At 43.5% G+C, this 65,919-nt stretch overlaps 5 protein-coding genes and 1 long non-coding RNA gene across 20 annotated transcripts in view; 2 read left to right on the top strand and 4 right to left on the bottom strand.

Moving 5' to 3' along the window:
• Window positions 1-5,891: 5,891 nt before the first annotated feature.
• Window positions 5,892-12,782, bottom strand: LOC100272211 (suppressor of cytokine signaling 2). Of its 7 annotated transcripts, none has more exons than XM_036943666.1 (4): window positions 12,607-12,782; window positions 12,251-12,313; window positions 10,813-11,081; window positions 5,892-8,048 (listed from the first exon to the last, which is right to left on the bottom strand). In XM_036943666.1, the coding sequence occupies exons 3-4, from the start codon at window positions 10,937-10,939 to the stop codon at window positions 7,570-7,572; spliced, it is 606 nt and encodes a 201-aa protein (XP_036799561.1). In that variant the 5' UTR covers window positions 10,940-11,081; window positions 12,251-12,313; window positions 12,607-12,782; the 3' UTR covers window positions 5,892-7,569.
• A 2,981-nt stretch (window positions 12,783-15,763) lies between these two features.
• LOC110490752 (condensin-2 complex subunit H2-like) lies at window positions 15,764-29,633 on the top strand. 5 transcript variants are annotated; one of them, XM_036944657.1, is made up of 23 exons: window positions 15,764-15,887; window positions 16,324-16,438; window positions 16,677-16,778; window positions 17,408-17,469; window positions 18,755-18,869; window positions 19,108-19,209; window positions 19,840-19,901; window positions 20,921-21,002; window positions 21,150-21,218; window positions 21,374-21,453; window positions 21,635-21,801; window positions 22,079-22,224; window positions 25,448-25,549; window positions 25,680-25,695; window positions 27,320-27,367; window positions 27,489-27,590; window positions 27,671-27,715; window positions 27,815-27,885; window positions 27,974-28,169; window positions 28,462-28,511; window positions 28,637-28,738; window positions 28,878-29,027; window positions 29,238-29,633. In XM_036944657.1, exons 9-23 carry the CDS (start codon window positions 21,198-21,200, stop codon window positions 29,376-29,378), a joined length of 1,437 nt encoding a protein of 478 aa, XP_036800552.1. In that variant the 5' UTR covers window positions 15,764-15,887; window positions 16,324-16,438; window positions 16,677-16,778; window positions 17,408-17,469; window positions 18,755-18,869; window positions 19,108-19,209; window positions 19,840-19,901; window positions 20,921-21,002; window positions 21,150-21,197; the 3' UTR covers window positions 29,379-29,633. The 5 variants fall into 5 exon arrangements, with proteins under 5 accessions (XP_036800552.1, XP_036800555.1, XP_036800551.1 ...); XM_036944660.1 differs by having other exon boundaries at window positions 20,921-21,068; XM_036944656.1 differs by lacking the exon at window positions 19,840-19,901.
• A 191-nt stretch (window positions 29,634-29,824) lies between these two features.
• LOC110490334 (protein SCO2 homolog, mitochondrial) lies at window positions 29,825-41,963 on the bottom strand. 3 transcript variants are annotated; one of them, XM_021563662.2, is made up of 3 exons: window positions 41,664-41,963; window positions 34,296-34,463; window positions 29,825-31,321 (listed from the first exon to the last, which is right to left on the bottom strand). In XM_021563662.2, the coding sequence occupies exon 3, from the start codon at window positions 31,303-31,305 to the stop codon at window positions 30,364-30,366; it is 942 nt and encodes a 313-aa protein (XP_021419337.2). In that variant the 5' UTR covers window positions 31,306-31,321; window positions 34,296-34,463; window positions 41,664-41,963; the 3' UTR covers window positions 29,825-30,363. The 3 variants fall into 3 exon arrangements, with proteins under 3 accessions (XP_021419337.2, XP_021419338.2, XP_021419339.2); XM_021563663.2 differs by having other exon boundaries at window positions 34,296-34,408; window positions 41,764-41,963; XM_021563664.2 differs by lacking the exon at window positions 34,296-34,463 and having other exon boundaries at window positions 41,764-41,963.
• Window positions 38,717-46,108, bottom strand: LOC118938895 (histidine-rich glycoprotein-like). Its single transcript, XM_036945549.1, has 3 exons — window positions 46,091-46,108; window positions 45,023-45,865; window positions 38,717-38,806 (listed from the first exon to the last, which is right to left on the bottom strand). Exons 1-3 carry the CDS (start codon window positions 46,106-46,108, stop codon window positions 38,717-38,719), a joined length of 951 nt encoding a protein of 316 aa, XP_036801444.1.
• Window positions 46,109-51,242: 5,134 nt separating this feature from the next.
• On the bottom strand, window positions 51,243-52,513 carry LOC118938814. The gene is made up of 2 exons (XR_005036130.1): window positions 52,387-52,513; window positions 51,243-51,712 (listed from the first exon to the last, which is right to left on the bottom strand). It is a non-coding gene; the product is annotated as an uncharacterized LOC118938814 (long non-coding RNA).
• An 89-nt stretch (window positions 52,514-52,602) lies between these two features.
• LOC110490333 (coiled-coil domain-containing protein 136) overlaps window positions 52,603-65,919 on the top strand; it is a 47,589-nt gene continuing 34,272 nt past the window's right edge. For all 3 annotated transcript variants that reach the window (XR_005036129.1, XM_036944655.1, XM_036944654.1), the window contains exon 1: window positions 52,603-52,730. Coding sequence is in view for 2 of the 3 variants with exons in the window: in XM_036944655.1 (XP_036800550.1) it covers window positions 52,679-52,730 (52 nt within the window). In the remaining variant the exon portion in view is untranslated. The remainder of the gene's footprint in view (window positions 52,731-65,919) is intronic.

Raw genomic sequence — 65,919 nt, 5'->3', positions numbered from 1 at the left:
AGAACACTGCAAATATTGACTCTTTGCATCTACTTCATGTAATTGTCAATAAAAGCCTTTGGCACTTATGAAATGCTTGTAATTATACAGTATTCCATAGAAACATCTGAAAAAAATATCTAAAGACACGGAGGCAGCAGACTTTGTGAACATTTATATTTGTGTCATTCTCAACTTTTGGCCACGACTGTACATCGTCATAACAGTTCATGAGAGGGGGGTTTCAAAAAAGGGAGATCACAATTCTGTTTGCACACTTGTTTACATGGACACGTGTCTTAATTAAACAAGCCATTACACTTCGTTATTATCATTCATGTTATTACGTATAAATATTAATCAACAAATTAAGAAATGACAGATGGGGGGGATGTCGCATTTTCATATTGACAAGACAAAAATATGCCTACCTTGTCAACTTTTCTGCATATCATTTTTATTTTTTTAAATACAGTCCTATTTCATTCAAACCAAGTCTGATGGATTCTATCCCACTTTTGCAGAACTATTAGCATAATGTCACAAACCCTGATGCTGTGGTCATTCGAAGGCCGTGGCATTGGCACGTGTTCTACAAAGAGGATGCCGTAATGAGAGAAACAATATAGCCTAAGCTACTGAAAATCTGCTTTTTACAAGATTCAAATTATGACAGGAGCGTTTGATTGTTATTTACATTTATAAATGTAACTTTTATTTAACTAGGCAAGTCAATTGTGTGTGCTCACTGCTCAATGATTGTCTATATTGTAATTGTTTTTGATAACCTGCCCAGGGACTCCGGTTGAAAATTAGCCGACTGGCTAAAACCGGCACTTTTACTGAAACGCTGATGTGATGTGCACAGTCCCTGTAAAAAGAAAATAAACTCAATTAATAAATTCTTATTTACAATGACGGACTTCACCGGCCAAATCCGGACAACACTGGGACACGTGTTTGCCACCTATGGGACACCCAATCATGGCCGATTGTGATAAAACCTGGATTCGAACCAGGGTCTCTGTAGTGACGTTTCTAGCACTGAGATTTTTGAAATCTGATATGGTGGCTGGATTAACAAGAAGTTAAGCTTTATTTTTATGTATTGCACTTGTGATTTCATGAATTAAATATTTATAGTAATTTAATTTGAATTAGGCGCTCTGCCATTTCACCGGATGTTGTCAAATCGATCCCGCTAAAGGGATTTGATCCCTAAGAAGTTTTAACAACGTGGGCATCCATAAAAGGGAATTTAAAGCAGGCCTTTAAAACTAATCTCTATGGGCTGGCTTACCCTTCTATCCAATTGTTGCTTTCATGATATGGTTATATTTTATTTGTACTTTTCTGTTCTTTATATTATCAAGTTTATTTATTTTATACAAGAATAATCTAAAAGTGTATAGTAAAAAGTGCTTTACAAAAGATGATACATTATTAATATTGTTAAAATCTTTATAGTAATATAATATTATATTTCCATGGTTACAACCAGTGCTTGACTTGGGCAGGAGTTATGGCACATCAAATGTTCTACTGCTCGAGTTCCTGCACGTCTTATAGAATATTAGCATAAAAGCATTGCAGAGTTCACCTAAACATAAACAGTACCTGTACTCAAAAATAAGTACCAGCACCATCAAGCCCAGCACTGGTTTGAGGTTGGTTGGTTCTAGCTACCTATTCTATTTCTATGGTCTTTTGTCTGTACTAATGAATGGCCATTGAAAATCTAGCCCAACGTTAGTTTGACGTCAAACACTTGGCAACAGACTCACCTGTTGGACTTTGCCCAGGTGCATTGGGTTGCTCCAAATCCTGGAGTAATTTGTCTCTCACCCAAGTAAACTCTTCCTCCTGGGAATTCAGAAATGTATCAAACGCCCGCGGACCTCGGGTGGGAAGGATATCCAGCAGTCTTTTTTGGGACTGAATCTCGTCCACCTGGCTCTTTAAAATGTTCTCCTGATACAGGAATTGAACTATGGTGTCATCAATTAAAATTTGGTTGGACAGGTCCAGCCGGTGTTTCCTGAGTATTTCTTTGTGCCTCAGGTCCATAGTTGTCATGAAATAACTAGTATATAATGTCTACAAACATATATTTCGTCAAATGAACCCACCATAGCCAATATTTATTGGCTAAAATTGGCTAGCTACGTTAGCTAGATCGCCTTCATGTGAAGTTGGTTTGCTGCTAACGTTAACTGCAGCATATATATGCAAAGATGTCTTGTTTTTTTTGTCTCAACGTGAACAAAAAACTAACCTTATTCCATGATTAATTTCATGTCAACTGTCATTCCTCTTGTTTTACAATAACTTTCGGCACGCTCATCTGCTTAGTTCCTCTTCTTTGGGATTGGGTTGGCGGATCACACCCAATTTTTACGGCGCATACAGCGCCAATTATTGTTCTGGAGTGTGAGGACAGTCACGGGCTAACTACATAAAATTAGCTTCATTAGTCCTGTTCCTTTAAGAAAGTAACATAGAACCCTAGACACCACTCATACCTCAACCCCGTCCAGCCTCTCTAACCATGCCACATAATCTCTCCCTATCTACTCCACACATCATCCTCTCACCTAAATCCTCTCTCTCCACCTCTTCCTTTACTGACCCATGCACAAGATAAAATTGCCTCCCATTACCCACTAGCATCCCGCTCCATTTGCCAAAAATCAAGCCCTTTTGCCGGGATCAAGGACTTGACTTCCCTGCAGCCCAGCGGGACCTGAATATCTACCCCCGCTCTCCTCAAAGCGCTCTTAGCCACCACATCAGCCTTCTCATTTACCCTCCACACCCACATTGGCGGGAACCCAGTAAAAGCTTACCACCACTCCCATCCTCTGCAATCCCATTAACAGCACCATCATCTCCACAAACAAGTCTCCCCTATCTGACCTGCCCTTCTTCACACCACTCAATACTGCAGCCGAATCAGAGCAGATGACCTCTCTGAGTGGTTTCATCTCCTCCACCCATCTCAAACCTGGAATCATGGCCATCAACTCGGCCGCATAGACTTGTCAGTTAACCGCTTACATACTCTAACATTGAAACCTGGAATATACACCCCAGCCCCCACCCTACCACTGCCTGGATCCTTCGAAGCATCTGTATCTATCCTTAAAAACAAATAATACCGATTATTTACATGTCTCTCCACACACCAAATAACATCCCCACCCCATTCTCTCCTGCCCTCAATCATATCCACATCTAAACTTGGTTTCAGAAAGAGCCACGGAGGAACGTTCTCCAATGCAATTGCCGGCCCGTTTACTTCCTCATCAGGGGCACAGCTATGTAATGTCCGACTAAACATGAGCCAAGCGGTCTTTCCTCTCTGATGGCTCTTCCCAAAAATATTCTGTCTGTGGCATAATTAACATGTCTCATGTTTGTCTTGCAAACAATGCATTTACTAAATGTCAATGTGTTTCTTCTACTTCTGAAAAACAAAATTGCTACTGGATCTATTTGATAGGAAATCAATTCTACTAAAAAACTCTACAATTATTTTTGCTTTTATGGCTGCCTTTAAACAGGCCGCCCAATTCGAGTATTTTGCCCAATTATGAGCAAATGATCAGAACTGGGCTGCTTGCGTAAATAAACAGCTTTAGACTGATTTCTGTGTCAACAATAAAACAAAACAGTTATCATTCTTCTTAAACTAAAAACACTGTAAGTTGTGAGGGAGCCGAAGCCTTGAGTATAAATCCCTGATGGGATCCCATGTGACATCAGTTAATGAGTTAAACCCATGTTGACAGGCAGGCCTCTATGTCATCATTGTCATGTTAATCTGACCTGCCATTTTCAGTTACATCTGAACCTCATGTCCCATCCGTGTGGCAATGTGAAGTGCCAGTGCAAAGCATTTTAACTCTCAGAACAGTGTCCAGTCTAAAACCTATATGGCTGCAGAGTCAAGCCAACATAATTACATGAGAATGCAAACAGAGACGAAGGAACATTTCTGCATCTCTTTAAAGGTGTTTATAATACTACAATAATAGAGCACAATAATAATAATCCTGCACAATTAATGTAAAACTTTCAAATGTGTCTAGCTGCACCCAGTTCTGCATTACTGAACCATGTCCAGATATGATAAGATCAGCTCTGAAACTCATGTCCCAACTGATCTGTTGAGGCTGTTACCAGGCTTCATATTTGCATGGTAGACTTGGATATGAATGACAAGAACAAGGATGCTGTACTTGCCTTTTAAATATCCCAGTAATAATAACGGATACCAGAACAGGTTGGACTGGTGATTGATAACAGAAAGCGACTGACAGGTTTACAGTGAGATAAAAAAAAAGGCCCTAGTGACCCGGTGAGAGCTTTGCAGCCAACGACAGACATCAACTCTAGTAGGTCTACTTACTCTCCATTCGGGGAGTGTCAGATAGCTTCCCTACAGCTGAGCAGGGGAAATCCTGACCCCAATCCATGGTCGATATGACAATTGACAACCTTCTTCCATGTCTTCTTCCTATTCAACCGGTCATCAACGGTCTTACCTTTGAGTCCTGGTTGATACAGTAGCTCTTCTGTTGCAGCCATTACATCAAGACTTTGTTGAAGTCTGCAGCGGTCTCGGATTATGAAGGCAGGAAGCAATGTGGAGTGAAATTGACCATTTCCGTAAAACAAAAATATATAACCTGTTCCTCTGTCATGTAACGAAGCAAGTGTTATGCCTCAGTGATGTATTATAAAAGTAGTTGACAGATGTGCTTGGCAGGTGACTTGAAGTATATAACAAAGAGACAAGGCACACACATTAACAAGATGCAATTTGTTAGCAATCAGTTATGAATGCAACATAGGAACATATTCCAAAGCTGCCTCTCCAATAGCACTTCTTGCCCCTTATCAAGGATTGTTCTCAGACCCAGTAGATTTCTCAGAAAAATGCTTTCTGCTACTGTCTGGACACAAAATCAGTCCATATTGAGTGTTCAGGTAGTGTTACCAAACAGGCAGGTTTCCCAACCTGCTAAATTTAAACCTTTCTCCTCGCTTACTGGGGTTAATGTGGTTTGGGACTGGGGAAGGTGACAACCTGCAGGTACAGCAGCAAACATCACTACACTACCGGCCTTTCCATCATGCGACCACTACAGAACAAAGTCCCTATAGAAAGTGTAAGCATGGGCGCGGGGCTTAAATTCTCATTCTGCTCCACATGCAGAATACGATCTAATACCCAGCCTGATCTCATCAAACCAGCTCTAGCTAGGACGGCCCAGAGCTAAGCAGGCTGCAGCCGCTGTTCCCCACACACAGTGTGTTCTCTCAGAGGGTAAGCCACTACTGTGAGCAAGGATGGATCCAACATGCACTACATAAAGCTGAACAAAGCTGCAGGTGGAAATTGAACATATAGCCTACTGAAGCATAAATTAAATTGGAAATTGCTTCAATTCAGTCTACTCCAATCGGCACCTTTGAACAGCATTTTGTATCTGCTGCTAAGAAGAATATTATTTCAGGACAACTCAACATTCCAGAACAATAATTTACAGAACTATATTCTGCAGGACAGACATGATTGATGAGTCTCTGTCTTGCATCAAATTCTAGCCGCTCCATTTATCTGCCTCAGCCAAGTCTAAACGGCGCATCCTGCTGTAGAAGCCGCAGGAATGCAACCAACTAACCCACAGAGACCAGCGCTGTGTGTGCCAGCGTTGTTGCGAGCCAAGCCAGGTCTCAGTAGCAGGAATCGATTGTTTTAGTGGCCGATGGGCTGGTTCTATTATGTTTAATTTCAAACAAAAATAGACTGGGGCCCCATCCCAGTGCCCCCTCAACGTTGACCCAACCTCTCGCCCCAGAGCCTACAGCAAAATTTAAACTGAAAAATAAACGTCACACAGAGAGAAGACTCACTAAGTTTTATTTTTCTGGTTTCCTCACAGAGAAAGTAAAACACTTGTATTTAAGCACCATACGAAAACAGTAAATGTCATGATCATGTGTCAAGAGTGATTTCTGGAATATTCTGCGAGAATTGTTCACACTGAACCTTCTGTAAATTGAGAATGACTCAATACACAGGAGCGCCAGGACACCCCTGCATTATTGCTTCCCAAATCACAGAATTGAGGCTGATAAAACATGCTTTATTTGTAACTTTTATAGGAAACACAGTAGAACAATCAATAAATACTTGCAAAATGTTGATTAAAATAAGATTCACGTTAATCCAATGAAAACCCCTGGGCGAACATCCAATATGTGCTTGGAAAGGTAATTCCTTCTTATAACACAGCCATAATAGCTAGACATTAGATACAGCCTGTGTCTAATCAAGGTCTAGTTCTGAGGTGTGAGCATTGACATGCTCAAGGGCATTTCCTATTGAAAGAAAATGCAGTGATTAAGTAGATGTTTCACAGAAGTGATGCGTAGTGGGAGCAACATCCAGGATTGAGAACTTCCTGAAATCAATTATTTTTAACCTCTTAGCAAGAGGAGACAGGGAGACAATGAGAGAGATACAAACAGATTTGAAGCCTGTAAATTGCTTGTGCTTTATCAAAACAAAAATCTGAACTGAGTGAACAAAAAAAAAAAAGTGTTGGGGAAGCTACACTGAAAATAGTTTACCAAGTTACCAATTACTTCGCACTGGAAGAAGCTACATTTATAGCTTACTTAACTAAAGTGATTGTGAAAAATGTGTTCACTACATCCAAACTGCTATGTGAAAAATCAACCTGGACTCAAATATTCAGCCCTATTAAACACCAAAAGGCTTCCAAGTGACAATTAAGTAGGTCTGATGCCAAAAAAAGTAGTTCTGGCCAATTTTACAAAAAAAATAAAAAATATAATAATTGTGTAGTTCCAGTAGTTTGCTACACGCAAAAAAGTAATACTGAAAATACCACCAAGATTTATTTGAAACTACCTCAAAGCTACTAAAAATTTTAGTTAAATGACTAGTTCCAACATGTAGTTCGACACCCCCGCACCTTCTTATAATTACAGTACAAAAAAATGTAAAAAGAGAATATGAACAAACATAATTCAGAATGAAAGTGGATACCGTGTCAGATGCTCATGTCTCAGACATGAGGCAGATTATGAAAACAAAGCTTTGAAACAAGAAAAAAAAAAAGAAAGTGTGCTAACTGCCACCCCTCCTGGGTCTCGTTCAGAAGGGTCTGAAACCCTGATACCTGAGCTGGTCTGCAGGCAGGGTATACCACCACTTAAACAAAAATTTGCACCAGTTTCAGAGATTATGAACATGACCTGGGTCTGAAATCAACCCTTAGCTCCAACTCCTAAGCCCTTTTGATGAACAACTGTAGCACTAAATGAACTGGAAGGGTGTAGTAATATGGGAGAAATTCCACCTAGCTTCCTGAGGATTAGATGACTGACTTGGCTCTAACCATATTGCTCAACATCAATCCTTCCAGAAGTACAGGGGCCGTCAAGCCATGTCTAGTGGTTGAGGCTAAAGGTAGACTTCAGACTGGGTGATAGCCACTACATGGCAGGTGCAGTGCTCTCTACCCCACACCACATCTGGGATTTGTAGTCCTACTATACATTGTAACTGTAGTCCGTCAGGTAGATTTTTAGCCTGTTGGGTAAAGGCAGCTCCTGCACCTGCCTGGTGGCGTTGTTGATGGCGATACGGGACAGGTGCTGTAGAGAGGGCGTGGCAGTGTACACAGGCTTGGTCAGGAGCAGCTGAACCGTCCCGTTGTGTGGGGCCAGGGACTGCGATGCCCCTGACGACGGCCTTTTACTGGTAGTCCTGGACAGCTGCACGTAGTGTTCCACCAGGTGCACCACACTGTCAAACTGCTTGAGCTTGGGCCTGATCAGCACCACAGAATCCAGTTTAAACTTGCCCTCCTTGTACTCGATGCGCAAGTTGGTGGGGCCGGCAGAGGTCATGGCAGAGATGGTGAACAGGTAGTCCCTCTGGGAGCTATCTCGCAACAGGAAGGTGCCCTCCGATGCATCCTGGAGAATCTCTTTGGCTTCGTTGGCAGTCAGGCTGCCCCAGTACCAGCCTGTTAGGAGAGAAACACATGCATTAGCACAAGAAGACGGGACAAGAAGACGGGACAAAACACTGGGCTACTCAAATCCAAATCAAAAGGTCATACACGAACATGTGCACAGTCAGAAACTATACAACTAAACCTGAATTTAAGCCTTTAACCTAAAAAAAATAAAAAAAATAAAATAAATCCCTCTATCCTGTCCACAGGAAATTTAAAACAAATTCCACTGGGTTAACATGTTAAATTCTCACAATTTATGTAGTGACTTTTGCAGTAAAATGTATGAGGGGAATCTCTGCAGTTAGTGTACACTGCAGCAGCGTACACTGCAGCAGCAACTGTCTGCCATCTCCAACCCCCCCCTCCACACAAAAACTTAAGTTTGACTGGATTTGTGAAGGTTAGAAATTCTCCAGTACTTGAATGCCGAGCGTCACGTCTGGAGGAAACCTGGCACCATCTTAAGGTGAAGCATGGTGGTGGCAGCATAATGCTGTGGGGATGTTTGAGTGGCAGGGACTGAGAGACTAGTCAGGATCGAGGCAAAGTATAGAGAGATCCTTGATGAAAACCTGTTCCAGAGCACTCAGGATCTCAGACTGGGGCGAAGGGTCATCTTCCAACAGGAGAACAACCCTAAGCACACAGCCAAGACAACACAGGAGTGGCCCAGTTAGAACATCTCTGGAGAGACTTGGAAATAGCTGTGCTGCTCCCCATCCAACCTGACAAGAGCTTGAGAGGATCTGCAGAGAATGGGAGGAACTCACAAATACAGGTGTGCCAAGCTTGTAGCCTCATACCCAAGAAGAATAGAGGCTGTAATCACTGTGCTTTAACAAGGGTCTGAATACTTATCACATATTTCAATTTATATTAAAAAAAGAAGTTACTTTGTCATTATGGGGTAGTGTGTGTCGATTGTTATTTTCATAAATTTTAGAATAAGGCTGTAATGTCACATCTTGAAAAAGTCAAAGGGGTCTGAATAGACAGTCAAAAGTTGACACATCTCAGTCAAGGGTCTTTATAGTTTCTATATTGTAGAATAATAGTGAAGACAACACTATGAAATAACACATATGGAATCATGTAGTAACCAAAAAAGTGTTAAATCAAAATATATTTCAGGTTCATGAAAGTAGACACCCTTTGCCATGGGTGGGCCTGGGAGGACATTGGACCACCCACGGCTACACCCCTGTCCAGTCATGTGAAATCCATAGATTAGGGCCTAATGAAATTTCAATTGACTGACTTCCTTAACTCAGTTAAAAATTGTATATACATTTTTGTATAGAATTTATTGGACATAAACTACAGTAAATCAGCACCAAGTTATTTATTCCCATGTATAGAGAAACATGATCGTATACAAATGTTAGCAAAGTTTGAAATTACGTTTTAGTCAAATATCTGTTTGGGCTTCTTGAGGTCAATTTGCAGTTAACTAATATGTAATTATGTTTCTGGCCCCCGACCATCCACTCAAGAAAATGTTTTATAAAATCGGCTCGCAGCTGAATCTAGTTGATGATCGGCACTTTAGTGTATGTACTGTATTTACACTTGAGATCGCTTTTCAACATTAAAAGTTTAACACGCAACTATGTCTTTATTACTGTGAATAAGGCAATAATACAAAGGGGAAGCTGTCATATGTGCTTTGCTCAGAAAAATAAATTCTACTTCATATTCATCACCAACATGTGAAAAGTACACTGGTTTTCAGTTAAAAGTGTTTCCAATGACAAACCAATTAGTAAGCAATGTCTACTAATAATTGGGGATGTCATTGAAAACACTTATCTGCCATCTTCACATATGTTGATGTTTCTGGAGATGAATATGAAATTACATTTTTTATTTCCCTTTAATGGTAATACATGCCTCTTAAAATACATTAAAGATATTTTTCTTTGAATAGTCCACATGTCTACCTAATAAATGAACACCTCCATTTTAAGATCACAGCATTGGAACAGCTTTTTGTGCATCTCTTAAAAATAATGATCCGCTCCACAGCATTCCCATAATGGGAATTCTATAAATGCATTAACAGCATTTGAAGTGAAACATACGGTTCATTAGAAAGTAAATGAACACAATGCTTGTGACTTAATTAAGAAAAAGGTACATAAACACCGAACATATGAAGGCAAATTGTATTAATTCATAGACATGTTCTGAGAATTCTCATTGGAATGCATCTAACTAAAAAAATTAAGTCGTCAACTCACAATAGCCTATAACAAAACGTAATATACATTCTGCGACTTGAAAACAAAGTCAAGTGTCTTAACAGTACCTCGTGCACGAATTACTACGAATTTCAAGACACTAAACAAGTTACTGTTCAGGATAAATAAGGGTGAAATGCATTCATTGTACGATGAAATACCAAGTGTGCCTTGTTTAGTTATTTTCAACCATGCATAATGAGTACAGACTGAGTACAGCATGACCGCATGCATATCGTGCTAGATATGGGCACGAGCATGTAGATAAGATACTTTCAAACTAGTTTGCTTTACAATCACTCGTTCTCAGGGCCATAGAGATGCAGGACTTGAGTTTAATTACAAAAATATTTTGAAAGTTAGGCTCTCGTTGATTTGTAAGTCATAAATGCTATTGACATCGTCATGCTCGTATGTATGGAACGGTGCTAGTAAAACTGTACTAGAACGCTGAAAATAGGAACATTAGTAATCATGTCGAAATGTGTGTGGATGTAATCTAAAACTATAAAATGAGGACATGCACTCACCTGTATTTTTAAGGTCTTTCATGGTCTGAGCGATGCGAGTCTCGTCGGAATCTACAACCCGTGACACGGTATCCGTTCTTCTCTCGTTTTCGATGGTATCCGTGGATTCGGGTGAGTGGCAGGTCATTGGGGAACCACCCGAAATTGCCCAGCCGTAGGCCAAAAGTCATCCGACAAATGCAAAAATATTCCCCAGAAGACAGGCAGTTGCCCCACAGTCGCAAAACCAGTTTCTTCTGCAAGTTTCTTCTCGAATCTTATGTATCGTCCTGTAAATTAATAAATACAACACACGTAAATTAATTCAGTTTAGTCACGGACATTCGTGCTAAATAACAGCTAACGTTACATTATAACATATCCGTTAGGTGCTTGACTCCAGCCACCCGAGTCATGGACTGTTCGCTCTGCTACCGTACGCAAGCGGTAACAATGCACCATCAGGACCCTGAAGAGCTTCTACCCCGAAGCCAAATTGCTATCTGCATTGACCCACCTTTGCACTAACGCATCACAAACTGCTGCTAATGAGATGTATACATCTCCTGTTGACTACTAATTTTACCCCTACAGTAATCTACACATCTACCTCAATTACCTCGTACAGCCTGCACATCAACTCGGTACTGGTACCCCTGTAACATGGAAATATAGCCGTGTGAGAACCCTAACCCCATAAAAGGCGTGTTGTAATTGAATTTCTTGCTGATATGAAAGATGTTTCCAAATCGTACAGCAAGTGACGCGTTTTAACGTTCAGAACGAGCGTCGGGGTTCTAACTCCCCTGCCAGAAGATACTTCAGTAGGCGCTAAAGGTAGTTGATGTATATGAATGGGGTTACGTTTGCAAAAGCATTTATTTGTATTTTATTTTAAACATGGCAAGTAAGGGAGCACGAAACAAAGTGGACACTGAAAAGCCTAATTCAGTCACTTGATAAATCTTCAATAAAACAATGTGAAATAGGCTCGATGTTTACCGTTCACTTAAATGTTCGATGTATTACAATTGCTGCGTGGAAATTAAAGATTAGGAAACGTTTGTCCACATTCAAATAAATAACAGATTATGGAACGTTCTGCGAAATCGACTACTTCTCGGAAATTGCAATGGCAGTTAAAACTCACTATATGCAGGGCGGGGGATACTGAAAACAGAAATCCCCATCATCAGCCTTGTTCGGTGTTTGCAGCTTGTCTATTGTAGCAATGTTTATTTGATTATTTTGTGTAGGCTACATTAAAGCTTACATTGTGGTCGTGTAAATGTGCAACGTTTTTAAATAACCACTGTTCTACAGCCAATACAGCACGTGCCATCGACTATTACGTATGTTCACAACACATTTCTAAATTGACAGTTTAGCTATCTAATGCTGACTAGCTAGTTTACAAAGTAAATATACTATGAACAGAGTTACATTAATGAAATCTCACCTATTTGCGAGTGGATCCAGCACCAAACGACTCAAATACACTTCTCCCTAAAGAAAAGGGGGACTAAGATGAATAAACAAAGCACAAAACCGCTCGTTAGCTATACACTTCCATGGAACAGCTAGCTAGTTTAGCCATGTCGATCACACTGACAGATTACATAGCTAGGGATTTCCATGTCGTATTATTTATGTTCTGGCGGGCTAATCAATCAGTTGTCATTTTGGCGATGGCAAACAAACTAGGAATATTTTTTCAACCCGTGGTGCAAAACAGGCAATGACAACGTCTCGCGACCGAGGCAAATCGGCACGACTCGCTCACTGCTGGTAATGTTCAGATTTAAAACACCATACAGAAAGTCACCAAACCACGCGTCTTGTTTTTGGTACAGATTCCAATGACAGTCTTTTCCGCGGCGTTGAATCCCTTTCCTTCGGTATGTTTTTAATAACCAAATCCCCATTAAACCCACAGCTACACACAAAATACCGATTTCCAAGAACTTTCCAGGAATCGCGTCACGTGGTGTAGAGCGCAACCATTTTTAAGGTAGTGCCAACTGCCAAGCCAGCTGCACCTCATGAATACAATTGCGTGCGTGCGTGTGTGTGCGCGCGCGCACGTGTATGAGAGCGAATGGAAGAAAGAGAGCGAGTGGGAGAGCGGGAGAGAGATACAAAATTCCAAGAAAATCCTTTCGAAGAAACCTGCATTTTCATGGAAACCATGAAGTGTCCCGTTCTAAACCATAACCCGCCTGTTGTTATGGGCTACAATAAACACGCAAATCCCATTTTAAATGGGATTGTGCCCGAATAATTTGTCTAACTAACTTTTTAATTAACCACCTTATTTGTTTGCCTTTGAATATACCGAGTCTTTGTTGGGGACTCACACGTGCTGTTATGCAGGCATAACATTGATTAATGATGGTCATTAAAGATGTAGGGTCCTAGTCAAAATGGGCGCGCTGTCCGCTGGGACTGCCGCCCCAGAGGAGAGATGGATGGGGTGCGGACGCAGCAGGAAAGACGAGCAGGTTCAGGGCCTCAAATCACTTCACACAACAAGTGCATGCTATTTGATAAATGTATGACCTTACTTAGCAATTAGGCCTGGATCCCTGATAGACTTTGACAAATAGGCCTCCTGCTGGCTTCATCGTCAAACATGCAACAGGCCTAGGGAGAAGAAGCAATGCAATAGGTCTGAAAGGAGAATATCACTCACATAGACTGTTATAAAGGCCCTGAAGGGCATCACTATATGTGTGTCGGAAAAGGTATTATGGTTCTGTGGACAATGCCTGGGCATCATAGGCTAGTCTAGCCTATCACCATCACCTGGGGGTATGCTGCCGGTCCCTATATAATAAGTAGTTGAAAAAGGTTATGGGTGGGATTATCCATTCTCTGTACTTTGTACAAAAGTATGGGTTCAAACACAAATTTCTGCCCGACATAGAATTTAACGCAAGGGTTAACAGTGTTGGGGAGTGGCGATTAGCGAACTACAAGGTAGACTAGTTCAACTAGTAATTTCACTACATTTTGCAGGCGCTTGGTGGTATTGAGCTAATTCAAACCTTAGTATTTTTTCAGTAGTTAATTAGCCCTTTTAGCAAAAATGGTCTTACTACTTTGGCATCAAACCTGACTAATTCTCACATGAAACATGTTTTGCAATAGGCTAAATTACATGTTCTGTGAACAGCTGACTCCCGAGTAATCTGTTTTTAAAATTTGTTGTCCGACATTTCATGTTTAGATATGACAATTTTTCGCGAAGTAGTTTGAATGTAGTGACTTTAGTTGCTTTACTTCTTGCAGTGTGAAGTACGCCTAATTGGTAGCTTGGTAAACTATCTTTTTTAGAATAGTTTCCCCACTACTGGTTAAAAACTGAACCACAATAAATGCTTTTGATGCATGGGTTATATAGAGCACATGCTAGAGGCAAAGTCAAATAACATTGTGAATTAGGCCAATAAAAGTTGAAAATGTATACATCAACTGGAGAAGTTTTGCATAAAACGAAATGTTGCATGTTGCATATTTTTTTTTGCATATTTAAAAAAAGTAATTTAACCTTTATTTAACTAGGCAAGTCAGTTAAGAACAAATTATTATGTACAATGATGGCGTACCAAAAGGAAAAGGGCCTCCTTCAGGGATGGGGGCTGGGATTAAAAATAATACAAAATATATATATAAATATAGGACAAAACACACATCACGACAAGAGAGACAACACATTGGCTGATGTTTTGGTATTTCGATAACAAATCAGAAGTGGTTAATATGACACAGGTGCTCCTTTGATTTCAAAACGATAACTAAGGCTGCGTTTCCACAGGCTGCCAAATTCTGATATAAACATGTTCAAATGATTGACAAGATATTTGATCTGATTATGAAAAATATCAGATTTGAGCTATCTGTGTGTGAACGCCGCCTTTACTGGCCACAAGCATCGAACGTCACACTTATTCAAGGATGGTTTGTAAATATAAAATCCAAGTGCTCCATCTTTCGGTGAGAAGGGTCCTTCACTCACGCCGCCAAACATACCCTAGTAAAACTGACTATCCTACCGATCCTCGACTTCGGCGATGTCATTTACAAAATAGCCTCTAACACTCTACTCAGCAAACTGGATGCAGTCTATCACAGTGCCATCCGTTTTGTCACCAAAGCCCCATATACCACCCACCACTGCGACCTGAATGCTCTCGCTACATATTCGTCGCCAGACCCAGGTCATCTATAAATCTTTACTAGGTAAAGCCCCGCCTTATCTCAGCTCACTGGTCACGATAACAATACCCACCCGTAGCACGCACTCCAGCAGGTATATGTCACTGGTCATCCCCAAAACCAACACCCCCTTTGGCCGCCTTTCCTTCCAGTTCTCTGCTACTAATGACTGGAACGAATTGCAAAAATCGCTGAATCGAATTGCAAAAATCGCTGAATCTGGAGACTTATATTTCCCTCACTAACTTTAAACATCAGCTATCCGAGCAGCTAAGCGATCGCTGCAGCTGTACATAGCCCATCTGTAAATAACCCACCCATCCCCATATTGTTTTAATTTACTTTTCTGCTCTTTTGCACACCAGTATTTCTACTTGCACACCATCATCTGCACATCTATCACTCCAGTGTTAATTTGCTAAATTGTAATTACTTGCTACTCTGGCCTATTTATTGTCTTACCTCCTCACGCCATTTGCACACACTGTATATAGACTTGTTTATTCCATGTGTAACTCTGTGTTGTTGTTTGTGTCGCACTGCTTTGCTTTATCTTGGCCAGGTCGCAGTTGTAAATGAGAACTTGTTCTCAACTAGCCTACCTCGCTAAATAAAGGTGAAATTTTAAAAAAGGATACAGGTTGTTTTTTAGTAGTACTTCCGCCAGTAGATGGCAGCAAACCGCAAAAACCCTGGCTCTGTTGACGCCGACGTCAGAGAGGAAACTAAGTCGGCGAATAAGAAAATCTCGCGCTAATATAAAATAAAATGGTGGACGCGCGGATTTTTTGAAAGGGCTCCAAAGTTTATCAACACATATTACATGTTTATAAATTTGGGACACCTTTGTCTTTTGTGAATCAACGCCTACAGTGATTGTGAGTCTAATAGCACTTAATGTATGTTTGTGTTAAAACATTTTGGTAGCTGGCTAACGTTACAGTCAGTAGTAGGTTATTTTTTGTATTTTACTAGGCAAGTCAGTTAAGAATAAATTATTATTTTCAATGACGGCCTAGGAACTGCCTGTTCAGGGGTAGAACAACAGATTTTTACGTTGTCTGCTCGTGGATTCGATCTTGCAACCTTTCGGTTACAAGTCTAACGCTCTAACCACTTGGCTACCTGCAGCCCCGGTTAGTTCGTTAGCAACTATATAAACCGAATTAGAATTTTCTGTGAATTTAAACGTTCTCTAGCTAGATAACTAAATGTCAACCCATCTATTTTGTAGATAGCTACTGAATAAAGTGTTAGCTTTTCTAAAAAATCACACCGATTCAAATCTGACATGATTTGATCTCTCATTTTAAGGGGAGCCATGGACACAGTGGAGACTCGATTCACCCATTTGTTGCAGCCTATCCGGGAGCTCACGAAAAACTGGGACATTGATGTGGCCTCGGAGTTGGCAGATTATCTAGAGGAGGTAGGAATGAGCCCGTGGCATGCACTATGGGGCAAATCATGTAAATAAAATAGACTTAAAGTACTGTATTAACAACAATGTTGTGTGTCAACACACAAACACAGCCTTGAATTGAGTCGCTAACTGGGTTGAAAATCACACAGACCAAGGCTGGAGTAGACTGTTAAGAAAGCTTGTCCTCTCACACATTGATATACACTGCACTTACCACTGTCATATTGTCTCTCTGGTCTGGCAGTTGGATGAGATGTGAATCTCGTTCGACGGGGGCAAAACCACTCTTAACTTTGCAGAGGCAGCGCTGCTCATACAAGGCTCAGCATGCATTTACAGCAAGAAGGTGAGAAGTTGTTTGGTAGAAAAGAAGAACATCATAGGCTGGTTTCATATAATATTCCTGACTTGTTGTCCAAAAGTAACTATGTGATCCAGAGAATTTTACCGTTTTAAAACTCGTTTCCTGCAATTCTACACATCTTGTCAAGGGGCTGACAGGCTGAGAGAGAGAGAACATTCAGTTTTTAAGCTAATTTCCTTCAATTCTTCTACACATTTTGCCATGGGGCTGAGATAAATTGCAGTTTTAATGTTAATTTTCTGCAATTCTACACTTTTTGCCATGGCTTATGCAATCTATCTGAGTGACTCAAACATTATAACAAAATCAACTGTCTAGTCAACTGCATGACTGTCTAGTTTTTATTTTAGTGATGGTTAGTTCTCAAAGATATTATTATTTTTTAAACGTATAGGTCCATTATCTTTTCTACACAGTTTATATCTGGCTTAAGTGGTTTCAGTTTACACAAAGTTTTCCATTCCTCAAATTATTTTCAAAACAAAATCATATAATTATTTTATCACATTTTTTGGGGGGGAGGCAACAATTTTGCAGGCTGCTGCAGCTAAATGAATATAGGGGAAACACTTTATTAAAATGCATTATTTTGTTATTATTGCTTGATTCAGGTGGAGCATTTGTACAACCTGGTGTACCAAACTCTGGACTACATCAATGACAGAAACAAGAAGTAAGTACAGTGCCTTCAGAAAGTATTCACACCCCTTGACTTTTTCCACATTTTGTTGTTACAGACGGAATTTAAAATTGATTCAATTGAGATTTTGTCACTGGCCTGCACACAATACCCCATAATGTCAAAGTGGAATTATGTTTTTAGACATTTTTACAAATAAATAAGAAATGAAAAGCTGAAATGTCTTGAGTCAATAACTATTCAACCCATTTATGGCCAGCATAAATAAGTTCAGGAGTAAATATGTGCTTATCGTGATTTTTGAATGACTACCTGATCTCTGTACCACACACATAAAAGGATCTGTATGGTTCCAAAGTCGAGCAGTGAATTTCAAACACAGAAAGGCAGTTAAAAGAAGGAAGCCTGTCCAAAATATAAATATTCCAAAACATGCATCCTGTTTGCAATAAGGCACTAAAGTAAAACTGCAAACAAATATGTCAAATAAAATAACTTTATGTCCTGAAGACAAAGCATTGGCCTAGTTATAGTAGACTTAAATTGGCTTTAAAATCTATGGCAAGGCCTGAAAATGTCTGTCTAGCAATGATCAACAACCAACTTGATAAAGTTTGAAGAATTTAAAAAAGAATGTGAAAATATTGTCCAATCCAAGTGTGCAAAGATCTTAGAGACTTACCCAGAAAGACTCACAGCTGTAATCACTGCCAAAGGTGATTCTAACATGCTAATTCTAATATGTAAATGAGATATTTCAGTATTTCATTTTCAAAAATGTCTAGAAACATTCTTTCACTTTGTCATAATGTGGTATTGTGTGTGGATGGGAGGGTGGGTGGGTGGGGGGGGGGGGGGGGGGATTTGGAGTTTTAGGCTGTAGTGCAACACAATAGCACTTAATGTATGTTTGTGTTAAAACATTTTGGTAGCTGGCTAACGTTACAGTCAGTAGTAGGTTCTTTTTTGTATTTTACTAGGCAAGTCAGTTAAGAATAAATTATTATTTTCAATGACGGCCTAGGAACTGCCTGTTCAGGGGTAGAACAACAGATTTTTACGTTGTCTGCTCGTGGATTCGACCTTGCAACCTTTCGGTTACAAGTCTAACGCTCTAACCACTTGGCTACCTGCAGCCCCGGTTAGTTCGTTAGCAACTATATAAACCGAATTAGAATTTTCTGTGAATTTAAACGTTCTCTAGCTAGATAACTAAATGTCAACCCATCTATTTTGTAGATAGCTACTGAATAAAGTGTTAGCTTTTCTAAAAATCACACCGATTCAAATCTGACATGATTTGATCTCTCATTTTAAGGGGAGCCATGGACACAGTGGAGACTCGATTCACCCATTTGTTGCAGCCTATCCGGGAGCTCACGAAAAACTGGGACATTGATGTGGCCTCGGAGTTGGCAGATTATCTAGAGGAGGTAGGAATGAGCCCGTGGCATGCACTATGGGGCAAATCATGTAAATAAAATAGACTTAAAGTACTGTATTAACAACAATGTTGTGTGTCAACACACAAACACAGCCTTGAATTGAGTCGCTAACTGGGTTGAAAATCACACAGACCAAGGCTGGAGTAGACTGTTAAGAAAGCTTGTCCTCTCACACATTAATATACACTGCACTTACCACTGTCATATTGTCTCTCTGGTCTGGCAGTTGGATGAGATGTGAATCTCGTTCGACGGGGGCAAAACCACTCTTAACTTTGCAGAGGCAGCGCTGCTCATACAAGGCTCAGCATGCATTTACAGCAAGAAGGTGAGAAGTTGTTTGGTAGAAAAGAAGAACATCATAGGCTGGTTTCATATAATATTCCTGACTTGTTGTCCAAAAGTAACTATGTGATCCAGAGAATTTTACCGTTTTAAAACTCGTTTCCTGCAATTCTACACATCTTGTCAAGGGGCTGACAGGCTGAGAGAGAGAACATTCAGTTTTTAAGCTAATTTCCTTCAATTCTTCTACACATTTTGCCATGGGGCTGAGATAAATTGCAGTTTTAATGTTAATTTTCTGCAATTCTACACTTTTTGCCATGGCTTATGCAATCTATCTGAGTGACTCAAACATTATAACAAAATCAACTGTCTAGTCAACTGCATGACTGTCTAGTTTTTATTTTAGTGATTGTTAGTTCTCAAAGATGATATTATTATTTTTTAAACGTATAGGTCCATTATCTTTTCTACACAGTTTATATCTGGCTTAAGTGGTTTCAGTTTACACAAAGTTTTCCATTCCTCAAATTATTTTCAAAACAAAATCATATAATTATTTTATCACATTTTTTGGGGGGGAGGCAACAATTTTGCAGGCTGCTGCAGCTAAATGAATATAGGGGAAACACTTTATTAAAATGCATTATTTTGTTATTATTGCTTGATTCAGGTGGAGCATTTGTACAACCTGGTGTACCAAACTCTGGACTACATCAATGACAGAAACAAGAAGTAAGTACAGTGCCTTCAGAAAGTATTCACACCCCTTGACTTTTTCCACATTTTGTTGTTACAGACGGAATTTAAAATGGATTCAATTGAGATTTTGTCACTGGCCTGCACACAATACCCCATAATGTCAAAGTGGAATTATGTTTTTAGACATTTTTACAAATAAATAAGAAATGAAAAGCTGAAATGTCTTGAGTCAATAACTATTCAACCCATTTATGGCCAGCATAAATAAGTTCAGGAGTAAATATGTGCTTATCGTGATTTTTGAATGACTACCTCATCTCTGTACCACACACATAAAAGGATCTGTATGGTTCCAAAGTCGAGCAGTGAATTTCAAACACAGAAAGGCAGTTAAAAGAAGGAAGCCTGTCCAAAATATAAATATTACAAAACATGCATCCTGTTTGCAATAAGGCACTAAAGTAAAACTGCAAACAAATATGTCAAATAAAATAACTTTATGTCCTGAAGACAAAGCATTGGCCTAGTTATAGTAGACTTAAATTGGCTTTAAAATCTATGGCAAGGCCTGAAAATGTCTGTCTAGCAATGATCAACAACCAACTTGATAAAGTTTGAAGAATTTAAAAAAGAATGTGAAAATATTGTCCAATCCAAGTGTGCAAAGATCTTAGAGACTTACCCAGAAAGACTCACAGCTGTAATCACTGCCAAAGGTGATTCTAACATGCTAATTCTAATATGTAAATGAGATATTTCAGTATTTCATTTTCAAAAATGTCTAGAAACATTCTTTCACTTTGTCATAATGTGGTATTGTGTGTGGATGGGAGGGTGGGTGGGTGGGGGGGGGGGGGGATTTGGAGTTTTAGGCTGTAGTGCAACACAATGTGGAATAAGTCAAGGGGTATGAATACTTTTTGAAGGCACTGTACCCTGCCTCGCTCCCTGTGAACACACACAGGCCCACTCAAGACACCAGTCTTCATGCTGCTCTGCTTCTTCACTTCCTTTCCCATTGAGTTAAAGGGATTTGTACCTGTCATTTTCAGGAAAGATAAACGAGCAGTGACATCTGGAGAGGATGACACGGATGGGGCCTCCTCCAACAATGCTAATGATGATGACGGCGGGGTAAGAGTGTGGAGCTGGGGGCGGTGACAGTTGGGCGAGGGAACCCTGGCCAAAGAGAGCCATAGGGTGTGTGTAGCAGGCTTTAGTTCTGGCCCAACACTGTTATCACCTGATTTTACTGATGTTTGTTGTTTGTTGTTCCCCCAGTTTGACTCCTTAGACCAGGATACAACAGATGTCTCACTGCAGTCAGAGATGAAGAACGAGGCCAACACAGTGAGTGTCCCCCTCTGGAAACATTTAACCCTTTATAAATGCCCCCCCAGAATGTACAATATATTGATTGGTGTTTCAATCAGACTAAATGATTTGTGTGTGTGTGTGTATCCATAATTCTATCTGTGTAAATTATTGCCCTGTGTGTTCCTTAGAATGTGGACGTGGCCCCTCTTCCCCCCGAGTCTCTGATTCCTCCTGAGGCGTTTGAGAAACAGAAGCTGCTTCTCATCAGGTGGGTTCCAAGTCCACGGCCTAAACCACCCTCAACATGATGAACTTTTCTGTAGAATAACTATGAAGTATTATAAGCCTTGCCATATGTAGCAGCCTTACTTTTTGATGGAACACATTACTTCAGAGGGCCGTCGTATCAATGTTTGTTTGTGTATTTTCCCTGTTTGTATGTGCTGCAGTCTGAAAGGAGAGGTGCTGGGCAGCTGTAAGGACTTCAGGATGAACACGTTCACTCCGGACACCCTGGGTATCATCCGCCTCTTCCTGGCCTCCTCTCTGTCCCACTTCCTCAGGGACGCCCTGTCTGACGCACCCCTGGTCCCCGTCACCCTGTTCGGGCACCATGGTAGAGATGGATACAGTATATCGACAGTTGTACATTACTGTGTCTAGGTCTATATACTGTACACAACTGTAGTCAAGCCAAAACAGCCGACTGATCATAGAAAACACCCCATAGATTTGGTTTCTCTGGGGGCGTTTGTGATGTGTTTTGCCTCCAACAGAGCACTAAATCCCATACCATGTTGCAAGGACCAGCTCAAATTGAATATACAGTTCTTTAATGTGTATTTCTAAGCTATGGCCGGGTGTTGACTTCCTTATTGTTGTTGTGTGTCCAGATGACGCAGAGCTTGCAGCAGGGGATGCCATGTCGGGCGTTGCCAGGGACGATGGTGCTGATGCCGGTGCGGAGAACTTCCTGACCCTGGAGGACAAAGGAATGGAGATGGACCAGGGACCTGAGGAACATATTGACAGACACCAGGTAGGAACGTAGAAATATCTCTCTCTTACACACACACATACTCCTACACATATATAGATATATAGATATATATTGCCTTCAGAAAGTATTCACACCCCTTGACTTTTTCCACATTTTGTTGTCACAGCCTGAATTTAAAACACACAATACCTCATAATGTCAAAGTAGAATTGTGTTTTCTGAAATTTTCATAAATTAATAAAAAATTAAAAGCTGAAATGTTTTGAGTCAATAAGTATTCAAGCCCTTTGTTATGGCAAACCTAAATTCAGCAGTAAAAATCTGCTTATCAAATCAAATTGTATTAGTCACATGCGCCGAATACAACAGGTGTAAGTTTCACCTTAGTGAAATGCTTATTTACGAGTCCCTAACCAACAAAGCAGTAAAAAATAAATAATAAGAAATAAAAGGAACAAGTAATTAAAGCGCAGCAGTAAAATAATAATAGCGAGACTATATACAGGGGGTACCGGTACAGAGTCATCTTGCAGGGGGACCGATTAGTTGAGGTAATATGTACATGTAGGTAGAGTTATTAAAGTGACTATGCATAGATGATAACAACAGAGAGTAGCAGTAGTGTAAGGGGGGGGCAATGCAAATAGTCTGGGTGGCCATTTGATTAGATGTTCAGGAGTCTTATGGCTTGGGGGTAGAAGCTGGTTAGAAGCCTCTTGGACCTAGACTTGGTGCTCCGGTACCGCTTGCCGTGTGGTAGCAGAGAGAACAGTCTATGACTAGGGTGGCTGGAGTCTAGCACCTAATGGATATGTTATAATGTAACGTTAGCTGTTATCTAGCCATTTTTAGGGCCTTCCTCTGACACTGCCTGGTATAGAGGTCTTGGATGGCAGGAAGCTTGGCCCCAGTGATGTACTGGGCCGTATGCACTTCCCTCTGTAGAGCCTTGTGGATGGAGGCAGAGCAGTTGCCATACCAGGCAGTGATGCCATACCAGGCAGTGAACCAGTCAGGATGCTCTCGATGGTGCAGCTGTAGAACCTTTTGAGGATCTGAGGAACCATGCAAAATCTTTTCAGTCTTGTGAGGGGGAATGGGTTTTGTCGTGCCCGCTTCACGACTGTCTTAGTGTGTTTGGACCATGACAGTTTGTTGGTGATGTGGACACCAAGGAACTTGAAACTCTCAACTTGCTCCACTACATCCCCGTCCTTGAGAATGGAGGCGTGCTTGGTCCTCCTTTTTCATGTAGTCCAGAATCATCTCCTTTGTCTTGATCACGTTGAGGGAGAGGTTCTTGTCCTGGCACCACATGGCCAGGTCTCTGACCTCCTCCCTATAGGCTGTCTCGTTGTTGTCGGTGATCAGGCCTGCCACTGTCGGCAAAACTTAATGATGGTGTTGGAGTCATGCCTGGCCGTGGAGTCATGAGTGAACAGGGAGTACAGGAGGGGACTGAGCACGGACCCCTGAGGGACCCCTGTGTTGAGGATTAGCGTGGCGGATGTGTTGTTACCTACCCTTACCACCTGGGGGTGGCAAGGCCCATCAGGAAGTCCAGGATCCAGTTGCAGAGGGAGGTGTTTAGTCCCAGGGTCCTTAGCTTAGTGATGACCTTTGAGGGCACTATGGTGTTGAACGCTGAGCTGTAGTCAATGAATAGTATTCTCACATAGGTGTTCCTTTTGTCCAGGTGGGAAAGGGCAATACCAATTGCATAATCTGTGGATCTGATAGGGCTGTACGCAAATTGGAGTGAGTCTAGTCACTTAAGTGGCATGGACTCACTCTGTGTGTTACAATAGTGTTTAACATGATTTTTGAATGACTACCTCATCTCTATACCTCACACATACAATTATCTGTAAGGTCCCTCAGTCGAGCAGTGAATTTCAAACACAGATTCAACCACAAAGACCAGGGAGGTTTCCAATGCCCCGCAAAGGTCCCCTATTGGTAGATGGGTAGAAAATAAATAAAAAGCAGACATTGAATATCCCTTTGGACATGGTGAAGTTATTAATTATACTTGAATGGTGTATCAATACACCCAGTCGCTACAAAGATACAGGCGTCCTTCCTATCTCAGTTGCCGGACAGGAAGGAAACTGCTCAGGGATTTCACCATGAGGCCAATGGGGGCTTTAAAACAGTTACATAGTTTAGTGGCTGTGATAGGAGAAAACTGAGCATGGATCAACAACATTGTAGTTACTCTACAATACTAACCTAATTGACAGAGTGAAAAGAAGGAAATCTATAGAGGATACAAATATTCCAAATCATGCATCCTGTTTGCAATAAGGCACTAAAGTAATACTGCAAAAAGTGTGGCAAAGCAATTCACCTTTTGTCCGGAATACAAAGTGTCATGTTTGGGGCAAATCTAATACAACACATTACTTAGTACTGCTCTCCATATTTTGAACCATATTGGTGGCTGCATCATGTTATGGGTATGCTTGTAATCGTTAAGGACTAAGGGGTTTTTGAGGATAAAAAATCAATGGAATTGAGCTAAGCACAGGCAAAATCCTAGAGGAAAACTTGGTTCAGTCTGCTTTCCACCAGACACTGGGAGAACAATTCACCTTTCAGTAGCACAAAAACCTAATACACAAGGCCAAATCTATACTGGAGTTGCTTACCAAGAAGACACTGAATCTTCCTGAGTGGCTGAATTACATTTTTGACTTAAATCTGCTTGTAGAGCTAAGGCAAGACATGAAAATGGTTGTCTAGCAATGGTCAACAACCAATCTGACAGAGCTTGAAGAATGTAGAAAAAAATTATTGGCAAATATTGTACAATCCAGGGGTGCAAAGCGCTTAGATACTTACCCCAAAATACTTACATCTATAATCGCTGCCAAAGGTAATTCTAACGTGTTAACTCAGGAGTGTGGATACTTATATAAATGAGATATTTCTGTATTTCATTTTCAATAAATTTGAAAAAAGACAGCATTTTTTTCACTTTGTCATTATGGGGTATTTAATAGATTTTGAATTCAGGCTGAAATACAACAAAATGTGGAATAAGACCATGGTTTTGAATACTTTCCAAATGCACTGTATATATATGCATACCTGCATAGGAACCATAGGTTTCACACATGCCTAGTTCCATTGCAGCTAGTAACCCCTTTATTGTAGCCCTTTTATGGGACCTTGTGTTGAATTGTGTACGATTTTATATTATCATGTGTTCTGTTTATTGATCTCTTGTATCCGTGTGTTCTAACTTGTTCTCTCACAGGACCCCAGTGAAGGGAGGCTGTTGAGGGAGAGGGGAGGAGTCCAGCAGCTCTCTGAGGAGGAGCAGAAGAAACAGAGGAAGGAGGAGGAGAGGGCCCAGACGGTACGGTTACTCGTCACAACCACAGACACGGGGATAAACCACCATACATTTCGAGATAAAAAATAACCATTCTAGTACGCACTTAGTTTTTTGTCGTTGTCTTTGTGATGTGATGATTGTTGTGATGCAGGCAAACATGTGGAGGTTACAGTGCCTTGCGAAAGTATTCGGCCCCCTTGAACTTTGCGAACTTTTGCCACATTTCAGGCTTCAAACATAAAGATATAAAACTGTATTTTTTTTGTGAAGAATCAACAACAAGTGGGACACAATCATGAAGTGGAACGACATTTATTGGATATTTCAAACTTTTTTAACAAATCAAAAACTGAAAAATTGGGCGTGCAAAATTATTCAGCCCCCTTAAGTTAATACTTTGTAGCGCCACCTTTTGCTGCGATTACAGCTGTAAGTCGCTTGGGGTATGTCTCTATCAGTTTTGCACATCGAGAGACTGAAATGTTTTCCCATTCCTCCTTGCAAAACAGCTCGAGCTCAGTGAGGTTGGATGGAGAGCAGTTGTGAACAGCAGTTTTCAGTTCTTTCCACAGATTCTCGATTGGATTCAGGTCTGGACTTTGACTTGGCCATTCTAACACCTGGATATGTTTATTTTTGAACCATTCCATTGTAGATTTTGCTTTATGTTTTGGATCATTGTCTTGTTGGAAGACAAATCTCCGTCCCAGTCTCAGGTCTTTTGCAGACTCCATCAGGTTTTCTTCCAGAATGGTCCTGTATTTGGCTCCATCCATCTTCCCATCAATTTTAACCATCTTCCCTGTCCCTGCTGAAGAAAAGCAGGCCCAAACCATGATGCTGCCACCACCATGTTTGACAGTGGGGATGGTGTGTTCAGCTGTGTTGCTTTTACACCAAACATAACGTTTTGCATTGTTGCCAAAAAGTTCAATTTTGGTTTCATCTGACCAGAGCACCTTCTTCCACATGTTTGGTGTGTCTCCCAGGTGGCTTGTGGCAAACTTTAAACAACACTTTTTATGGATATCTTTAAGAAATGGCTTTCTTCTTGCCACTCTTCCATAAAGGCCAGATTTGTGCAATATACGACTGATTGTTGTCCTATGGACAGAGTCTCCCACCTCAGCTGTAGATCTCTGCAGTTCATCCAGAGTGATCATGGGCCTCTTGGCTGCATCTCTGATCAGTCTTCTCCTTGTATGAGCTGAAAGTTTAGAGGGACGGCCAGGTCTTGGTAGATTTGCAGTGGTCTGATACTCCTTCCATTTCAATATTATCGCTTGCACAGTGCTCCTTGTGATGTTTAAAGCTTGGGAAATATTTTTGTATCCAAATCCGGCTTTAAACTTCTTCACAACAGTATCTCGGACCTGCCTGGTGTGTTCCTTGTTCTTCATGATGCTCTCTGCGCTTTTAACGGACCTCTGAGACTATCACAGTGCAGGTGCATTTATACGGAGACTTGATTACACACAGGTGGATTGTATTTATCATCATTAGTCATTTAGGTCAACATTGGATCATTCAGAGATCCTCACTGAACTTCTGGAGAGAGTTTGCTGCACTGAAAGTAAAGGGGCTGAATAATTTTGCACGGCCAATTTTTCAGTTTTTGATTTGTTAAAAAAGTTTGAAATATCCAATAAATGTCGTTCCACTTCATGATTGTGTCCCACCTGTTGTTGATTCTTCACAAAAAAATACAGTTTTATATCTTTATGTTTGAAGCCTGAAATGTGGCAAAAGGTCGCAAAGTTCAAGGGGGCCGAATACTTTCGCAAGGCACTGTACATGACCTTTATGATACAGTCGGCGAGGACAAGCCTCTGAAAACAGGTGAGGAAACATTTTCCTATCGATGAGATGCTGTCCAACTGACTCTTACTCACTGAGAGGATGTCAGTGTATTTTCTATGAGGGGTCCTGTCTGTGTTAAATGTGTGTTCTTTCACCATAGGAAGATGTTACAAGGTTCCTCCGGGTTTGGATGATTCTGGGAAGCGGAAAAGGAAAGGCCTCTCTGCGCTGCAAGACTTCTGGACCTGGTACACTGGCACCTGTAAGTAGTGTGTGTTGGTGTTTTTATGAAGACTGTGACTCGGATGGAATATACCTGACAAATGCCTCCTCTTGTTGCAGATGACCCCCATGAACCCAGGCTAAAGAATGGACCCACGTATACAGGTAAGGGTGGATCTCATAACTAAATGACAGGAGATAGAGGCGTTATCTTTTGAACCCTCTATTATTTGGCGCTTACAGCAAGTGGTATTTCTGTTACAGACTTGAACTACATCTATATGAGTCAAATGAAAGACAAGCTGAAGACCCGGAAGAGGATTCTTGGAAAAACAGTATGTGTTTGTACTGCTATGGGTCATGATGCACAAAGCATTTGTTGCTGTTTTTATGTACTGAACATACAACCTTTTGCCCTTACAGGGTGTGTTTGTGTCTGACGAGGAGCTGAGAAGGACGTATCTGCAGCTGGACGAGAGAGAAGAGAGGGAGGAGGAGTTAGAGGGCCTCAGACACCACGACCTGCTAGGCCTGCTCGATGACCTCTCTGACAACGAACATGACCCTTTGACTGATGAAGCCCCGGCTGACTTCCTGAGTGGACAGGACTTCGTACCAGGTAGACACTGTCCTGTCTGTCTTTCTATCTCTCAGACCACATTCACTCCTGCTATTAACTGCACATATTTTAAGGCAAGGTGTAAACAGAGCCATGAGGTCTCGACTGTGTGACTGTAGAGTTGGACTAATGTATTAGTGTCACTCCACAATGATATGTTACTTAACAACACAAAACACAGATGTTAAAACCACTTTGTGGACCACTCAGGAAAGTTTTAAGACACTGTAGGCAATCCTAGGCAAAGATGATATAGTTCTGAGTATGTTTACAAAGTTTCTGTCGCTTCCAGGGGCAGACATGGACGGACTGAGTTACGAAGACCTGGTGAAGAAGAGTGTGGTACGTATATACGGTCTCAATGAGCCAGTCTTTCTGGGTCATGTTACAGCGATAAATACTAGAGGGTTCTGTGTAGCTAGTCACTGATGTTCCTGATGCCTCCCCCCACTTCCTTCATATTTCAGGAGCAGTTCCTAGTGAACTCCCAGGGTTATGCCCAGGAGACGGCGCTGTCGAAAAGAGTGAAGGAATGGGAGGATAAAATACGACCGGAACTCACCTATCAGGTAAGATTCAATGGCTTACTTTCCAGACATTTTGCTTTAGATCAAGTATCTATTCTATTCTAATGGAAAATGATATCATTGTTCACTCCGTTGGTGATTTCTAGTGTTGGCTAAACCTCCTGACCCCATGTCTCTGTAGGAGGTGCGTGCTACCTTTGACATCCATGACTATGGGGACAGGATCGTAGCGGCTTTGAGCAGTGTGGGCCAGAGGAGGACCTTCTCCTCTATAGTCCACGGCATGGACAACTTCGAGGCCTGCAAGTACATGTTGGCTTCCCTTCAACTGGTGAGTGTGTGTGTGTGATTGTGCTGTATTCAATTCATTCAATCTAATCAAGCGTAATCAGCACTTGATATTTCGAGATACTTGATTTTATTGTATGACAAATGAGTTTGATAGCTTCTAGTTCAAGGTGTATTTGTCTACAGTAACTCCCATTACTCTACCATCAGGACACTGTGTCATCAGGTTATTATCATGCTCTCTCCTCTTCAGGCCAACGACTACACAGTGGAGATCGACAGGAGTGAGGGTCTCGAGGAAAGCATTGACACCATGGGACTCACTCTGCTCAGCAAACACCGGGCCAACCAACGATTCAAGAAAGCCCCTGCAGCAACCTCCGACCCTATATGACCCAGACATCTCATGATCTTGTGTGTGTGTGTGTGTGTGTGTGTGCTCTTGCCTCCTACTGACTCCGTGGGGACTAGAGACCCATTACTCTGAAACGTGGTACGCACTCCTGTGTGTGACACCACTTGTGCCTACCGGACCACTGGTACTGACCTGCTCTATCAACAACCTGGCTGCACCTATTCTCTCCTCACGTACTTGCTCTTTAATTTCAACCCCCTGTCTATTGTTTGATCTAAGGTGTCTCTGTCCTCTGTATGTCTTGTCTGTGTGTATCATGTCTGTGTATTCCTCTGGTTCTGTCAAGAGAAATAATCTCTCTTTACCTCAATCACCTGCATATACACAATATATTTACCAGATGTGGCATTCAGGGTATGTTGGTAGTGTTGACTGACCCTAAGAATTATCACCCTGTTCACAATGTTTGCCTTCGTATCCATGACAATTCTATACGTTGGTTTTTATTTGCATATTTGTCCAAGTGGTGTAGAACTCATACATTTTCTATATCAGATGAGAGGATGTGATAATTTTTCTTTCATTCAAGAGATCAACCTAAATTGGGAAATTATGTTTCACTGGTTTGTATGGAAATTATATAGATTTTTTTTACAACGGCCAAAAACGTGTATAAAATAAAACGAGCATGTAGATTTTACGAAGATTATATGAAGACACTTTCAATACTGCAACACCTACTAGTGTCTGTATACTAGTGATTGTAGTGCCCTTGACAAAAGACTAGTATGAAGACAATTTCATATCCTAACCATTATTGGTGTCGGACAAAAACAACTTATTGCACACACAGAATCATCATAGCCTCGATGAAGCGTCCATATTGTTGTGGTTCAGTCTGGTCTGAGAACAATTCACAGGGCCTCATTTCTGATGGAGGATTGTTGTTATCTGGACATTGGGTTCAGCTTAAGTGTAACATACCAAAGGTCTTTGATAGTCTTGTTGGTGTGGTTACAGTCATTCATTCAGAGAGTTTGACGTAGCTCTTCATATGGTTCCTGACGCTCTCAGCGATCTGCACGTCATCCTTCATCCTGTTGTAATAGTCCAGGAACAGCCCATCTGGGTTGACCAGGTAGATGAGGATGGTGTGGTCCACTATATAGTCCCCGTCCTCATCCTTCGGTCCAGGGCTGGCGTACACCCTGTAGTCCTTCCCCGCCACCTTCACCTCCTCTGGGGTACCCGTCAGGCCGATCAGCCGGGGGTGGAAGTCCTTCACGTACCTCTCCAGGGCCGCCACGTCGTCTCGTTCCGGGTCGACCGTCACAAACAGCGGTTGGACCGCTGGGAGAGATCGGTCCTTGTCCAGAGCGCTGACCACAGCAGATATCTTATCCAGCTCATCGGGGCAGATGTCAGGGCAGTGGGTGAAGCCAAAGTAGAGGAGCACCCAGCTACCCAGGAAGTCTCTCTTGGTCCTGCGGTGCCCCCTGTGGTCGAGGAGGCTGAAGTCTCCCTGGCCCAGGGCCACCTTTTTCAACTGCTCTATACGCTGCATTTGGTGATTTTGCTGCTTCTCCTTACGCACGTACCACCAGGTGCCAAGCAGTCCCCCGCCGAAAAGCAGGGTGACCACCAGCCGCGTTCGCAGCCTGATCTTGGCTGTGGAGGTGTTGGGTCCCTGGGAGAGGGCGACCCTCTGGGTGAAAAGGGGTAGGGAGAAGGGGCCACGGGAACTCCCCAGTGTCTGTTGCGGGTGTGTAAAAGGGCCATATAGCCCGGTCCTATGTTTAGGGGTATGGTGTCCACAGAGGGGTGCCTGTGAGGCGAGCCATGCCCCCTGGGGGTGGTGTGTGGAGCCAGAAGTCTGTTGGACTGTTGAAGACCTCAAGGTGCATCTCAGGAGTCTCCCAGACGTAGCATGGAGGTCACCCCCTATGAAGCCTACAAGTCCCAGCATATTTCCCCCAGCAAACCTAGAGGGGGGGGAATAAAGGGATAAAGGGTCATCACTAGTCACCACAGCCACAAACCCTGTCTATTTCTACAATTTATCTTCTTAAAATGTGAGTGTTAAACCTAACCTAATTATTTTAATGCGTTTTTAAGATATAGCCAATTTTGACTTTGCGGCTGTGGTAACTAGGGGAAAACAGAAAAGTGAGAATGTAAGCAAGCTATGTGTTCCCAAGGCATACCAGCCCATTCAAATAAAATGTTATTGGTCACATACACAGATGGTAATGCGAGTGTAGTGAAATGCGAGTGTAGTGAAATGCTTGTGCTTCTAGTTCCGACAGTGCAGTAATATATAACAAGTAATCTAACAATACCCCAACAACTACCTAAAACAGACAAATCTAATTGGGTTAATGAGAATATGTACTTATTTTTATTTCACCTTTATTTAACCAGGTAGGCTAGTTGAGAACAAGTTCTCATTTGCAACTGCGACCTGGTCAAGATAAAGCATAGCAATTGGACACATACAACAACACAGAGTTACACATGGAATAAACAAAAGATACAGTCAATAATACAGTAGAACAAAAGAAAACAAAAAGTCTATATACAGTGAGTGCAAATGAGGTAAGTTAAGGAAATAAATAGGCCATGGTGGCGAAGTAATTACAATATAGCAATTAAACACTGGAATGGTAGATCGGCAGAAGATGAATGGATACTGGGGTGCAAAGGAGATAAATAAATAAATATCAGTAAGGGGATGAGGTAGGTAGATAGATGGGCTGTTTACAGATAGGCAATTCGTTCCAGTCATGGGCAGCAGAGAACTGGAAGGAAAGACAACCAAAGGAGGAATTGGCTTTGGGGGTGACCAGTGAGATATACCTGCTGGAGCGCGTGCTACGAGTGGGTGCTGGTATGTTGACCAGTGAGCTGAGATAAGGCGGGGCTTTACCTAGCAGAGACTTGTAGATAACCTGTAGCCAGTGGGTTTGGCGACGAGTATGAAGCGAGGGCCAACCAACAAGAGCGTACAGGTCGCAATGGTGGGTAGTGTATGGGGTTTTGGTGACAAAACAGATGGCACTGTGATAGACTGCATCCAGATTGTTGAGTAGAGTTGGAGGCTATTTTATAGATGACATCACCGAGGTCGAGGATCGGTAGGATGGTCAGTTTTACGAGGGTATGTTTGGCAGCATGAGTGAAGGATGCTTTGTTGCGATATAGGAAGCCGATTCTAGATTTAATTTTGGATTGGAGATGCTTAATGTGAGTCTGGAAGGAGAGTTTACAGTCTAACCAGACACCCAGGTATTTGTAGTTGTCCACGTATTCTAAGTCAGAGCCGTCCATAGTAGTGATGCTGGACGGGCAGGCAGGTGTGGGCAGCGATCGATTGAAAAGCATGCATTTAGTTATACTTGCGTTTAAGAGCAGATGGAGGCCACAGAAGGAGCGTTGTATGGCATTGAAGCTCGTCTGGAGGTTAGTTAACACAGTGTAGAAGGAGGGGCCAGTAGTATACAGAATGGTGTCGTCTGCGTAGAGGTGGATCAGAGAATCACCAGCAGCAAGAGCAACATCATTGATGTATACAGAAAAGAGAGTCGGCCCGAGAAATGAACCCTGTGGCACACCCAGAGACAGCCAGAGGTCCGGACAACAGGCCCTCCGATTTGACACACTGAACTCTATCAGAGAAGTAGTTGGTAAACCAGGCGAGGCAATCATTTGAGAAACCAAGGCTGTCGAGTCTGCCAATAAGAATGTTGTGATTGACAGAGTCGAAAGCCTTGGCCAGGTCGATGAATACGGCTGCACAGTAATGTCTCTTATCGATGGCGGTTATGATGTCGTTTAGAACCTTGAGCGTGGCTGAGGTGCACCCATGACCAGCTCTGAAACCAGATTGCATAGCGGAGAAGGTATGGTGGGATTCGAAATGGTCAGTAATCTGTTTGTTAACTAGGCTTTTGAAGACCTTAGAAAGACAGGGTAGGATAGATATAGGTCTGTAGCAGTTTGGGTCTAGAGTGTCACCCCCTTTGAAGAGGGGGATGACCGCGGCAGCTTTCCAATCTTTGGGAATCTCAGACGATACGAAAGAGAGGTTGAACAGGCTAGTAATAGGGGTTGCAACAATTTCGGCAGATCATTTTAGAAAGAGAGGGTCCAAATTGTCTAGCCCGGCTGATTTGTAGGGGTCCAGATTTTGCAGCTTTTTCAGAACATCGGCTATCTGGATTTGGGTAAAGGAGAAATGGTGGGGGCTTTGGCGGGTTGCTGTGGAGGGTGCCGGGCAGTTGACCGGGGTAGGGGTAGCCATGTGGAAAGCATGGCCAGCCGTAGAGAAATGCTTATTGAAATTCTCAATTATAGCGGATTTATCGGTGGTGACAATGTTTCCTAGCCTCAAGGCAGTGGGCAGCTGGGAGGAGGTGCTCTTATTCTCCATGGACTTTACAGTGTCCCAGAACTTTTTTGAGTTAGTACTACAGGATGCAAATTTCTGTTTGAAAAAGCTTGCCTTAGCAGAACGCCACAGGATGTTTTTGTGCTGGTCAAAGGCAGACAGGTCTGACGTGAACCAAGGACTGACTATATCTATTCCTAGTTCTACATTTTTTGAGAGGGGCATGCTTATTTAAGATGGTGAGGAAGGCACTTTTAAAGAATAGCCAGGTAGAAGTATAAGGATGAGCGATGGCCGAGCGGCATAGGCAAGGTGCAGTAGATGGTATAAAATACAGTATATACATGTGATATGAGTAATGTAAGATATGTAAACATTTAATGTGGCATTAATTAAAGTGGCATTGTTTAAAGTGACTAGTGATCCATTTATTAAAGTGTCCAGTGATTGGCTCTCAATGTAGGCAACAGCCTCTCTGAGTTAGCGATTGCTGTTTAGCAGTCGGATGGCCTTGCGATAGAAGCTGTTTCTCAATCTTTCAGTCCCAGCTTTGATGCACCTGTACTGACCTCGCCTTCTGGATGATAGCAGTGTGAACAGGCAGTGGCTCAGGTGGTTGTTGTCCTTGATGATCATTCAATCTAATAACACCACAGGATTTAGCTCTGTAATTGTCCTGGCCCTGTCAAACCATACCACAATCATACTTGTCAAACCATACCACACAGCACTACTACTGTTATATAAGTATTCATACACATAGCTCATATAAACAAAGACATTCCGTCGTAAGAACACATACACCCAGCCACAAGACTGACCCCCTCTATTGGTCGGATGCTCAGGATAAGGCTCTGCTGTGCACCAATGGGGCTTCTGCTCTGGCTAGAGCAAGGCCCGCCTCCAACCCTCCGACCAGTCAAGAAGACCGAAACGACAAGACTCCACCTACTTTATTCTATGTATAAAAATGAATGTAACCGTTGTATAGGCTCTCTTTTTCACCTGGCTCCTTGCCGAGTTATGTGAACTAGGTCCGTGCACGTAAAACGGCGGGACAAGATATCTCTGACTCATTAAAACAGTCTTTTGTTACAACTGAAATCCACTCTGTCCAGCGTCCGTGATTTGGTCTCAACTCTCCAGTATTTAAACACTAACAGAACTTGGTAGCAGAGGATGGTTATTCTTGAATTCGATCTATTATAAGTTAGTGTGAGAGGACGAGACTGATCACGGCTAAAAAATCAGACGGAAGAGTGACTTCCCCAGCCATTCATCTTGCCTCAGGAAATCTGATCGGAGCGCTCTATATAAGGTGAGCAGAGCCCGTTATATCGAAATCTGCATATTGTATTATAGCCTAAACCAAATTTTGATCAGAAAGTACTGGGCGTGAGTATGAATCGGTGCCCAAATTTTTTACATAAGAACCTAAGACATTGATTAAAGATATCTTGTTTTGTAAAAAAAAAATACAAAAAAAAAAATATATATATATATATATATATATATATATATTCTTATTAATGGGCCTATACTCAGTTATTTTAATAGGAATGTGTGAATTGTGATTGACCAATGTGTTAAATTCCTCCAGGGACCCTATTTGTTCTGAAATCTGCATAGAAAACTGTCCTAATTATATATGTATTGGGTTGTGTATAGAGGTGACGTTAAATAGTGGCTGTGTTTTAACACGTAAAGGACACGATTATGGATGTTGGAAATTCAATGAGAATTTCATACGAATGAATGAATGATAGATGAACCGAATCTGCAAGTAAAAATGTCCTATTTTGATACGTTCTGTACTATCGAATAAGGTCTTGTGGAGGTGTGGTTATAGTTGAATTATAGATGAACCGAATCTGCAAGTAAAAATGTCCTATTTTGATACGTTCTGTACCATCGAATAAGGTCTTGTGGAGGTGTGGTTATAGTTGAATGATAGATGAACCGGATCTGCAAGTAAAATCTCCTGTTGATACATATAACATCGAATAGGTCTTGTGGAGGTGTGGTTGGATTGAATGAATCTGCATGAAAAATGCCCTATTAAAAAAGCTGTGTATTATTTAATAGGTTTTGTAAGAGGTGTAGTCGAGTAGATACAGGATATGCAAGTTTGGCGTTCCACAAGACAGAGATCGGGAATGAGGTGGCTATTGCACATCAAACAATAAACATAATATGAACCAGAGTTGACATTCCATGATTTGGAGATGGGGGAAATTAAATTGAAAGAAACGTTTGTCGCGGAGTAGGTTGGGATACGTAACTGGGCTATTAGGCACACGTGCTGATAGACAAAGCCACCTTAGTATCGAATGGCCGTGCAACTTTGATTGACAGCAGCCGGGCTGGAATACTGATTTTCGCTTTTTTCATTCCTGTTGATATTGCCTAAAGTTTAAAATTATTCTGACAATTGCTATAGAATCGCTGGAATTTACTGATATAAGTTCATAAAGGAACTTACTGAATTGTTTCTAGAAAGTATTTAAATAAGCCGCCGAGCTTAGTACAGACTTTGTTTGACAGACGCTAAAAGCTACACACTGATTTTTGGGTTTTTCTATTCTATCCATATTTCCTAAAGATATAGAATTATTCTGACAATTGCTATAGAATCGCTCAAATTTACTGATATAAGTTCATAAAGGAATTTACTGAATTGTTTACAGAAAGTATTTAAATAATTCACTGAACAACTCTTAGTTGTCTAGAAATTCTATCTATATTTCCTAAAGAGCTAGAATTACTCTGAAAATTGTTATAGAACCGCATATATTCACTGATATATTGTTCCAAAAGGAAATCGCCGAATCATTTCTAGAAAATACCTAAACGAATCGCTGAACAAATTAAAATAAAATACCGGAGAAACAGACACGTGGCGGGCGTCACATACTGATAACCCCCTTTGTATGCGAGGGTGGGGGTGGAAGAGATAAGCCACAGCCAGTACAGCAGTACATCCCTGGTCTCGACCAGGGACGGGCTAAGCATAAAACGATAGAAATAAACACCACATAGTAAGGATTGAATATACCTAAAATAACGCATTATACACATTATCAGACGAACTAGATAAAATGTCTGCAGCCACCACGCCCAAACTAAAATTCAATGAATATTTAGATCAGAGTATGATTGATAGAGCGGGAGGTAAAGAACAGTATGGGAAAGTGGAGAAAGTGTGGAAAGGATTACGGATAAGATGGACACAAGCAGGTTATTTTAGCGGAGGACCACCTACAGGGGGGAAACTCCAAGATATGCAGACAGAATTAGAGGACGCAGTAGAGCATGCAAAAGCGAGTGAGGCGGAGAGAAACAAGATACACAGGTTAAAAAAAGTAGGTACAAGAGAGAGAGAGAGAGCGGAGGGGGAGCTCAAGATAGGTACATGGGCCATACAGGAGAGTAGGAGGGTGCTACCCAAAAACACACCAGACATGATGTGCATGGCTATTGTGGCGTCGGGGGATGTTAAAGCTCCGCCTGAGAACTTGCCCACGGCTCCCCCTGTGGCCGTTTCTCCCTCACTATATCCACAATTGACAATGGAGGCAGTTCAGCCCCCACCATACTCAAAGGGACAAAATCACCGGAGCCCGTCACACAACCCATTCCTGCCCAGGGCACCTCCCACAATACAGGCTCCAGTTCTGAGAATAGACCAAGGGGAGTTAAAAGGGGAAATTACCCTGGGGATAACGGCTGGCCATATGGTATGTGAACAGTTCGAAACTGGGATTCCAGGAGCAGGAGACCTCCCCCAGGAACGGAGGCCGCAATGCTCCTCTGTGAACTCTCTCACCTCTGAAACCAGAGGACACCTACAAACAAGATTAGATTCAAACCACTTCTATCAGACGGATAGGGAGGACTGTCATCAGAACATGGATATCGAAAACGAAGAAGAAATTGACATGGTGCTCACCCCAGCTCCGATGGGAGCTCCAAACGTGACTAAGATGCAGGAGCTGCTGAAATCATCAATAGCTCGAGCTAAGGAACTCAGGGAGCTAATAGCTAACCAAGATAACAACAGAGAGGGAGCCTACCGTGTGGAAGGCATAATGAGAGGAACAGTAACCAAAGTTACCGAATCAATGGGGTCCGAAACACTCCGTCGGTCCTCCAGAATTGCTGATAGAAGAGAGCGAGAGCAGGAGATGGCAGGACAGTACCCCCTGCGACCGACACCAGGTGATGCACACACTGGAGTACCAGCCCTGGAAAATGACTGATTTAACAACACTGATGGGACAGATGCCTAGCCTACATGGAGGAGCTTCAGCGTGGCTACTTCAACTGCAGACACTTACGTCAGGCCTGCAACTCTGCCTAGGAGACATGAAAGCACTTCTAGCAAGAGCCACCGACCACGGAACCATGGAGGCCCTCATGACAGCAGCTGACCTTGGATGGCGGGACCCAACACTGCCCATAGACCACTTCCGTACCAGATTATGGGAAGTTCTACGGAGAGCATACCCTACAAAAAGAAACCATGCCACCTTATCCTCCTTCACAATCAACCCAGGTGAGCAACCTGCAGCATACCTGGACAGGGCTAAGACCACATGGAGATCGGTCCACGAAGAACCATTCGATCACACTGATACCACACTCAGCATGTGGAAGGAAATGGTGGTCAACGGGTGTCCTGGAGATGTTAAAACCAAACTCAGAGGAACGGTAGGGTTGATTGCACTTCCTCTGACCCAATTCAATACGCATGTGCACCACCATGTGACCCAGCACAACAAGGAAAGAGGGGGTGCTGAGAGCCAGGTGCAGTCGCTCCAGGTACAACTCCTGAAACTCCAATTGAAGGAAGCACAACAAGGAGAAAAACCTAAGAAACAGATGATGGCGGAAGAAACGAAGGAGCCGGGAACCAAAACAGACATCTCCCAAATAGTGGCCCAGACTGTCTCTCAGATGATCCAACAGCAGGCAGCCTCACTCACGGCCACTAGGGGAGCCCAACCACCCCAATACCCTCCCCCACAGCAGTATATCCTGCAACAACAACACCCAGTATGGGCTCGACGGGGTCCCTACACTGGACAACACAGAGGGGGAAACTACCAGTGTTTTAACTGCGGAATTCCCTGTCATTTTGCCAGAGATTGCATGAAACCACTCTCCCCGCAGCAACAGCAATGGAGAGCAAGAGGAAGTGGGGGAAACCCACCTCTGCAACATCAGCAACCAGGACCCACACCCATGCATCAGCAACAGCCAGCATACAACCACCCAGAATCTAGCCACATGCAGCAGGAGCAGCAAGATTACAACCAACCCTCCCACTTCAACACCTGATCACCCAGTAAGAATGATGAGGATGCCACTCCTGCCGATGACCACACTGTCTGAAGCCCAATAAGTGTACTGGCTAAAATGCCTACCCACAGGGCCTGCCACCCCTCACATCCAGTTTAAGTTCAACCAACTGAAAGCTCAAATCTACACTCTGCACCCATATAAGACTCCCCAAGCTGAGATCCATTGCACACTCAATGCAACAGAAACTGATGACTGCCTCTACACTGCAGACTGGGACGAAGACATGATGCACCTGACCCCACCTATCAGGTGTTGTACCATTGGGTGTGGCCCAGAGGGGGTGGCAGCACCGGTCATCCTACGATCAAGGAACCTCCATGCACCCCTGGCCTGGACGACTGAAGCATCAACAGCCATAGCACTCCTGAAAACAGATCTATCAGCGGCAGCAGCTCTGACTGCACCTGACTACAAGAACAAGTTCCATTTGGATGTTTCTGAAAGGGAAGGATTCACCTCATCCGTCCTATTCCTTAAACAAGAGGGGGAGAGAAGGGTCTTGATGTACTACTCTTCAAACTTGACCACATTGAGGTAGGACAGTCAACATGCTCCAGATACGTTGCTGCAGTAGCAAAAGCTATTGAAAAAACAGCTCACCTCGTGATGTCACCCTTCAAATCAGCCATCATCCCTCAACCAGCATCGGCCAAATTAGCTGAAATCATCGGATTGACGCAGGTCCTCATCAGAGGAAAAGGAAAGACTGAATATCTATACAGACTCAGCCCATGCCCATGAAGCAGGCCACACTGATGGACCCAGAACTTTTATGAGAAACATATGGCCCCACACACGAAGGCAAACTAAAGACCCTCCAAAAAGGCCTCGCACATCTGGTGGCACCCTCACATAAATAATATGACTGACTTATTTTATGACGATGATTTATTTTGTGACGAATGCAATGGTTGTGACAGACACAACCCAAAGAAACCATATCGAACACCAATGGGCTCATACTTAATACCTAATGCATGTTTTCAGGATATTAGTATAGACTACACCGACATGGGCCCCGAAAATTTATCTAAAGGCAAACTCTATCTCCTAGTCATAGTAGATAGGTTCTCCAAATGGGTAGAGGCAATACTAACAAAAGGGGAGGATGCTAGGTCAGTCTTTGAGTGGCTACAAACCAAACTAATACCCAGGTATGGCATCCCAAGACAAATCAAATTTGACAAATGGCTTACATTTAACAAACACCTGAGACAGGTGGAAGATTTGGCATAACCCACAGATTTGGATCTGTGTACAGGCCCCAATCCCAAAATCTGGTGGAACGTCAAACCAAAAGCAAAAGCTAAGATAGCTAAAGTATGTGCCTCATGGGATAATGACTGGTAGAGTCATGCATGGTCCACCAAGGGAGGGAGGTCATATGCCCGCCCTTGATGTACAACAAATTGTAATGTCTAATTATGTGAAAAAACTGACGGTTCTCTCTGCAGCACTCTCTACCCAGGTTCACAAGGTCCAGGAGGGGGAGCTGCCGGGGGACACGCCACTACTGAAGGTAAAGGTTGGTGATGGGGTGAGGGTTACAGTCCACAAGAGAAAGTGGCTGGAACCCAGGTGGACTGGACCGTACGAAGTGAAGGAGGTTACTTCACACTCAGTCCAGGTCAAAGGTAAATCAGGCACACCTTGGCACCGCCTTACACATTGCACCCCAGCCCCAATTCCTTCTAGAACACTGACTGAAGTCAGAGCTGATTTGAGCGGCCTAAATTCGATTCCAAATGAAGACACTCCTTCCTCAGGTGATGCGGCATCAAACTCCGCCTCCCCTGAGAAGGGAACCTCGCCCAGTTAGAGGGAAATTTCTCCCTCTCTGGGTGAGGCTGGGGATATCTGGTCCCTTATTTGTGATATTCCTACTGATATTTGGAGTAACCCTAGGACTTTCACATGGTTAATTGAACAACTATTTCACCCTGCCACATCACGTACACCAACCCCTACACATGTCCCTAACTCCTTTCCTGATATCACTCCCTCCAATCACCCGTCCCAGACGTAGCACTACACCTACAGACCCACCATGCAAACCAGACAAGGTTAGGAGCACCACCTTATGTATACCCACGATTGCAACCGCCACCTTTCTGCTATAGTTTTAATAGACGTGAAGAGAGGGATTTGTTATATAAGTATTCACACATTGCTCATATAAACAAAGACATTCCGTCGTAAGAACACATACACCCAGCCACAAGACTGACCCCCTCTATTGGTCGGATGCTCAGGATAAGGCTCTGCTGTGCACCAATGGGGCTTCTGCTCTGGCTAGAGCAAGGCCCGCCTCCAACCCTCCGACCAGTCAAGAAGACCGAAACGACAAGACTCCACCTACTTTATTCTATGTATAAAAATGAACGTAACCGTTGTATAGGCTCTCTTTTTCACCTGGCTCCTTGCCGAGTTATGTGAACTAGGTCCGTGCACGTAAAACGGCGGGACAAGATATCTCTGACTCATTAAAACTGTCTTTTGTTACAACTGAAATCCACTCTGTCCAGCGTCCGTGATTTGGTCTCAACTCTCCAGTATTTAAACACTAACACTACCAAGACAGTATAGGTTTAGAAACTGACTAGTAGGCGACTCAAGCTAAACTGCACCAGTCCAGCTTGAATGGCTGGCTATCTGGCTAAGCCTAAAACCTACCTGCTTTAGATGCAGACGTTTTTATGAGTAATGACAGAACTCTTTAAAAGTAGTCATGCTTTCATTCAACATGCAGGTTATCTTATACTATCCCATTATGATGGCAAAATTGATAACATAGCTAGGCTAGCTACCTCAACTTCCTGGCTGGTCGACCTTTAAATGCACACACTGCTCATGTGATACTGATGTTACATGTCCTGGTCTTTTCAGATATGTTTTTTCGACAATACCGATATGTAATAAATAAACAAAACAAAAACGACTATTGTGAACAATACAACAATTGGTAAATGTGTTTGACAAAATTGTGTTGTTACAAAAGAGTTAGATTTTTTTTTTACATTTTGAAGTGACATCGGCAGATTCGTGTATATCTCTGTTTCTGTCATAGACGTTCCAGTAGGTGGTGCTGTTGTCTCCTACATGCTGCAGAGTTCACCAGAGTTCAAATGTACATGAATTCTTTCAGTTTATCTTCTTTCTTTCACGTGTAGGTAATTTGTTGGTGCTGGATATCCAATGATTTCATCGGACATGTCCACATGGTTAGATACTTCCATGGTTAAAGAGATCATCGGAATAGGGCAACAGGTAAACAAATACAAAAATAGAGATAAAAAAATAAACGTAGGCTCTGAAAAGGTAGGCTCCATTCTATTTATCTTACAACCTGCTACCTCTCACCAATCCTGCTCCATTATGCGTCTGAGAATGAAGGCCGACACAGCAATTTGTGTTTAGAGTAAATACATCCCAATCAATGAACGACAGAATGATTTTTTCCCCCTTATCCGACCACAGATGATATATTTGATCTCTATGTACTGGTGTAGCTTGTGATTTTGATGAGGAAATCATTGATTCACTTGAGCTCACTTCCAGACAGTGTTTTTCCATGCTTATAGTAGTGGTGTGTTTTTATACCATGGTGTGTGCGTGTACATTTGTGCGTGCGCCACTGGATGAGTCATATCATATATACTGTCCATAATGTCAATACACACCATCATTTACATATATAGGTATTACTGCACTGTTAGAGTCACTAATATCAGCTCTGGCCCATATTCCCTTCCTCCCTCCCTCCCTCCCTCTCTCTCTCTCTCTCTCTCTCTCTCTCTCTCTCCCCTCTCTCTCTCCCCCCTCTCTCCCCCCCCTCTCTCTCCCCCTCTCTCTCTCTCTCTCACCCCCTCTCTCTCTTCTCTCTCTCTCTTTTCATCTTATTCACTGGAGTTGTAATCTATGACTACGGCTGTTTTTCATCTCTTTCTTTTCCTCTGTCTCTTTCTCATGGGATATGTTTGCCTTTCAAATTAAAAACAAATTTAGATAATTTTACCGATGTAGTTGTGGTGCATGTAGTGCATAATACAATGTAGGCCTTCTGGTAAGATGCATTGTGTTGTTCTACAGTAATAAGTGCAAATGTAAATGCCCCCAAGCAGTACCCAGGCTATAATAACTAGATTATGTAAATTGAGTCTGAGTCTGCTGATGAATTAAAACTAGTGTGGTAGAGTTAATTTGAGTCAAGCAAAGCTGGGTTGTGTAGTCTCTCTAATGTTTAGTGTTTTGATACTAAGATTTTAGGTAATTACTGGGCTTATGTTAGCGATTTGTTATGAAGCCATTTCTTGTTATAAGAGGCATTATGTGGTATAGCTGTAATGCAATGAATGTGGTGATTATTTTGCTGCACTGTTATTAGTGTGCTGGTTTAAATGTTTAAATGTTAATGTTATTCAGGCCGCTCTGCCTTGGTCTCCGGGGCGGAAATTCACACACTAATGAGCCCTGTCAGATCCAGAACTATGATTAGAGGAAATCAAATCAATGAAAAAAAGCAGCCCAGCACCCCACTATAGATGAGACAAACCACAGCCGTGAGGACCAGTGTTAGCCCAGACCAAAAACAATGTGTGTGTGTGTATATCTGCTGTCTCCTAGCCAAAGGTGAAAACAGCCTAGATAAATCCCTTCATCCTAATACCCTGCCCACCCATGTCCCTCCCACTACAGCTCTGCACTCAACAGACATCTCTTATCTAACTGTCTCTGGTTGTTTTCAATGGCTCAGATCATTTACATGTCATGTAAAGGGATATTATGGTGCTTTGGAGACCTTTGGTGACATTCACGGGAAAAATTTACCTCTTAATGTCCTGTGAGCTCACCATAAGGAAACACGGTGCGTGGCAGTAGTCTATATAAACACAAATGGAATAGTCTGTTCTGTTATAGTTTGGAAAATGAAGTCAGATCTGGCTTTTAGAAGTCAATTTAGGTGCTAGTGTGTGGGTTCGGTATTGTGCGCATGTGTGTGTGTGTGCTGTGCGTGGGTGCATGTATGTGTGTGTGTGCGTGCTGTGCGTGGGTGCATGTGTGTGTGTGCGTGCGTGTGTGTGTGTGTGTGTGTGTGTGTGTGTGTGTGTGTGTTCTGGCCATGCTGTGTTGACAGTAATAGGCAGGCTCCCTATTCCAAACCACTGTGGTCACTGAGGAACAAGAACAGTAATTAAATCTCTCTTCCTCTTCAATCTCTCAATCTCTCTCTCCCTCTCTCTGTCAACACTATCCCTCACTCAACCACCTCACGTCTCTCTCACTTTCTCTCTCCTTCTCTCTTTCTGTCAGTGACTACTCCTTGCCACCCCATGTTTTCTTCTTCGTTCTTCATTGACACTCATTCGTTCTTCTCTCTCTCTCTCTCTGTGTAAAACACATATGTTTCTCCCTCTCTATGGTTTCCATGTTTAATTAATATGCTGAGCAGACAACAGGGCTGCAGTATCCAGGTCATTTCACAGTCTGTGTCGCACTCCCTTTGTGCTAAACTTGCTAACCATATTAGCCTATTGCCCACTTAGGCCCATCATCAAATGTTTGAGGAATGTTTTATTTGATCGCACACAAATTGTATTGGTCACATACACATGGTTAGCAGATGTTGTTGCGAGTGTAGTGAAATGCTTATCCGACAGTGCAGGAGTATCTAACAGGTAATATCTAACAATTCCACAACAGGCGCATATTAATAGTATGTGCATGCTTTTGGGAGAAAATATCAGGCAGACACTCAAGAGTTAAACAACAAGTAACTCATATTTAGCTCTAAATTAAACTAATTTTAAAATATCTAATTCAAAGTCATTTCAGTGCCTTGGGTGCACCATGCTGTAGGCTGAGTGCTCAACTCTGCTACTGTTGCAGCCGGAGGAAACCTGAAGTTCGTCCCGACCCTCCCTGCTCCTCTTACGGGACTTGGACAGCTGGGAGCAGAGGTCCTGCTGGTTCTCTCCATGTGGCTCTGGTGGGAGTGGTGGGTGTGAGGGTCACGGCTCTGGTAGGAGTGGTGGGTGTGAGGGTCACGGTTCTGGTAGGAGTGGTGGGTGTGACGGTCACGGTTCTGGTAGGAGTGGTGGGTGTGAGGGTCACGGTTCTGGTAGGAGTGGTAGGTGTGAGGGTCACGGCTCTGGTAGGAGTGGTAGGTGTGAGGGTCACGGCTCTGGTAGGAGTGGTGGGTGTGAGGGTCACGGCTCTGGTAGGAGTGGTGGGTGTGAGGGTCACGGTTCTGGTAGGAGTGGTGGGTGTGACGGTCACGGCTCTGGTAGGAGTGGTGGGTGTGACGGTCACGGTTCTGGTAGGAGTGGTGGGTGTGAGGGTCACGGTTCTGGTAGGAGTGGTGGGTGTGACGGTCACGGCTCTGGTAGGAGTGGTGGGTGTGACGGTCACGGCTCTGGTAGGAGTGGTGGGTGTGAGGGTCACGGTTCTGGTAGGAGTGGTGGGTGTGACGGTCACGGTTCTGGTAGGAGTGGTGGGTGTGAGGGTCACGGCTCTGGTAGGAGTGGTGGGTGTGAGGGTCACGGTTCTGGTAGGAGTGGTGGGTGTGAGGGTCACGGCTCTGGTAGGAGTGGTGGGTGTGACGGTCACGGCTCTGGTAGGAGTGGTGGGTGTGACGGTCACGGTTCTGGTAGGAGTGGTGGGTGTGAGGGTCACGGCTCTGGTAGGAGTGGTGGGTGTGAGGGTCACGGTTCTGGTAGGAGTGGTGGGTGTGAGGGTCACGGCTCTGGTAGGAGTGGTGGGTGTGAGGGTCACGGTTCTAGCAGGAGTGGTGGGTGTGAGGGTCACGGTTCTGGTGGCTGTGTCTCTCGCCAGAGAAGCCAGGCCGCATCACCTCTCTCTCCCTATGCCTCTCAACATGGCTGGACCTGGAGTAGCAGCTGTAGGGGTCAGGGTGCCTCTCCTTTCTCCAGATCCAGATGTGGCCAGGTTTGCTGCTTCTCTCTCTGGGGGAAGAGGAGGAGGCAGAAAAGGGGACACTGACATTCTGCAGGGCCTCCATGTTATTTTTTTATTTTATTTTACCTTTATTTAACCAGGCAAGTCAGTTAAGAACAAATTCTTATTTTCAATGACGGCCTGGGAACAGTGGGTTAACTGCCTGTTCAGGGGCAGAACGACAGATTTGTACCTTGTCAGCTCGGGGGTTTGAACTCGCAACCTTCCGGTTACTAGTCCAACGCTCTAACCACTAGGCTACCCTGCCGCCCCATGCTCCCACATGTCCACTAGCACGTATGACTAGATGTCCTTCAGCTCCAGGCAGTCTTTGGCAGACTGGTCCCTTGGTCTGGAGAGGACGGAGGGAGGACATCCAGGCTTCAGGCACCTCCCCACACCTGAAGGCCCAGATGACCTCTTGTTCTTCACAACGTGAACAGCTGAGTGCAGCAAGCCAGGGTGAAGCGGGATGTTTTATGTATTTTCAAAATAAGACAGACTAAAACTATTAGGTGAAACCTATTTTCTATTTTGACTTCCATTTTTTACAAACAAACTTGACTTTTTAAAGTAAAAAAGCCTTACCTAGCTCGCCCAGCATTTTCTGGATCCTAGCCAAACGCTGGGAAGATTTCTTAAGAGACATTGTAGTACTTACCTGTGTTTACCTTATGAGGGCAGTTTGTGTTATGAAGTTTAGGGTGTGTTTCTTGGTGAAAAAGCGCATTTGAGTGTTCTGTTTCCCGGGATATACACTGTCAAAATTCTAGAATATCACAGGACTTTATTTATGTTGTCATCACCACGATTATGATGCCTTACTCTACGGCAGGTATCAGGTAGCCTAGCAGATAGAAGCATTGGGCCAGTAACCAGAAGGTCACTGGTTCAAATCCCTGACTAGGTGAAAAAACTGTTGACGTGCCCTTTAGCAAGGCACTTAACTCTAATTGCTCCAGGGTTGCTGTCAATAATGGCTGGTCCCTGTCTCTGACCCCACTCTCTGAGGGTGTCTCAGGAGGAGGAGGGATATGCACAAAAAAATGTGCACTTGTGTACATGTGTGAAATAGGAGAACTATTGTCAGTATTAGGCTTAGGCCTATAATGAAGTTAAGTTGTTTGTGCTTTCAAATAATATTCCTTTTGTGTTACAACTTTGAGTTACACAATGGACATTTGTGCTAATGCAGTGTAGCCTATAGGACAGGGATCTGTAAAAAGTGTGTGTAGTTTGGTTTGTGTTGACTCTCTTACCCTCAGTAAGGAGAGTGAGCTAATACTCTTTGGGGGGACATGGGAAGGGAACACCACTCTCTAGCCACACGCACGCACCCACGCACGCACACACACGCACATATTTGGTAAAACATTCTATGAAGTACACATTCTATAACAAGATTTAGAATATGTTATGACACTAACTATAAGAGTCCATAATTCTCCATTCTCATAAGGGGTTACATTAGGGCTCCAGAGTGGCGCAGTGGTCTAAGGCACCGCATTTCAGTTCTAGAGGCGTCACTACAGACCCTGGTTCGATTCCAGGCTGTATCACAACCGGCCGTGATTGGGAGTCCCATAGGGGGGCGCACAACTGGCCAAGCGTCGTCCGGGTTAGGGTTTGGCCGGGGTAGGCCATCATTGTGAATAAGAATTTGTTCTTAACTGATCAAATAAAGGCAGGGGTGTGTGCTCAGTCCCATCCATCCTGTACTCCCTGTTCACTCATGACTGCATGGCCAGGCACGACTCCAACACCATCATTAAGTTTGCCGATGACACAACAGTGGTAGGCCTGATCACCGACAACGCCGAGACAGCCTATAGGGAGGTCAGGTGACCTGGCCGTGTGGTGCCAGGACAACAACCTCTCCCTCAAGAGAGATAAAGATAAATGAGATGATTGTGGACTACAGGAAAAGGAGGACCGAGCACGCCCCCATTCTCATCAATAGGGCTGTAGTGGAGCAGGTTGAGAGCTTAAAGTTCCTTGGTGTCCACATCACCAACAAACGAACATGGTCCAAACACACCAAGACAGTCGTGAAGAGGGCATATACAACACCTATTCCCCCTCAGGAGACTGAAAAGATTTGGCATGATCCTCAAAAGGTTCAACAGCTGCACCATCGAGAGCATCACCGCCTAGTATGGCAACGGCTCAGCCTCCGACCGCAAGGCACTACAGAGGGTAGTGCGTACAGCCCAGTACATCACTGGGGCCAAGCTTCCTACCATCCAGGACCTCTATACCACGCGGTGTCAGAGGAAGGCCCTAAAAATTGTCAGACTAGCCACCCTAGTCATAGACTGTTCTCTCTGCAACCGCATGGCAAGCAAAGTCAAGATCCAAGAGGCTTCTAACCAGCTTCTACTCCCAAGCCACAAGACTCCTGAACATCTAATCAAATGGCTACCCAGACTATTTGCATTCCCCCCCACCCCCTCTTTTACACTGCTGCTACTCTCTGTTATTATCTATGCATAGTCACTTTAATAACTCTACCAACATGTACATATTACCTCAATTACCTCGACTAACCGGTCCCCCTGCACATTGACTCTGAACCAGTACCCCCTGTATATAGTCTCGCTATTGTTATTTTACTGCTGCTCTTTAACTAGTTATTTTTATTTCTTATCTGTATTTTTTAAACTGCATTGTTGATTAGGGGCTTGTACGTAAGCATTTCACTGTCACCTGTTGTATTCGTAGCATGTGACTAATACAATTTGATTTGATTATTATAGCCATGCTGGTTTAAAACACAGAAGATATAGTTATTACACACATTAGGCCAACCTAATATTTTTTCACTACTAGAACCTCCTTAGGTACAATAATATTCCTTCACCTCACTATGGTACTAAGGCATATTAATATAGATATATAATATAGAAAGGCTATTGTAATGACACTTCTGTTGATCCCAACTCCCAGCCCAGCTGTGTCGAACAAGGTCACAATGTGTTTCCAACAGAGTGCTCTGCCTTGCTCCAGCCGGGAATACCCAGTTTCACTCTCTCCCATGCTAACTGGGGCACCTGACTGTAAACTGTTGCCCGTGTTTTAATATGGAGCAAGTCTGTCAGTTCCTCCTATGGCTGGTGGAAAGAGGAAACAAAAAAACAATTAGAGGATATGCCTTTTTTATGGTGTTGATGTTTTCTCCGAGCCACAACTCCTTTTTACCAAATGGACCTGCAGTGTGTGTGTGTGTGTGTGTGTGTGTGTGTTAGCATAAACCTGGCTTAATGGTAATGAACACACTCCATTTCCCTGCCTGTTTAAATGTGAATGTCTGTGTTTCCCAGAGAAGTGATGACAGGAGAGACTGGGAGATCCAGACTTAGCCCACAGCGAGGTCAGGGCAGTGGTAAGAGAAGAGGCGGTCAGATCCTGTCTTAGCCCACAGCGAGGCTAGGGCAGTGATGAGAGGAGAGACGGTAAGATCCTGTCTTAGCCCACAGCAAGGTCAGGGCAGTGATAAGAGAAGAGGCGGTCAGATCCTGTCTTAGCCCACAGCGAGGTCAGGACAGTGATGAGAGGAGAGACGGTAAGATCCTGTCTTAGCCCACAGCGAGGTCAGGGCAGTGATAAGAGAAGAGGCAGTCAGATCCTGTCTTAGCCCACAGCGAGGTCAGGGCAGTGATAAGAGAAGAGGCGGTCAGATCCTGTCTTAGCCCACAGCGAGGCTAGGGCAGTGATGAGAGGAGAGACGGTAAGATCCTGTCTTAGCCCACAGCGAGGTCAGGGCAGTGATAAGAGAAGAGGCGGTCAGATCCTGTCTTAGCCCATAGCGAGGCTAGGGCAGTGATGAGAGGAGAGACGGTAAGATCCTGTCTTAGCCCAGAGCAAGGTTAGGCTAGTATTCACAGCCTGCTTGTCTTCTTGTCTTTATACCAGTGTGTGTGTGTGTGTGTGTGTGTGTGTGTGTGTGTGTGTGTGTGTGTGGGAAGAGGAGATATTCTGGAGAGAGCAGGACACAGGGCCCTCCAGGGCATGGTTATCAAGTGTGTGTATGTGTGTGTGTGTGTGTGGGAAGAGGAGATATTCTGGAGCGAGTAGGACACAGGGTCCTCCAGGGCATGGTTATCAAGTGTGTGTGTGTGTGTGTTGGCATCCATGTGTGTTAATAGACTGTACGTCCCCACTTGCCTCCTGATGACAGTAGCATGTCATTCATTGCATCTCCCATAGGATAGCACACAGCAGAAACCTCCACTCCTTGCGGCACAGTGGTGGGAGCAATACCTATATGTGTTGCTAGCGTATGCAAGTCTACTTATGCCATTTGTCAAAATTCTGGGTACACTCCCTTCCCTCTTCCTTTCACTCAGTAGTGTTCTCTCACTCTCTGGTCCTCTGAAAGCCTGCCTTATATAACTTATGCTGCAGTGTTGCTCAGGGATGCACAGCAGCTCAGTCACACTCACAGTAGTCAGGTTTACTGACTCACCATCTGATAGAGAAAAAACCCACAGGGCAGAGGATACCAGGGTGTTCTGGCAAAGATGGGAAAACCCTTCAAAGTCAACTTTTAACTTTTGTAGTCTTTCCTGAAACTTTCAGTCATTGGCTAGTAAGGACCATCTTTTAAACCCCCCCCAACAGTCAACATCTCACAAGGAAAGATGAGGTTTGACTGTTAAGAATGTTTCACTTTTCTCTGTAGTTTTGTTTTTAGCTTGAACAATTTGCATCTAGCCTATTTCATGTGATGCGGTCCAGTGGACTTGGTTGCCTGGCAACCCCTCCGCCTCGATTCGTGTGATGCTCTGAGCTCGTCGCAGTTCCATTTTTATAACGTGAGGCCTGCCTGTTGTGTGGCATTGTGTATTGTGGAGTGCAGTTTGTTACTTCATGACCTTTGTGCTCACAATGACATGTCAAAACTGAGAGCACATAGTTACATCTGTTGACATTAATCAACACTGACAAATAGCCTACTTTGGTTCCATTTGATGCCATTCTGATAGCAATGAATGTTAAGGGTTCTTTCAACACGAAGGAGAAAAGCTTTCAAAGGCTTGCCGAATGACAGATACCATAATTATTTACATTTTAATTTTTTTGACGATATGTCTTATCGTTTTGACAATATCGCAATATTATTTTTGCGCTAGTTGGCTTTACCTTCACCAAAACTTCATAGCTTGTTCTCCATCTTTTTTTAAAAAATTGGAAGCCAATTTGTTTTCAGCAGTTTTATTTCCATGACTGATCAAAATTCGTAATGAATAGTTTGAGAATAATCAGCACTGACAAGTAGCCTACTTTAGTTCCATTTGATGCCATTCTAATAGTCATGAATATTAAAGGTTCTTGCTACACAAAGCTTTCAAAGGCATTGTAGATATGACAAGATGCTGCTCGCAGAATGACAAATACCATATTTTCCCCCTTAGTGTTTCATGTCTCTCTGAAGGTACACGGCAGCTGTGAGAACCCACAAGAGTCCTACCTCATCAGTCTCTCCCCCAGTACTTGTCCTCAGTGCAGCGAAGGGATAAATCACCCACATCATAAGTTCATTGCGTATTCATGACATACATTCTGTGCTCTCTTGTTCAGGTTCAATGGCTGGATGAAATGACCTAATGTTCATTGATCACAGCTGACGGACCAACAGCAGGTAAGGGAAGGGTTAAGCCGTTTTGATCTGTAAGGAAAGATAGAGAGAGGATAGAAGGAGAGGAATGGATCAGACAGCAGTATTTAGTATGAGAACCTTTACTAATGAGATCTGCATAGTTAACACAACGAGAAAAGAGAATCAGAGGGAGAGAGAGAGAGTGTGTGTGTGTGTGTGTTTGTGTGTGTGTGAGCGAGAGAGAGAGAGAGGATGGAGGGAGGGAGGAGTGAACGACCGACGGGAAATGAATCGCAAGCTGCAGGAGAATAGGTTGTCAGCATCCAGAGCTCCAAGGTCTGACTCTCATTAAAGGTAAATACAGTGTGTGTGTCTATATTTACTTGATATTTGCGCTTACAGATACGTGTGCTAGATGGTGAAAGGAATGCCTTCGATTTGACCCGTGTGGTTAAAGAAGCAGAAAGAGCAGGTAGAGGGAGAGGTAGAGCGAGAGATGGGATGCAAAAGCATGGGCATCAAACGTGCTTGATACCCAGACTGAGACAGGAGAGAAACCAGTAGAGGGACCAACCATGCAAATGAGAGCGAGAGAATTGGTCAGTGGTAGAGAGAGAGAGAGAGAGAATAGGACAGGAAGGGCTAATAGAATCACAGCTCAAGTAAAAAGGAGACATGAGTGCAGTATCAAAACAAAAGGAGGTCTAGAGAGTGAATTGTGAGTTTGAGAGAGAGAGCTGTACCGTTTGTCTCTTTGTTGCATGCATCTCAGACTGCGGTCCCTCGCTCAGTTTGTCTCTTTCATCTCCAGCGTCCGTACGTCTCTCTCACCTCCAGGATGGAGGGGCTGCTGCGGCTGAGTCTACCCGGAGCGTGAGGAGCCTTCCTGGGCTTCGTCTGCGTCATCCTCCCTCTGTCTCTCTCTGCCCTGGTCCCCCTATACTCATCCATCACTTGACCTCTGCAGTGCAAGAGAGCATCTGGACCCACACGACACCTCACCCTAATCCCCCACACTGAGTTGCCAGGGCAACCATGGACGGACTACGCCTGCCACCGGTCATCGAGGAGGTCATGGACCCTGCAGGTTAGTGTGTGTGTTTGTTTGTGTATGTGTATGTGTGTGTGTGCTTATCACACTATCATGTGTGTGTTGTTTGTGTGCCTGTGTGTGTGTGTATTACATACCAATGACTCCATGGGTGTGTACACAAAATGTTGTGTTCGTGAGTGTGTGAGCCATAAAGGCTCTGCCAGTGTATGTGTGTGGGTGTCTGTTTGTGTGTGTGTTTGTGTTAGCCAGTCAGCGAAGCCTGTGTTTACCAGAACAGACGGATTAACAGAGAGGCTTCATCTCAGAGGGATGGAGAGACAGCCTGCCAGCCTTCCATAGTGACACTACTCAGGGACGTCATCCAACAGAGACTGTAAGCTAGCTGGATCACAGAGCTCTATGAATATAACATTCATAAACTCTTAATATTATTAAAATATTGGATTTACACATCCAAATATAAATGCTGATGCTGGGTAAATAGTCAATCATCAGAAAAATGGGAATTCTGTGTACATACTTTCAGCTTTGAAATCCCCAGGGGTTTTCCTGGCATTAAACATCATGTTGATTTGTTTGAATTGGGACATTCAGCCTATGTATTTATAATGTAACCTATGACCTCTGTGTGAATCCTTTATCAAATCAAATCACTTCATTTGTCACATGCACCGAATACAACCAGTGTAGACTTTACCGTGAAATGCTTACTTACAAGCCCTTAACCCAACAGGGCATTTCAAGAAGAGTTAAGAAAATATTTACCAAGTAGACTAAAATAAAAAGTAACACAATAACAATAACGAGGCTATATACAGAAAGCACCGCTACTGAGTCAGTGTGTGGGGGTACAGGTTAGTTGAGGTAATTTGTACATGTAGTTGGGGGCGAAGTGACTATGCATAGATAATAAACAGCGAGAAGCAGCAGTGTACAAAAGAGGGGGGGGGGGGGGGGGGAATCAATGTAAATTGTCCGGTGGCGAATGTATTAATTGTTCAGCAGTCTTATGGCTTGGGTGTAGAAGCTGTTGAGGAGCCTTTTGGGCCAAGACTTGGCGCTCCGGTACCGCTTGCCGTGCGGTAGCAGAGAAAACAGTCTATAACTTGGGTTACTCGAGTCTCTGGAGACAATTTTATGGCCTTTCCTCTATTGTATAGGTCCTGGATTGCAGGAAGCTTGGCCCCAGTGATGTATTGGGCCGTACGCACTACCCTCTGTAGCGCCTTGCGGTCAGATGTAGAGCAGTTGCCATACCAGGCGGTGGTTGCAATTCTCTCAATGGTGCAGCTGTAGAACCTTTTGAGGATCTGGGGTCCCATGCCAAATCTTTTCAGTCTCCTGAGGGGGAATAGGTTTTGTTGATTCCTCTTTACGACTGTCTTGGTATGTTTGGACGATAATAGTTCGTTGGTGATGTGGACACCAAGGAACTTGAAATTCTCGATCCGCTCCACTACAGCCCCGTCGATGTTAATGGGGGCCTGTTAGGCCCGCCTTTTCCTGTAGTCCACAATCAGCTCCTTTCTCTTGCTCACATTGAGGGAGAGGTTGTTGTCCTGGCACTACACTGCCAGTTGTCTGACCTCCCTATAGGCCTTCTCATCATTGTCGGTAATCAGGCCTACCACTGTTGTGTCGTCAGCAAACTTAATGATGGTGTTGGAGTCATGTTTAGCCACGCAGTCTTGGGTGAACAAGGTTATATAGGATGGGTCTAAGTACACACCCCAGAGGGGCCCCAGTGTTAAGGATCAGCGTGGCAGACGTGTTGTTGCCTACTCTTACCACCTGGTGGCGGCCCGTCAGGAAGTCCAGAATCCAGTTGCAGAGGGAGATGTTTAGTCCCAGATTCCTTAGCTTATTGATGAGCTTCATGGGCACTATGGTCTAGGGTGTCCAGGAGGATGCTGTTGATGTGAGCCATGACCAGCCTTTCAAAGTACTTCATCACTACCGACGTGAGTGCCACGGGATGATGATCATTTAGGCAGGTTACCTTCGCTTCCTTGGGCACAGGGACTATGGTGGTCTGCTTGAAACATGTAGGTATTACAGACTCGGTCAGGGAGAGATTGAAAATGTCAGTGAAGACACTTGACAGTTGGTCCGCAGATGCTTTGAGTACACGTCCTGGTAATCCGTCTGGCCCAGCGGCTTTGTGAATGTTGATCTGTTTAAAGGTTTTGTTCACATCGGCTACCAAGAGCGTTATCACACAGTCATCCAGAACAGCTGTTGCTCTCGTGTATGCTTCAGTGTTGCTTGCCTCAAAACGAGCATACAAGGCATTTAGCTTGTCTGATAGGCTCGTGTCTGGGTTTCCCTTTGTAGTCCGTAATAGTTTCCAAGCCCTGCCACATTCGACGAGCATCAGAGCCGGTGTAGTAGGATTCAATTTTAATCCTGTGTTGACGCTTTGCTTGTATGATGGTTCATCTGAGGGCATAGCGGGATTTATTGTAAGCGTCCAGATTAGTCTCCCGATCCTTGAAAGCGGTAGCTCTAGCCTTTAGATTGATGCAGATGTTGCCTGTAATCCATGGCTTCTGCTTGGGATATGTACGTACAGTCACTGTGGGGACGATGTCGTCGATACACTTATTGATGAAGCCGAATGACTGAGGTGGTATACTCCTCAATGCCATTGGATGAATCCCGGAACATATTCCAGTCTGTGCTAGCAAAACAGTCCTCTAGTGAAGCATCCGCATCATCTGACCACTTCCGTATTGAGCGAGTCACGGGTACTTCCTGCTTTAGTTTTTGCTTGTAAGCAGGAATCAGGAGAATAGAATTATGGTCAGAGTGTTGCAATGTTGTTTGTTACAAAAGGGGCGACTCCTTGTAACACTCCGGCATTCAACATACTTTTTTACGACCTGAAAAGTTTTGTCGCTTGGTTTCTTGATCTGATCTATATGCTACATAGGCTATTCATCAAAGTAGCCTATTTTGCATTTAAAACCAAATATAATCTCAGTAACTGTTCAAAGAGTAAACCAAACTTGTGCTATTTTCTCCACGACCAAAACATGATAACGTTTTATGTTTTAGCTGATATGGGAATGAATACACAAGGAGCCTATCAAACTGGAATAATGATTTAGGTTACACCAGCAAGTATAAAAATATATATACAATTATAAATCTGATTATTTCACATGGCGATGTGGGAAGCTAAAAAGGCTAGCTAGCTCGCTATGTTTTTAGCAAGGCTAAAGCCAGCTAGCCAGGCTGCCACCTAGCTACTACTAGCATAGAAAGGCGACTCTTCCTTGCCTTCACAAAATGTTAAGACAAAAATAAAAAACTTTGGAGTGTAAATGGGAGAGGGACCGGCGAGGATATCATGTTACCAAAAGGTATCTGCTACTCCAAAAATCCCACTTCACCCACGTACACACACACACACACACACACACACACACACACACACACACACACACACACGTACATAGATCAACGGAGTGAAGCTTGTAGTAACATTCATTTTAGCCATGGTCTAATCACACGTATGGTTCCTGTTACGGAGTCTAGTTTATAGGTATTCGACTAGCCGGAGAGTTCCCCGGACTCGTGTATGGATTTGTACAATGCACAAACAAGGCTCTTGAACTTGACATTGGTGTCTGTCTTTATTCCTTTATCTAACATATCATACTGAAACATGGTATCAGAAGTGGCTCGGAAAACACGTTTGTTATTTTTGTAGCTAAGTACAGTATAGGTGCAGCTACGTTCCATATGCAAACACACGCCTTTTCCTACTCACAACACTCATCAACTCGTTGTTAGCTGGCTAGCTAGCATCACTACCTACCTCGATGACAGAGGGCAAAGAAGTCTCCTATTCCATTGCTATGGCAGCGAACATTCCGCCACCAAATCCCATGGTTCTCACTAAGGACTGGAATACTAATTGGGACAACTTCAGGGATGAATTCGAGGACTATGCGCTGGCGACCGGTCTACATGAGAAACCCAACGAGGTACAAGCTGCAACTCTGAGGAGTTTAATGGGCAGCGAATGCAGGCATATCTACCGGCACAATCTCACCCTCACAGCACGACAACAGTGTGATGAAAAGGCTATATTGGATGCATTGGAGAATTACTTCAAACCCGCCAGAAACATCATTTACGAGCAGTTCGTTTTCTGAAGCTGCAAACAGGAAGAGGGTGAGTCAGTACACAACTTTGTAACCCGTTTGAGAGAACGGGTTACGGGGGATTGAAAGATGAATTGATTCGTGACAAAATAGTACTGGTAATTGCAAACGAGGATACGCGCCGGCGTCTACTGAGAGAGAGAGGCTTAACATTAGTAACTGCCATCGAAATGTGCCGCACTGCCAAAGTCAGTGACATCAGAATGAGAGCAATGGAAATCGAAACCCCACGCACCGATGTTGATACTGTTCACGCTGTTGCTAGGCAGACATTCAGACAAAACCAATCGAGGCAGAGTAATTCACCACAAACGGTGAACACAGAGAGCCCCGTAGCATGTAAATACTGTGGGAATACACACACACGTGGCAAAGAGCACTGCCCTGCCTACGGAAAACCATGCAGAGCTTGTGGAACTAATAATCACTTTGCAAAACTGTGTCTCAAAAGCAAAAGAAGGGTGATTGAGGGCAAGATTCTCTGTGTTGATGATGTCACTCAATGTTCAGAGCTGAACAGTGAAAGTGACATTTACATGCATGAATCCATTGGGGCTGAACACTCAAGAGGGAAGAAATGGTTTGTGACACTACGATTACACAACAAGTAACAACAATGTCAACTGGATTCCGGTGCTACATGCAACGTAATGAGCTACAAAGACAAAATCAATCTGGCACCTGACACACATCTATTGCCCAGCGATACTAGACTAACGCTGTACTCAGGAGAGCTAATGAGCTCTATGGGCACCTTTGAGAGCCTGAATGTGTTATTCGGGGACGCAAACACAAGCTGGAGTTTGAGATTGTGAAAACCAGTCAACATCCTCTCCTCTCAGGCTCTACATGTGAACGCCTGGGACTGATGCAGTTCACTGTACCAAATGACCTGCACATTGTGGATCATGTCCAGCATGAACCGCTGTCCAAAGAACAACTACTCAGCAGATATGACGATGTATTCAACAGGCCTGTTGAATCAGTGCCTAGGGAGGTACACTTTGAAGTGGATGAGAGCATCACTCCAGTCCAGTGTGCTCCTTGCAATGTGCCCATTGCATTGAAAGTGGCTGTGAAGGCCCAGCTGGACAAGTATGGCCACATGACATCTGTGACTGAACCAACTGACTGGTTCAGCAATATGGTCATAGTGAAAAAAACAGAGAAGCTGAGGGTCTGCATCGACCCAAAGCATCTGAACCAAGCACTGAAACGGTCCCACTACATCATGCCGACACTAGAGGATGTCCTCTATAAGCTTCCCAAGGCCAGGATTTCCACCTTGGTGTATGCCCGAGATGCATTCCTTCAATGCAAGCAGGACAAAGAAAGCAGCTTCATGATTACCTTCTGGACCCCCTGGGTCGGAAACGCTGGTTCAAGCTCCCGTTTGGTGTCTCAGTGGCGCCTGAGGTATACCAACGCAAGCAGCACGAGTTACTGGCTGGGCTCAAGGGCATTGAACCCATTGCCGATGATGTCCTGATTGTTGGCTGTGGTGACCACGATGTGAAGCTCCTGGGACTGATGGAGCGCTGCCGATCAGTTAAGCTTCACCATGGCCTGAAGAAGCTGCAGTCAAGGTGAAAGACATCCACTTCCATGGCCTGAAGCCGGACCCAGACAAGGTCCGAGTGATCCTCGACATGCCAAACCCGTCTGATGCAAAAGGAGTACAGCATCTTTTCGGTTTTGCAAACTATCTTGCAAAGTTCATGCCACACCTATCAGCAGTCTGTGAGCCTCTGCGCCGGTTGCTGGACAAAGACACACCATGGCACTGGCAACCCAAGCACGAGGCCGCAGTGCAGGAGATGAATTCTCTGGCTTCATCCATGCCAGTGTTGCGCTACTACGACGTCACGAAGCCTGTCACAATCCAGAGCGACTCCAGCCAAAGGGGACTTGGATGCTGCCTTATGCAGGAAGGCCAGCCCGTTGCGTTTGCCTCGAGAGTGCTCACCCCAACCGAACAAAACTATGCACAAATTAAGAAAGAGTGCCTCAGCATCGTCTTCTCCTGCCAGCGATTCCATCACTACCTATATGGTCGAGAGCTGGTCACTACTGAAACTGACCACAAACCACTCATTGCCATATTCAGTAAACCTCTCCTCAAAGCGCCCAAGAGGCTTCAAAGCATGCTCCTGTCTCTGCAAAACTACAGCCTGAAGGTAATTTACAAACCAGGACCAGAGATCCGCGAATTTACAAACCAGTACATCAGCGACACACTGAGCAGGGCAACAGCACAATGTACAGGCAGAGGCAATGTCTATCAGCGGCAGGCCATCTGTTCGCTACAGCAGGAACAACAAGATGTTCAACAGATTAATCAGGCAGACTACTTAAACGTCACAGATCACCGCCTAGCCCAAATCAGGCAAACCACTGACAAGGACGAAAACCTACAGTCACTGAAGTCCATGGCTCTTGCAGGTTGGCCATACCTGAAAGATGAGACACCTTTCAGTGAGAGAATACTGGACCTTTCGAGATGAGATCAGCGTGCAAAATGGCATCTTGTTCAGAGGTCAGAAGGTCATTATTCCCAAATCACTACGTCCAGAGATGCTTACCCGCATACACTCCAGTCACGTTGGAGGTGACGCATGCTACCGCCAGGCCCGTGAAACATTATACTGGCCAAACATGCAAGCAGAAATTAAAGACTTTGTCAGCAACTGTACCACATGCAACGAGTATGCTCATGAACAGCAAAAGGAAACCATGATGTCACACGAACTGCTCACAAGGGCCTGGCAAATCGTCAGCATGGACTTATTCAGCCACAGACCAAAGGACTATCTTCTCATCGTTGATCACTACTCTGACTTTTGGGAAATTAAACTGCTCCCTGACTTGTCTGCAGAGACGGTCATAAAGCTTGCAAGGAGCAGTTTGCAATAATAATAATAGTAATCACAAACAATGGCCCACAATTCACTGCACAGTTCAAGCGTATCGCCTCAGAATGGGAGTTTGACCACGTGACCTCTCCAAGACACCCAAAAGCAAATGGCAAGGCAGAATCAGCTGTCAAGATTACAAAAAACCTGTTAAGCAGGGCCTTGTGCGACAGCAACGACCCATGGAAAGCGATCTTACAATGGAGGAACACACCCACCGAAAACATGGACAGCAGCCCAGCACAACGCCTTCTGTCCAGATGTCTGAAGACTAACATCCCCATAGCTAACAAGCTACTTGAGCCCTGCATCATGGTTGGCATCACAGACAAACTGCGTCACAGAAAGCAGCTCGCTATGTGCTTCTACGACCGGACTGCTCGAGACCTACCAGAGCTGGAGGTGGGTGAAACGATAAGGATGAAACCGCTGCCGGGAGACCACACAGGACTTTGGAGGCTGGGCACATGACTGCAAAGAGTTGCACCACGTTCTTACCTGGTGGATGTTGGTGGCTCCCTCTATCGTCGCAATCGGGTGGATCTGCGCGTATCAGAGCAGACAAACCAGAACACACCATACACTCACCTAGATGAGCTGGATCACAGTCCAGGCCTAAGGGTAAGGGGCGCAGAATTGAGACATGAGCCAACTGAAGGTAAGGTTTCTACCTCACCAAGCTCTCCAGCTCGTGGCCCTAACCCTACCCCTGTCAGAGCCAATACTTAGTCACGGGTGGGTCGGCTGTGCAAGCCACCGGACAGGCTTACTCTGTAAGCAAGAGACTGTTAACTTGTCCTGTGTTAATTAAACATTTAAAATAAAACAAACATTTAAAAGGAAGATGACAACTGAAGTAAAAAGAAAATGTCATGCTTTTTCAATTGTTATGACTTGACTGTTAAGAACTTCATGTTATGCCTTTATGTTTGCACTTTCTATTGAAAAGGATGATGTTACGGAGTCTAGTTGATAGGTATTCGACTAGCTGGACTGTTCCCCGGACTCCACGTGTAGGGATTTGTACAATGCACAAACAAGGCTCTTGAACTTGACATCGGTGTCTGTCTTCATTCCTTTATCCAACATATCATACAGAAACAGTTCCTTATGTTAATTATCCAATACATACTATATTTGAGGAGAGAGTGTGAGTGTGAGTTGTGCAGTGGGTGGTTAAAGCAGGTACAATGTTGTAGGAGAGACAGTGTTGTAGTTTTAAAACTAGTTAGGGATAGGCGGGACGCAAATGTCTCAACTGGCCAATTGCCAGGGAAAATGCAGAGCCCCAGATTCAAATAAAATACTACACAATTCAAACTTTCATTAAATCACACATGTAAGATACTCAATTAAATCTACACTCGTTGTGAATCCAGCCAACATGTCAGATTTAAAAAATGCTTTTCGGCGAAAGCATAAGAAGCTATTATCTGATAGCCTGCACCATCTGCACCAGCAGTAAACAAAGGAGTTAGCATATTTCATATTTCAACCCTGCAGGCGCTACACAAAAAAATATTAAACATGCATTACCTTTGACGAGCTTCTTTATGTCCCATAAACACTCCAATATGTCCCATAAACATCACAATTGGTCCTTTTGTTCGATTAATTCCATCCATATACAGTGGGGCAAAAAAGTATTTAGTCAGCCACCAATTGTGCAAGTTCTCCCACTTAAAAATATGAGAGAGGCCTGTAATTGTCTTCATAGGCAACAGCCCCAAACAATCACTGCTCTAGAGGAGATCTGCATGGAGGAATGGGCCAAAATACCAGCAACAGTGTGTGAAAACCTTGTGAAGACTTACAGAAGGTACACTTCATAGGTACACTTCAACTATGACAGACAAAATGAGAAAAAAAAATCCAGAAAATCTCATTGTAGGATTTTTAATGAATTTATTTGCAAATTATGGTGGAAAATAAGTATTTGGTCACCTACAAACAAGCAAGATTTCTGGCTCTCACAGACCTGTAACTTCTTCTCCTTTAAGAACTTGTTATCAGTATAAAAGACACCTGTCCACAACCTCAAACAGTCACACTCCAAACTCCACTATGGCCAAGACCAAAGAGCTGTCAAAGGACACCAGAAACAAAATTGTAGACCTGCACCAGGCTGGGAAGACTGAATATGCAATATGTAAGCAGCTTGGTTTGAATAAATCAACTGTCGTAGCAATTATTAGGAAATGGAAGACATACAAGACCACTGATAATCTCCCTCGATCTGGAGCTCCACGCAAGATCTCACCCCGTGGGGTCAAAATGATCACAAGAACGGTGAGCAAAAATCCCAGAACCACATGGGGGGACCTAGTGAATGACCTGCAGAGAGCTGGGTCCAAAGTAACAAAGCCTACCATCAGTAACACACTACGCCGCCAGGGACTCAAATCCTGCAGTGCCCGACGTGTCCCCCTGCTTAAGCCAGTACATGTCCAGGCCCGTCTGAAGTTTGCTAGAGAGCATTTGGATGATCCAGAAGAAGATTGGGAGAATGAAACCAAAATATAACTTTTTGGTAAAAACTCAACTTGTCGTGTTTGGAGGACAAAGTTGCATCCAAAGAACACCACTGTGAAGCATGGGGGTCATGCATCATGCTTTGGGGCTGTTTTTCTGCAAATGGACCAGGAAAGAATGGGGCCATGTATCGTGAGATTTTGAGTGAAAACCTCCTTCCTCCTTCCTTCAGCAAGGGCATTGAAGATGAAACGTGGCTGGGTCTTTCAGCATGACAATGATCCCAAACACACCGCCTGGGCACTGAAGGAGTGGCTTCGTTTTTATTTTTTTTATTTTAAGTCAGTTAAGAACAAATTCTTATTTTCAATGACGGCCTGGGAACAGTGGGTTAACTGCCTGTTCAGGGGCAGAACGACAGATTTGTACCTTGTCAGCTCGGGGGTTTGAACTCGCAACCTTCCGGTTACTAGTCCAACGCTCTAACCACTAGGCTACCCTGCCGCCCCGTAAGAAGCATTTCAAGGTCCTGGAGTGGCATAGCAAGTCTCCAGATCTCAACCCCATAGAAAATCTTTGGAGGGAGTTGAAAGTTCGTGTTGCCCAGCAACAGCCCCAAAACATCACTGCTCTAGAGGAGATTTGCATGGAGGAATGGGCCAAAATACTAGACTTACAGTGTGTGAAAACCTTGTGAAGACTTACAGAAAACCTTTGACCTCTGTCATTGCCAACAAAGGGTATATAACAAAGTATTGAGATAAACTTTTGTTATTGACCAAATACTTATTTTCCACCATAATTTGCAAATAAATTCATAAAAAATCCTACAATGTGATTTTCTGGATTTTTTTTTCTCATTTTGTCTGTAGTTGAAGTGTACCTATGATGAAAATTACAGGCCTCTCTCATCTTTTTAAGTGGGAGAACTTGCACAATTGGTGGCTGACTAAATACTTTTTCTGCCCCACTGTATATCCAAAATGTCCATTTATAAAGCACGTTTGATCCAGAAAAAAACAGCTTACAAAAAACGCAACGTCACTACAAAATATTTCAAAAGTTGCCTATAAACTTTGCCAAAATATTTCAAACTACTTTTGTAATACAACTTTTGGTATTTTTAAACGTTAATAATCAATCAAATTGTAGACGGGGCAATCTGTGTTCAATACAGGAAAGAAAACAAACCAGCGCCACTTTTCACGTCTTGCGCAACTCACAAAAGTGTCCCCAGTTCTTAGTTGGCCTACTTCTTCATTACACAAAGGAACAACCTCTACCAAATTCCAAAGACTGGTGACATCCAGTCACAGGTTCCTAAGAAATATCCCTTGGCAATAACAAGCCAGGGAACAGAGAGAGGCAAAAAAACAAAATCTGAACAGTTAGTCCTTTGGGTTTTGCCTGCTTCTGTTATACTCACAGACATGATTCAAACTGTTTTAGAAACTTCAGAGTGTTTTCTATCCAAGTCTATGAATAATATGCATATCTTATATTCCTGGCATGAGTAGCAGGAAGTTGAAATTGGGCATGCTATTTATCCAAAAGTGAAAATTCTGCCCCCTAGCCCCAAGAGGTTATTAACAGGTGTAGGTGAGACGGTGTTGTAGTTTTAACAGGTGTAGGTGAGACGGTGTTGTAGCTTTAACAGGTGTAGGTGAGACGGTGTTGTAGTTTTAACAGTTGTAGGCAGTGTTAATTTTTGCACTCTTTTTTTGTTTTAGATTTAGTCTAGTCTTAGATATTTTTACCTTCGAGAATGTTTTGCAACTGAACGTGGTTCTGGTACCAGAGCCACGTTACCAGAGCCACGTTGCAGATTGAAAATTCCATGAGTAGAACTGATGTTATTCCTTATTCAACATGTCAGAGAGGCATGTTTGTTCTACATACAGTAGCATATTTCTATCAGAATTTTCCAAAACAATACCTCCCAGGTTGTTAGCCATAGCTGGTGTAGTTGGTGTAGCCGAAACAAATGGTTGAAGGCTCGGTCTGGAAGCAGTCCAGTTTTAGAACAGCCTGCAATATGCTTTATGACTGTAAAAAGTGGTCCACCAATGCACGATAGAAAGTAAGAAGGTAGAGCGGGTATATGGGTCATATCTTTAAAACGGTAAAGGCTAGAATCCAGCTGTTTTCTCTGAGGAAAAGAGGGAGACTTGGTTACGGTGGCTGCAGAACCTGGCTATGAAATGCAGTGGGGAAAGTGGCAGGCTTGAACGAGACCACACTTTCAAAGACGGCCTACTTTTCTATACTAGAGGGAGAGAAAAACATAACTAGACTGTTGTTTCACTATTAAACTCAATGCTGCTATTGTTTTTCATTTAGTAAAGAAGCTTATTTCTTAACCAGGCAAAAGGTAGCTAACTAGAAGACTGGTGGTGACTGGGGGAAGCGACTGTGTGCTCCGGGTGCTCCGTGTCCTTTAGACTGCTGAACAGAACTGCTCTGTGCGTCTGTGCTACTAATATTCATGGTGCTTATCAATGAAAAGCTCTCAATCTCACCTAAAACTCTTATCCAGTCCATTTAGTAGTCAGATTTTAGTCACAGAGATAACTGAAATGAAAACTAATTTTAGTTTAGTTATAGTCTTGTCAATTTCGTCTGAAAAATAGGTGTTTGACAAAAATTGTAGTCACTATTTTCGTTGACAAAATTAACACTGGGTGTAGGTGCGACATAGTTTAACAGGTAGAGGTGAGACAGTATTGTAGTTACAGTATGTAAAGGTGAGTTTGGGTTAGCCACAGCTGTCTGTGTTGAGTTGCTGTTCAAGATAAATTGAGTTAGCCAAAGCTGCTCTGGCAGAGTGGATGGGGCTAGTTAGCTGTTGTAGCTGTGAGTTAGCCATAGCTGGTCTATTGGGTTAATTGGGTTTGATAGCTAGTCTGAAGGACTTGAGCTATGTAGAGCTAGCTATACCCAGATGAAATAGAGAGTCCCGGGAGTTCTCTCTGTAAAATGCTGTCTCTGATCAAAGCCAAAGTCCGTTGTGATCTTCAGAGCTGCTTTGTGATGGCTCGGAGTGTGTAAGCTTATGCTGCGTGGTTCATTCTCTGTGTCTGTGTGTGGTTCATTCTGTGTGTGTGTGCTGATGGCCCAGTTTATTCTGCTATAGAAATGACTACAGTGTTTCTCCACTCTCACTACAAAGTACTGACAAACACACAGCATCTCTCTCTCTCTCCCTCTCCCCCTTATCTGATTTGACTGACAAATCACCCAAAGATGTTACTTCCTCACAGTTGGCTTCTAAGGAGTTCGATAGAGAGGTAGAGGATAAATGGAGGCACTGGGAGAAGGACAGAGAAGGTCTCCACCCACTGCATCTCAATCTCCTTTGATCTGACTGCGACACTCTAGAACACCTCGTCCATGTTGTGTCAGTGACTCCCCTGTCCTTTAGCTCTGCTGTGCTGGTGTTCCATAAGTACGTACACACCCCCCCCCCCCCCCCCCCCCCCCCCCCTAATATGCCTTTGAAGAACCACTGACTCCCATAGCTCTTCCCTCAATACCCACTGGTTTCACCAATTCCCGTCTCTACTTGTCCACCCCCAGCAGCTGCACCCCTCCTCTCTCTCTCTTCACATATGCCATGTATAGCACCCACAGAGCCCAGCGCGTGCCAACCTGATCCTCCCACCATCA

This window comes from Oncorhynchus mykiss, chromosome 15, assembly GCF_013265735.2.
Source record: "Oncorhynchus mykiss isolate Arlee chromosome 15, USDA_OmykA_1.1, whole genome shotgun sequence".
Taxonomy (NCBI): domain Eukaryota; kingdom Metazoa; phylum Chordata; class Actinopteri; order Salmoniformes; family Salmonidae; genus Oncorhynchus; species Oncorhynchus mykiss.
Note: the sequence above shows the minus strand (reverse complement) of the source record. Positions and strands in the feature narration are given on the sequence as shown.

Bases quoted from the DNA above. Each gene is read 5' to 3' on its own strand.
- LOC100272211 (XM_036943666.1), bottom strand. From the start codon at position 10,939: ATGACCTGCCACTCACCCGAATCCACGGATACCATCGAAAACGAGAGA. The intron at 8,049-10,812 runs GTGAGTGCATGT...CTCTCCTAACAG, and splicing joins GAAAGACCTTAAAAATACAG to GCTGGTACTGGGGCAGCCTG.
- LOC110490752 (XM_036944656.1), top strand. From the start codon at position 19,112: ATGAGATGTGAATCTCGTTCGACGGGGGCAAAACCACTCTTAACTTTG. The intron at 21,003-21,149 runs GTAAGAGTGTGG...TTGTTCCCCCAG, and splicing joins CTAATGATGATGACGGCGGG to TTTGACTCCTTAGACCAGGA. The intron at 22,225-25,447 runs GTAGGAACGTAG...GTTCTCTCACAG, and splicing joins AACATATTGACAGACACCAG to GACCCCAGTGAAGGGAGGCT.
- LOC110490334 (XM_021563662.2), bottom strand. From the start codon at position 31,305: ATGCTGGGACTTGTAGGCTTCATAGGGGGTGACCTCCATGCTACGTCT.
- LOC118938895 (XM_036945549.1), bottom strand. The intron at 38,807-45,022 runs GTAAGAGGAGCA...TGTGTTGTCCAG, and splicing joins CTCCCAGCTGTCCAAGTCCC to TGTAGGGACCCCGTCGAGCC.